Here is a 70,561-nt window from a genome sequence, read left to right on the forward strand (position 1 = left end):
ATGTATAACAATAAGAATTGTACTAGTTTTCTCATCTACCTTTTCATGACAAAGCAAATTTAAGTATTGTGGTTTACGTTTGTCACCTGGAGTAATGTCCTTAAATTGGTGGTCGGGGGTTTGCAAATGGCAGCGATGCCAACAAGAAGGAGTCTGCTAGGGAGCTGTGATGTCTACAGTTATTAACATTTGCTGTATTTATGAGACACGCTGTATTTTGTATCCTTTGTTGGAACAATAATAGAAACACAGTAAATCACACAGCTTACGGTGGAGCTTTGTATCAGTCATAGTTTATGTCCTGGCTGTAATTATGTGAGCAAAATAAAAGTACAAAAATAGGTTGGATTTGACGCAATGTCCACTGTGCGTGTAGTTGGACAACAGTGTTTAAGCCAAAGTTTAAACTGACGGCAATAGCTCTGACGTCAGCATTTACAGTATAGTTGCTCCTAATCCCCAGAATAAATAGAGACTCAGCAGCACATTATATTTCCACTGCTGTCTTTTCAGTGTGGGGGACGCCTGCAGATAAGATGCTATCTGTGAGATGAACTGCAGAGCACACTGCGTTTCCTGTGTCATTGCCGCTGTGGACCGGCCATGAAGTGTCTGGAAGCACCCTGTTAATAGAGTAATGGGACGCTGATATACATTGCATCAATGAAATTTAATTCTAATTCTAATTTTCATAATACCAGAGGTTTACTCGAGCTAATTTCCAACATGACAAGCTCATGGTCCCCGTCTCTCATGTAAAGTAAGCTCAACAGCAAATGTAGCCAGTTAGCTCCTGTTAAGTGAAGAATGAAGACTTAACATGAGCTATTACTATTATTACATTATTATAGCTAATAGCTATTATGGCGTTACAGCATTAGCTAGCTGATTAACTCAGTTTTGTGCTTTGATCTGATTCACAACTCTATGAGGAGCTGGCTGGGTTTTTCAATTATCTCCCAATTTTTTCCCCAATCCAAATATATTTTTTAATGTTGATCCTCTTAGGCTTCCACAGTGGGGAACAGGAGGTGCACAGCCCTCCTTTCTTTCTATCCGCCGTGGCTCAGAAGAAACTGCATGTTAATAACAAGGCTTGTGTGATCATTATGACCTGTAACAATCATATATATACATCGCCTATGTTAAAATCTTGTACGATGTATGTTTAGATAAGCTGTTTGTTCTAAATAAGGACAAGGCCTTCATAGACACGTCACATTTTTGATTTGCATGTTTTCAAATGTAAGGGTGTGCATATTCCCTTGTGCATAAGATGTTTCTCTGTGCTGGTATTTGCATGAGACTTTCCCCTACATTACGTACAAACCCTTCAGGTAAATTAGTTGAGTGGGTACTTTAGCTCCATGTATTGCCAAATAAAAACAGCCTTAGCAACTAGTTAAATCATTTCATCTCCTATAGAGTGATAATGAACCTGTTTGCTCCAGGTGTTTTGCTCCTGTTTGTTGTCTAACCCCCACTGTGAATGCATGTTCACTGATATTACCAGCAAGCAAAACAAGTTACACTGCACATAATATGGCCGATCTAGTGGAAAGTTAATGTTATTATTATTATCTAATGGAATTTTGTGTGGATCCACTGTGTGACCTGCAGGTCTTACTCATTAAACATATTCTTCTGCTCAGAGGCACAAAGTAAAAAAATGACTTAATTTGACGCTGTACCTTTCCTTTAGACTTCTCTACATCACGGTCAGTATCCACTGTACTTGTGTCTGACCTATTCAAAAAAAAAAAATGGGGCAGTTACCAGGGAGAGAAACCAATCGTTCATTCTAAAAATATAATCTCAGAGCCCAGCTGTAGAGAGTTGGTGGTGCACAGCCCTCCTTTCTTTCTATCTGCCGTGGCTCAGAAGAAGCTGCATATTAATAAACAAGGCTTGTGTGATCATTATCCAAGCAGCAAGTGGCCTTTCATGCCCAACCTCACCGCAGGCTCACTCTTTAGATGTAGTGTGCCAAGTATCTGGAGATTTGTCTGCTAATTGTTTGTTTCGCTCTGAGAAGAACGTGGAAAGAAAAAGGTGAAAAAAAAAAAATCAATGGATCCATGAATGCATGGAACAACAGACAACAGGTGAGAAAGACGCAAATACATATTTTATAGAGACAGCAGAAACAGACCTGGGGATGGCCTAAAGTCTTAGTCAGATATTGACAGCCTTTTCCACAGACCACTACATGAAATTAGATCAAAGCTGTATTTTTTTTGGAGCAACCATGTGATTTGGGCCACAGGTCCCAAGATGGAAGGGAGGCCTAGAAAAGCAACACATGGCGTTTCTGCAAGAATGACCCTCCTGAAAAACACCAATTTAAGACAGATGCTGCTCTCATAGTTTGACCCAGTCTTGTCTTTGGTGGCTGGTCAACAAGAAATTTTCAGGTTATTTTTATAAAGTGCCACCTGAAAAATGACATGGCTACTCTCAGTAGCATAGAATTGAAGTTTTTTTGAGCAGCAGCCAGGGCTAAAATTCATTAGACAGACCCACTGTAATGAGCCAGCATAGACAAAGCACCCAATTTCCAGTGTGTCCTCTTTCCCCTGGGAGCTGTGATCATAATGACAGTGCTGTTTGTTGCCTGGTTTCATGCTGAATCATGATCACACAGCCACAGGCCCCTTTTCTCACCCCTCTCCCTTCGGTCTCATTGCAAAAGAGGACATCTATTCTGCTTGCAGATTATATCATTTGCATGAGACAAGTGTGATTTGTTTTATTTAATTATTTCGCCGACCTATAATTAGGATAACATGATGTGACTGAGCTGCTTCTTCACCTTTAATTTATTTTTATGACTCATGAGATCTCCTGATGGGAAGCCATGTAGCTCTTGCAGCAGCAATCCTGCCAGCAGTGACCAATGTGTAATGGTCAACAGCAGCGCATCTGTTTTGCTTTAAACCCACTTGTAGTTTGCATGGTAACCATCTTATACTGCAGTAAGTCTCCATTTAAGAACAAGCAGTGATGTGCGGTCATTTGTGCATCAAGAGGGCCTGTTGTTTGTTTCCCAATGAATCTTTAAGATATGATACACTAATGCCATGTTATAACTGTGAAGCATCATGTAAACATTAAAACAAACCCCAATGAACCCCCTGTGTATTGCCCAAGCATAAACGGATAATGTTTTTGGCCCACTTGCCTTTGGTTTTCTGTGCTCATCTGTGCCCTGTCCATTAGTCTTTGCTACACAGTCATGTATTCCACCCATTTATCTCCAGCTGATGGAGCACTCAGCAGTTACTTTACTGTTGAGTAGACCTCTCAAGCATATTAGTTTATAATTTTTTCATGTACACATGCATTTTTATGGTAATAGACTATTATTGCTACATAATGGATTTTTGTGTTTGAGCCTTAATGGAGCCAGTGAAATTCTGCTCTTTCCCCGAGGTGTGTTGATGGTTTTGTTACTTTTGTTACTAGGTTTGTTACTACGGCATACTAAAATATTTATTAGTATTGTTCTTATTATTTTATGATTCATTATTAGTGATATTCTAATATTATATATAACATTTACCATAGCACAATTTATCATTAGCAGTGCTTTTTTTGAACAATGAGCAAACTATAACACAAAACAATGCAGACAAAAAAGCATAAAACTAAATTCAATAAAGCATTGAGAGGTCCATTCCACTATTAATAAAATAAAATAAATTATGTAGGCTTTACAAACAGAAAGTATACTGTTTACATACAAGACAAATCATCAAAACACTCAAAGGTTATACCGTTTTATCTCAGAGATCGTATTGGAGATATGAGGTCTGTTAAAAATGAATTATTATTATTATTATTATTATTATTATTATTATTATTATCATCATCATCATCATCATCATTATTATTATTATTATTATTATTATTATTATTATTATTTCGTCATCATTTGACGTCGGAGTCATTCTCTTCCGATACTGGTCCGCATATTTAGCTACAGAATTCTGATTGGCTGTCGTCGTGAGTTCAGAGGTCAGCTTGTTATGTAGCCGTGTAGCCGGAAACAGGTTTGTTGTCTGCTGATTTTTGTCACAACGGTTGATATTTTAGCCACGTGACACTCGATAATACACCTAACGTGCACAAAGGCGTTGTCGCTTATTAATTTGACCTGTTATGTACATATTTGGTTATCCTTTGAGCGGTGACGACCTGCACATGCTAGCTCAGTAGCCACCTAGCTAGCCAGCTAGCTAGCTTAGTGATAAGTGTTCTTGGAATTGATATGAAAATTTGACCTTGTCGGCACAGCCAGCCGAGGGACGAGTAAACCGGCTTCTGTTATGGCATCAGTCAGGTTCCTGTGTTTGTTCCGCGAGAAAGCAGCAAGCTCGACCAAAACATTAGCTCGAGCAGGAAGGAGTGTGTGCTTCAGCAGACATGTCTGCAGCTCACCCTCAAGACGGCAGAGCTGCATGTCTGCATGGGTTATTGAACAGTATGGTACCAATGGGGTTTTGAAATATACAGAAGACATCACCGTCCCCGGTGTCAAGTCGCCCACTGAGGTGATGATTAAAGTCCACGCGGCTAGTCTCAACCCTCTTGATGTGTCTATGAGGGGTGAGTTTTGCACTCATATTGATATAAACAACACATTCACTCAGTTGTGGTTGAAGCGTCTGTACATACCTGCTCCCTGTCTTCATTCTCAGGTGGTTATGGAGCTAAATTGCTCAAATTAAGAAGGGATCCACTGTCTGTGGCGGACAATGGCAGTGAGTTTCCTCTGATTCTGGGTCGTGATGTGTCTGGTGTGGTGGTGGAGTGCGGATCTGAGGTTACCCACTTTGTTCCAGGGGATGAGGTAGGAGCTGCACTGCACACCTGTCGATCAGAGGATATAATATCATGCAAGGAGCGGGTGATATGGATGAAATCCTGTGGAAGTGTATTCATGATTTTATTTTACAATGCTATGACAAAGTACATCTGGTGAAACAATTGAGAAACTGTTAATTGATTAGATAACCAGAAAATAATGTCTTTTTTTGTGGTAAATTAAGTTGAAGAAATGGAGACTTTTCATCATATTGATGCAAAAGTCGTTTAAAAAAAATCCATATTGCCATAAAACAGTGCTGCTCATAGATGTGAAACACAACCCTCAGTGCTCTAACACAGTGTCCTGACCTCCTGAGGTGGTTGATGATAAATCTGAGGTGTCAATAAATGATCAGCAGGACAGGAAAAACTTGGCCCGTATGATCATAACTGAAGGGGCTGCAGTGAGAGCTCATAAGGCGACATTGCTTCATTTTTAAGGATCACAAGCCAAAAAAGTTGGTATGACACACTTCAAGATATTTAAAAAAAAATAAAAATAGCACCATAATATAAACGTTATGACAAAGTCCCTGACAGTAAACAAATGTATATCATCTCCCATTGCATATTATCATAACACTCACCTCTAATTCGCACAACTCCATAGTCAAATTATTCGCAGACATTTTCAGGGAGGGAAGATTGAGCTCTTTCTGCTTGGTCATCACATGAGTGTGATTCATCATAATTTGAGATGTCTACTGTGCGGTCGCCCACAAATCCTCATTACTGTCTTCCTGCAGAGAAAAATGCAATTATGTAAATTAAATGTGATTAAATAACAGAACCATACACCAGTTAAAAAAACAAAAAAAATCCACATCCAGTGTTCCACTAATCTTGTTCCATCAGTGTAAAAACATCTTTGGAAATGACTAATGACAAGAACAGGAACAGCTAAGAGCTTAATAGTCGATTAACTAGAGTCTGGGATGAAGAGTAGGCGGTTAGATGGACTCGTGTTCAGCATGTTAAATGTCATATTTGCGTTCCAGGTGTGGGCCGCTGTTCCCCCATGGAAACAAGGCAGCCTGGCAGAATTTGTGACTCTAACAGAGTACGAGGTGAGCTACAGAGCCGGCAGAGTTACGTCACTGCAGCAGTTTTCAGCATCAATCGACTGATTAACTGTAAGAGGGTTTACCACTCAGGTCTCAACTAACTAAAGACCAACTTTAAAGTAATTTCACTTTCCTGTCAGTATGTTTTCAAGCATTCATAAACAAAATGTTGAACAAAAGTTTGGAAGAATTGCACCATGTTATGTAATCCTGCAATGTAAGAAGTAATTAGGATTAAGTTTGTTTGGTTCACAGGAGCCACTGTGGCAGCAATTACAGACACACACAAATTGCCCTCTGTTTTCTTGCTGCACTGTACTTAATTTATTCAGCAGCTCCCACAGCCGCTCTGCTGATTAGACTCGGCTTTTAAATTGATAATTAAAAAGATTGTTGACGCGTTGATATATTTCTAACTTTTCCCATTGTCTGTGCGGCTGTTTCTGCAGGTTTCCCACAAGCCAAAATTAGTGAGTCACACAGAGGCAGCATCCATCCCCTACGTAGCCAACACCGCTCTGTCTGCGCTCGTCAACGCAGGGGGTCTTTGCAAAGACAGCTCTTCTGATAAAAGGCAAGGACCAGCCTGATCTTGGATAACCTTGTATTGAAACCCTCTACTCACAGTACCAGAGGGGAAAAAGTAAGAAGTCTGAGTTCCTGAATACATTATAAACGGCCATCAGCTAATTCTTTAAGGAGTTTCTAGATGTGCTCTTTTTCTCTTAAATCAGTGTAGTCGTGCAGACCCACACTCTGATAAGACATATTTTTCATCACATTCATTTCAGTGGTGAAATTGGTCTAATTGGCGACAAAAGGGTTTAAAGATCATGCCTTTATCCCATGGACTGTAAAATGTGACCTGATGTGTAATCGAATGGAACTTTCTTTCCTCTTTAAATGTAAAAGCTTCCAATCCTGCAAATCCCTTTTCTTTTTTTTTTTTATTTTTTAACCCCCCGAGGTTTCCACTTCTTTTAGTAGCGTTCACTTAAATGAGTCACACAGTAATTGAATGACCCTCTGGTTGCTGTGGTTTCTTCTCACAGGGTTTTGATCACTGGAGGATCCGGAGGTGTTGGAACATTCTCCATTCAGGTAAGGCGAACAGCACCGCCGCGTATGTGCGACTCTTTTAAACTCTGCATGAATGTAAGGCCCCTTGCTGTGTCTGTGTGTACATTTCTGTTTTCTTCCTCTGTGTGCTGCCAGTTACTGAAGGCCTGGGGTGCCCACGTAACAGTTACTTGCTCTCAGAACGCCGAAGGCCTTGTTAGAGGGCTGGGGGCGGATGAGGTGGTGGACTACACAGCGGGAGATGTGGCCCAGCAGCTGGAAACGATGGAAAAGTATGTTGTTGCTTTGACAAGTGTGTGCTTTAGAAGTAACCACACTATCAAATCATGCAGCACATTATGTGCAAAGTGGTGATGTTGTATTGTTTATATTGTAAAGAAAAAATGGCAGCAGAGTGTTCTTTACTGGCCCCGGGGTCAGACTCTAACCACGTATCATTAGAGTCAGCGGCAGGCCAATTAAGCTGCTAATGAAAAGGAATCATCCAGGGCTGCGAGATCCGTGTGTGCCTCTCCCCTCTAAACACCCCCAAATGTGGAAAACATCTTCCAGTCAGCATGACACAACTGCTCACTGACTTGCTTTCTAGTTTCCATGGAAACCAGGGCTCAAGGCCTGAGTGGACGCTGGTTCACCCCTCTCCTCGCCCCCAAAAGCAAATTGGTTAATCCTGGATTTAGCGTGAAGACAAAACATCGTTTCCGAGCGCACGCTTTAAACCAGGGCCCTGGCAGTACTCACCTGAGATGGTGAAACACGCAGTGCTCTTATAACTACGAACCTGCTCTGACTTGTGTGCATGTTTTCCACCAGGGCTCCTTCAGGTTTGACAGTGTGTGTTTGCACCCTCAGGTTTGACGTGATTTTGGACAACGTGGGCGGGGAGACAGAGCAGTGGGTGGTGGGCATGCTGAAGCCCTGGTCTGGGGCAAAGTACGTCACACTGGTTACGCCATTATTGCTCAGCACCGATTCCATGGGCCTGCTGGATGGGATGTTTCACGCTGGATTCACCCTGCAAAACAAGGTCATACAGGTAAAATGAGCAAAGCAAACTTTCAGCCCCGAATCAAACGTAGCTGACGGGAAACATTATGGGTCTAAAATGCGTCTTCACTCGTCCTGCAGACAACGTTTACTACCTGTTTTTATTAAATGCATCAAGCCTGGTACTTCCCATGCTGCCATTAGTTGTGGGTGTGGATGACTACCGGTGCTCTCAAGCTGAAATGAGCTGATCTTCAGTGGCGTGGAAACACACCATTGTGTAATGGGTAAACACCTGTTCCAGCCAGTAGCTGTTTTATTTCCATTCAGTTGATCAGATGAAGTTCAGTTGAAATGGGGAGAAGAAAAAAAATCATGTCAAAACTTGACTTCATAGCTTCATAGCATACTCAGTTTATGCTTGAGGTGTAGAAATACACCCCGCAGGGTGTAATAAATTTAACCGTGGTGCTGGTGAGGAGAGAATCTGAGCGTCCCTGCATGTGGGCGAACCTCATGATACGCCCTGTCCCTCCAGTTGCTCTGTTAGTGGAGAGCGTGTGTAATGAGGGTAGTGGGTGAATAGGCGAGGACAGGGTGGAGCTGCTGTGGGGACTGAGTCAAGTTGTCCTGGGCGTTGCAGGCATTGGTGACAGCACGGCTGGCGGTGTTGGAGTTGGGTATGTGTGGATGAGACTGTGTGTGTGTGTGCATGCGGTTGCTGCTGAACCAGCAGTATTTGGTGTTTTTGTGCAGATTGTAGCCGACAACCCCTCCCTTGCCCCCCCGCACCGGCAAATACCAGTGTTTGTGTGTTTCTTGCCAAGCCTCCGGCCCCCTTTGTCCACAGGAGCAGCCAGCTGGTCAGTTTATTGGGGCTCAGCCACAGGAGTCACACCCTCAGCTCCAGACAGCAGGCTTCAAATGGGGGATCACAGCGCAACTGAGCCCTCTAGTGTTCGACTTCTTGCCAGCACTGACTGGTGATCTGATGGTGAAACATCTACTGAAGGCTAAAGAGGTGTGGCAGATTGATGCCACATCATAATATACAGCAGAATGATCAAATATCAGGAGTGTTGAATTTCAGGATTAGCACATGGAAGTCTTTTTCTTTCTTGCTGTTTTTCTTTCTCTCTTTTCTTTCATTTCATTGTGTGTTTTCCTTTGTAACATAATTAAATTGGTGAAACACAATACCTGTTTTCAGTAGATGGATTAAATTTCTACGGAGAACCAAAGCAGTTACCGTAAAAGGCAATTTCAGAAGGATTATTATACGTGAATTATAATACCAGAATAAAAAGGCAGAGTCTGCTTGCTCTTAAAGCTCACCACCAGCATCCTTCTCTTTTCAAGCCTGTAAATCAACCAACACAGTGAAAAGCACAGTGTGCACCTGGATTACAGGTGATTTTCCAAATGAAATCTCAGGTAGGAAAACTGTTGTAGGTTCAACTGTTCATTCGCCACTGTAGGTAACTGGTCTCTCCGTGTGTCCCGTTTGGTTTACAGTAGTTATCAAATTAGGACTCCTGGAGACATTTGTATGCTAACTTCCTCATCTTTTCATACCAAGATGACCTCTCTGCGTTCTTTTACACGCAGCGATGTGCAGACCTGCCTGACTTCTAATCGTTGCCTCCTCTCTCTTTCACCTCTTAGAACATGATATCTAGTGGAGTCTTCTACCGGTGGGGATTTTATGCTCCAGATGGGCCCGCCCTGGACGAGGTCAGCAGGCTGGTGGATGATGGGAAGGTACTGTACTGCCTTATTACTGGTTTCATACAGGCTGGCATACTGGCCAGAATGGGGAGATGGAAATCCTCTCATTTGCACACAAGTCGCAGGCTGAGCGTGAAATGCATGCTGATCATATGTGCTGTATGATATCCATCCCTCTCAACACTGAATGTGGACGTACAACGGATTCCATACGTGCCTGTGCTGAAGGCTCCCCTGTGAGTTTGTGAAGGCGTGAGCATCGCATATCCCGCTGTGCCGGTTGGTTGGCGGCGTGCATGGTTGCCTGCTGGGCGATTGAGTCAGGCGCCAGGAGACGGTGAATGGATTTTTAAACAGTGCTGAGCAGCCATTCGCAAAAGCGTGCGGGACCTCTGTCCTTTTGTCCCGGGGCTTACAGCGAGCGGCACGCTCAGACCAGTGGCGGGAAGCTACGGACCCCCCCTCCCTCGCCACACGCACACACTTTCTCAGTCAGAAGTGTGGATGGTTTCCAGCGTGACGCCACTGCGCTCCCCATTCATTGTTACCAACAAGAGATGCTGACCAGAATAACAAGCCTGGCTGCTCATGTTGTGGGACCAGCACAGGATTGTCCAGCCTCATCACATTCTGGACCCCTCCCTCACTTTTTTTTTACATTTGCAGCTATGAAAGCAGCAATGATGTAGCATTAGGAGCGTGTGCTTGTGTAAATTGATTAAATATGATTGGTGTAATTACCATGTGTTGGACAAGAAACACTATCAATCTTACATCTGCGTCCAGGAGTACTGAAAATAGTGTGGCTATTCAGTTTGTCTGTTTAGAGCACTTAATGCTTTGAGTTCACCCCGTCAGCACAATTTTGAAAGCACAAGTTGTCACAGAAACATCAGTGCAATTGACTCAGTTGTCAAACTGTCAATACGAACTCTGCAGCCTAATAAAGCAGGACACACATCCATTTCCTCAACCCATTAAAACAAAGTATCCCATGTCTGATTCGCTGAAGGTTTAAATCTGATCTCATAATTGCTTCCTGACTTACTTCCTGATTTTAAGCTCATATTCACGACCTTTTTTCTGCTGGTTCATCACAGATCCTGCCAGTGGTGGAGGCCCAGTTTCCATTCGCCCAGGTGCCCCAGGCTTTTCAGAAGTTGGAGGAAGGCCACGCCAGAGGGAAGACGGTCGTCAGAGTGGTTGAAGAGGACGACAGACAGAGTGAAGAGTTGGTGCAGAGCAGTGACACGGAGTCTGCAGAGTCACAGCAAGCAGTGCAAGAAACGGCCAAGCAAAACTAAAGGCTGTAAGCAGGGAGCTGTGATTCCTCTCACCTTTTCAGGGTCACTCTTGACAGCAGTGGACTGTGTTATTCAGAGAGATCAGAGGTGCTGCTGTAAGTGCAGCAGACAACATGCATGGCCTGAGCTTGTACTGGGAATGTGCCAAAGGTTGTTCTTGTTAAAGCTTTCACCTTTGTGTCCTGTCTTGACGTTTTGAGTTATGCTGAGTTCATGCCATGGGGGAAGTTTCTGTAATTACTGACTGCAGACTAATAAATACCATTCAGGTAAGCGTCCAGCTGGTAATTACTCCCAGGCAGCTTTCTGATTCTGCCATCTATCCAACAAGGAGTTACATTAAAAAAAAACATGTCTTTTGCATACTGAGCATAATCAGCTGGAATTGTTTATCAAGTGATGTGTTTATCCTCCAGCACCAGGTGAGGCAGGAGCAGCTGATAAGTAACTATTTGCATTTCTTTGCATTTGCACCATCTCCATGTTGAGTTGTTTGACAACCATCAGCACGTCCTAGCTGCTGGAATCTTTCCCACCGCCATGTTGCGTCTGGCATTATGTGAGCGCAGCATCCAGACAGTGAGCTGAACAGAAGGCAAGCGCTGAGCATTTGTGGGAAAGCAAGCAATGAAACTTCAAATTGGAAACATTCAGTCTGTTCGTCGCACTGAAAACCAAGTTCAGCTTGAGCTATTGTACAATGTATTTAAGAAATTTATTGACAAAAATAGTTTTATTATTCTGAAAAAGAGTTGTGTGTTGTATAGTTTTGATTAAACAATGAAAAAAAAAGACATTTCAAAAGAAACTGTATTTTTTGTTTGCTCATGCAGCTGAAACATAAAGCCACAGTAGACAGTATACTGTATATATACACAGTGCATAACAAGATAACACTTTTCCTTAACACTTTTTAAGTTAATTAACATCAGGCAAACTGATTTATTGAACGAAAAAGACACAATGAACATTAAAATACATTACTGAAAGTGTAAAATATGAAGTATTCAAAGTTCAGGCTTCAGACCGTTCGTATGTTCGTGGGCAGTAATGTGTCGTTGGGGATTTATCCGTAGCTCTCTCCATGTTGACCTTCTCAGTGGAAACCTGTATTAGTTCTCTCCTGCAGCAAAGGTTGATAATCTCCAATGACGTACCTCGTCCTTGAGCGCTTGTTTTGCAGCTGCATAACAGAGCCTCCAGTTGCGAGCTGTGCCTCTGGTAATATTAGGGATCCAGTCCAGCAGCTCACTTACTTTCATATAATCTCCAAGTCCCACTGTTGTTGTAGTTTATTGGGATCAAGTGTGTTTAGAATCACTTGGTTTTTGTCGTAGTGAAGGCCCCCTGAAACAGAAGGTTTTGTTATTAATGTCGACACAAGCATCATATTTTGGGTGTTTAATGCAGCTGGGATGACTTCATGTTCTGGGATAATCTGTATAATATTAAATATAAGTGCTCATCCAGGGTCAGATTATATGGTAAGGTTAATTTTTCCATGCGTTTCATCCAAAGTATAATCTGAGAGCAGTGAATGAAAGTTTGTACACTGACATTATTTAGTCCACAAGGTGTCACTAATTGACAGTGATGCAAACTCCCAGACTAAAATGAAACCCAAACACACAGGAAGCTGCTCAGGGTGACCATCTCACAGTCCTGTTGCTAATATTAGCTTGGTTTGAACCAGAGTTAATAACTAATGAATGGAAGTAGCATCAAATAACAGTAGTGTGGCGTTCTTGGGAACATAAAGAATCTTTGAAAACAATTGTAGAATTTGCTCAATGTCCCATAATAGATGGACTTGACTGTAAAACCTGAATGTAAAGTGCATGGAAATTGGACTGACACTGAAGAAATATGTAACCTTGAAATATTTCACTGTGTCAAACTCATTCCAGCTGCTGCTACGAGTACAAATGATTCAAGGTCCTGCATACAAATCTTAAAGATTTACACGTCACGTCTCAGACGGATGCTCACCTTTGACTTCCAGGACCAGATCAGAGGTGGGGGTGTAGCGGATAAAACCGTCTGGAGTGACGCTCCAGAGGTGGGCTTCGTTGTCCAGCTCTGGGGTGAGACCCACGCGGCTTCCTGCTATCGTCACACTGCCACTGGGACTCAGGCAGCACTCCTCCAGCAGCTGGGAACACAGGCAGAGGAGTTGGTAGCTTCCTCAGTGACATTTACATTTTATTTTTCATGTAGGATCAGCCAGTGTTTAAACAAACTGTTTGTTATGTGCTGCTTCATGTGGGTATAGACAGTGGCAGAGGACATATTTAGATCCTTTACTGAAGTATTAATACCAAAAATCCTACATGAATAATGTGACTTACAGTGCATGTAGAGAGCTTGAAGTCTCTCATTTTATGTTTCAGACATTTTGAAATGGATTCATTTTTTTCTCATCAGTTTACACACAATACTCCACAATGACAAAGCAAAATCTGGTTTTTGGAGTATGTTTATTAAAATAGACTGAACTATCCCATTTTTTAAAGTATTCAGACCCTTTGTTGTGACAGTCGCGATTGAGCTCTGGTACGTCGTACTTCTTTCAGCGTGAGACCCTTCTACCACTTGATTGGAGTTCACCTGTTCCTAATTGAGTTCACTGAACCTGATGAGGAAAGGCACACACACCTGTCTGCGTATGCTCTCACGCTTGATGGTGTATGTCAGAGTGAAAAAGCAAGCCATGAGGTTAAGAGCATCTGCAGCTCTGTGGGGGAGAATTTAAGGCACAGATCTGAGGAAGGATAGAAGAATATTTCTGCAGTATTAAAAGAGCGCAGTGGCCTCCATCATTCTCACATGGAAGAAGTTTGGAAACAGTCTTCCTGAGTCTGTCTGCCCAGCCAAACCTCCGTCAGACAGGTAACCAAGAGGCCAAAAGTCACTGAGAAAGATCCAGAGTGTGGAGATGGGCGAACCTTACAGAAGGACAGCCATCAGTGCAGCTTTACACCAATCAGGACTTTATGGCAGAGCGGCCAGACAGGAGTCATTCCTCCCTTTAAGTCATGACAGCCTGCTGGGAGTTTGCCAAGAGGGACCTGAATGACTCTCAGACCATGAGAAACAAAATCCTCTGATTTGACCAACCAAGAATGAACTATGTGGTCACAATTCCCAACAGTGTGTGTGTGTGTGTGTGTGTGTGTGTCTGTAGGAAACCAGACACTGAGAATCACCTCATTAATACCATCCCTACAGTCTTAACACGGTGCTGGCAGCATCGTGCTGTGGGGGTGTTTTTCTGCAAGAGGGACTGTGAGACTAGTCAGGATAAGACTTAGAAATATAGAGCAATCCTGAGTGAAAACCTTCTCCAGAGAGCTCAGGGTCTCGGGCTGAGGAGAAAGTTCATATTTCAACAAGACGACCTGAAGCTTACTGCCAAGAAAACACAGGAGTGGCTTTGGGAAAACTCTGAAAGTCCTGGAACGGCCCAAACCTGTCGTGCATCTCTGCAGAGACCTGAAAATGGCTGTAAATCCAAGTTCCATCCAACCTGGTTGAGCTTGAATAGTTTGGTCGAGAAGAATGGGGCAAACTTCCCACAGAAAAGCGAGCCAAGCTGGTAGGGTCACTTCAAGAAGACTCACCGAGTGCTCACTGAAGTTGGAATACTTTGATAAATGGGATTTGTCTGCAAAACCTATTTTTGCTTTGTCGTTATGGAGTGTTATGTGCAGATGGATGAGGAATAGATTAACTGAGACATAATAAAATGTGGAAAACATGGGTCTGAAAACTTTCTGTATGCACTGTGAATAAAAGTATGTAAGTATGACGCTCAGGTTCTTGCTACTAATATCCCAGTTTCAGTCTCTAGTCTCAGTCTTATCCTTTGCTTGACCTGCTTTGTACCTGGCCTTGATTCTAATTGGACCTATCTTGACATGATTGAAATGGTCTGGACTGCTGCACTGCTGCTGCTCTCCCTACACATTAGACACCTGTTTGTGGTACAATGATGAGACTGGCACCTTGCAGTGGAGATGTCCATTCTGGTAGAACCAGATCTGCTCGAATCCATCAGTCTCCTCCGTTTCCTGGATCCGCATCAGCTTGACATCATCCAAGTCGCCGGTGACAGACATCATGAGCCCCGTCTGTCTGTTCCTTAAACGGAAGTGCACTTGCTTCTACTCAGAAAACACACAAGTAAAAACGCATATGATCAGAGAGCGAATAACGGGATTCATCATTTTTAAAAAAACACGTTAAAGTGCAACATATGTCTGTGCCTTATTTTTTTTGACCTTTACAAAATTATAACCAAGCTTTGAAGGAAGCTATTCTCAGCTCCACACAAACCAGCCTGAAAAGTTCAGTGTCAGAATTGAAGGTGAGAAATGTAAAGGCAAGAAATGATCAGTGCTGTGAGTCCTTGAGGATCACAATTCTCCGCAATAATCCTCAGTAATTGCTGCAAATGTCATTACTATAACAATGACAAAATGAGCTAAAATGAGTCGGCTGTTGAGGCTTGCTCTGTGCAGCTTTCATCAAATCACAGGTGCTTTTTGAATCAGACCTGGCGACGGCACTTTTTGGGAACGGGAGGCATTTACAGAAAGTCTTCAGAAATCAACCGCTACACTGAATTGTGCTATCAAATCTAAGCCTGCTACATATGTCGCCTGTAGCCTACAGCCTTATCGACATATAACTGTAATAGAAATAAAACCAAGTCACATTTGGCCTGCCTTGATCTACCACTTTTTTCCTGAAAGATCATAATGAGTACGACTCATATACAGCAATTTTGGCATTTTGTAGGGTTTAATCTAAAGGCAGCCTTGCATCTGCACAGACAAGCCTAAAACAAACAAGACATGCACAGTCTTAATCAATGAAGCAACAGGCTGTTTGTCTGTTTTAAATGAAAGCTGTTTGAAGGTGAAATTAACAGCTTAAAACAGGAATGTACAAATAAACATTTTCACCATCGTGGTGAAGCACGGAGCATCAGGACTCACCTGTATTAGAGGGCGGAGGGATCCAATCTTCAGCCAGCTGCTGAACGCGTGCCAGTCAGACACCTCACCAGGCTTCAGCAAAATCTGAGCTCCCCGGTAGTTGATTTCCTTATATAAAACCCACCTGCTCACAAAAAGACGACAAAAACACAGTTTTACGTTTTCAAAAGCTGCAGGGAAACCAACACTTCGTTCTCAGGTGCTCTCTTTTGGCGCTTAGACTGGCCTGATTAATCACTGTCAGTCCTCAGATAAATACTGTTTACAAAAGTGTTTCCTATTGAAGGAATTTGAGCTGTACAGAAAACTGTTTTTTCTGTCCATGTATTATTTCTTTGCTTTAACAGACATGGACCGTTGGCGCAGACAGTGAAACAAGAAGAAAAATGCCTTTCATATTTTTCTTTCTTTCATTACTCCTCTTCCTTGCTGCTGCTTCGACATTATGCTGCATTTTGGCAAGCAGATGTCAGCCTGAGAGAACATCCTGATTAAATAAAGTTCAAACAAAAAAATCATGAGTCCTCCCTTCCACGCAGCACTCTGCCAGACATAATCTCCTAAAATGTGCCGAGCTGCACGCCCGTCCAATGTCGCCATGACTCTAAATGTAGCCTTTAACTCTGGTCTCAATGGCTCTGTTCTTTGGATGATTGCCTGTCTCTCCGGCAGCAGGAATGTGCCACTGCAGAGACAAGCTCTGGCTCACTGTGAGCCTTTTATTTCCACAGCATGGGCTCACATCTCCAGTCTAAATCTCACACATCAGCAGCAGGTTTCCATCATCGCTCCTTCTGTCAGGACTGTCACACTGCCATAGTGCTGACCCTGCACTCTGTATGCAGTTAATTTGAAAGCATGAAATGTCATGTCTGAGCATACAGGCCAAAGAGGCCACCTACCTACGCAGTCTTATAAAATAACTCAGGAGACCATATTCACCGACAGACCTGGATTAAACATCGTTCTTGCAAATGTAAAGATACTTTCCATTGAAGAGAACACCAACACACCGTATATTTAGACACACACCCTTGACTTTGTATCTTTTTCTATGTGTTTCATCCTAAATATCAAGTATCTCTCAGTCTTTCATCTTGAATTTGAAGTACCTCGTTTCGTCTGTTGAGAGTTATCTCCTTCACCACCTCCACACCTCTGTGGATTACTGTTACAGTAGTGGCACACTACATGGGTGTGGTTCACCACAAACAGCTTAAAAAGCTTCTGACTTGGCAGTGACTAACTTTTGAATTAGAAAAAGATTCAGAAGAGATTGAAATCAACAGAGATTCAGAAGCGGAGCTGATGAGGACCAACAGGCGCCACTGAAGGGCGCCCAAGTGAAAAAAGCAAAGGATATTATTCTGGTTCACGTGTTCCTGGCAGCAGGGTGGGTTCACACCCGACTAGAAACACACACAGCCTGTTATGCATGAACCTCTCTAACTCATACCAAGAGGAAAAAACTGCAGCTGCTTTATATCCCCGCAGAGCGAGTTAGCACCCCGCAGTTGTAATGTACTCACATGCCTCCTTCCACCAGCACAGACTGGACTCTGCTGCAACCTCCAGCCAGCTGAAGGTTGACTGATCCGTCTGTCAGAATAACCCTCTTCCCCCGCAGACCACTCCGCTCAAACAAAGTGATGGATGGCAGTGAGAACTCCTGCAGAGAGAGAGAAAGTACATTAAGGAACGGAGTAGGCGGAGAGCTGCTGGTTGAAATTAAGATACCACACTCACTCCTTTGTGCCCCCGGCAGCTTCCCCTGTGTAACTGTTGTAGTCATGTTGTAGGTCAGTCGTGGTGACTCATTCACGCGCTCATTTTGTGTGGAGAACAATGACAGACAAGCTGAACTGAGATTATCTTCAGATTAGGTGCCTCACACGTGATGCAGGCTTGGTAGATTTTGAAACCTTTGACGACTGACAAACCTATTAGCAAACATGACTTTTCACTCATCCAGCAGACGCAGACATTAGTGTTCATTTGTCACAGTAGGACAAATATCTCGCTTCTATTGTGTGTCTGCCAACTCCTGAGGGAAATACTTGGCCTTAAACGCTCCAGTGTTCACAAGCGAACTGCTAAATGAGGCTGAGAGCAACGGCGATGAGAGCTGGAGCACGAGTGGAACCACTCACATGAACCATAATGATTTACTCCATTAAAGATTAACTATTAACGAAACACACCCAAATCTCAGACCGACCTGTCAGTGGTCACATTGCCTTGTGGGTAATGTAGGCGCCACGCTTTAACATGGATGAACATTGAAGAATGCGTGAGATAATAAAGATGATATCTCTGGTTCTGCTGCATTCGTTTTTTTCCCCGTTTTAAAAATGAAAGATTATTCTGACTGAAAAACAGAAAACACTTACAAAGCCAACAGTCTGTAGTGACAGGATGGAGGAGCTTGCGTGGAAACAGCCCATTGATCTCAGGTCTGGGTAGCTCCCCAAGTCTAATACATACATCCTGCCAGCGAAGTCCTGGCCCTCATATGCCAGCCAGCTGAAAGTCATTACATAAATACACACACACACAGATATACAAAGACATTAACACACACACACACATGAGAGGGGCACAACATGACACTCTCATTCTGGCCTGACGAAGAAAGATGATGACCATTTCAAACTATTGTGCATGATGTCGGTTTCCAGTTTTAACACGCACATTAAATTACTTGCTAGCACAGAGTGAGGTGCAATATGCACGCTATGCTACATTATTCATGCCAGAGGGTGAACGGGATAAAGCAATTAATTATGAGATATTTTTTAGTAAGTGGAGTAGTGGCAGCCTGAAGCAGATCTGAGTCCCAGAGATACTTTTGTAATATGAGAAATATGTAGCTACAATTGTATCAGATCACCTTTGGGAAATCCAAAAGGATCCTATTGCTAAAAGGGCTTCAAATAGCTCTGATTCAACTTAATCACTATCACCACAGTGTAATAGTTTGTCCATAGAGCGCGGGATTACTCACCTGCCGGCCAGAACCTTGCAGGAGGCCACAGAGAAGCCGTCCTGCAGGGAGGCCACGCTGTCCTCCAGAGCCACAACAGAGCCTTGAAAACCCGGTTCAGAGAAGAGCTGCACCTGAGGCACACAGAGCAAACCGCCTGAGTCACCCCCTCCGAGCCCCTCGACATCAGCTAAGACAGTCACCACCTCAGAGAGATTAGATGTGATCATTCATCCTTTTCAATCCACCTACCTTAAACTTGGCTGTGTTCTCAAAATCATCCTGAAAGGAAACCACAGCTTAATGAGACTCATTTATACCCACTGAATCACATGAGAAAAGGGTTTATTTGCATATTTCTATGTTGAATGTAAACACAGCAGTGGTTCATGTGGTAAGAAAATACATGATTTTGCTGCACTTTGCCTCAGAGGATTGTCAGAGAGTTCTGGGTGGAGCTGCACCACCACAGTCGACTTTTCATGAAATCTGCCATCATCTGGTTTGAAATGGAGCTTCCTGATGACTCACCTTTGTGATCTAAGATGTTTTCACATTCAGTCTTATGACAAGCGTTTTCCTCTTGTGCAGATCAATTTACTCTTGTTTTGCCTGCGCCTCATGCTCCCAAACATCATCTCCTGTACAAAGGCTTGTCTGTGCCCCCGGAGATTCTTGCTCTCCCTTTTAAATTTTGACTTGGTCACAAGAGTGAGTGTTGTGACTGGTCATATGCCGCGAAAGCACTTGGCTAGCCAAATTGGGACGACTAGGGGAAGTGAGAATACAGCAAGCACTCCAATATTGCAAAATTGCTCGATTATTAATCGCAGACTGCTAAAATTACAAGTAAAGTGATTATGTGAAACTAACTGTGCAGCTCAGGGGAACACACTGCTGCAGTGACTGAACATGAAATATCACAGTTAAAGGATAATTTATTCTAATAAATCCAGATTTCTCCAGCAGAGCAAAACAGCAACATTTCATAACTTTGTCTGAGTCATCGCTCTCACCAGCACAACAGGCATCGCTGAGGCGATTCTGGGCTGCAGTGCGCCCCAGTCCTCCGGGCTTCCATACAGGCCTTTCTCCAGGATGTAGGGCTCACCGCAAAAGCCCGGCTCTTCAAATGCGACCCAGCTGAGAGAGAAAACAGAGGGGAGAGAGGCACGATCACCCTTTAATTTTGCACTGACATTTCCGAATTGTTTTTTCTCCCTTTTCATTGCAGAGAAATACAGTCTTTGATGCACCCACACTTGCTAACCACGAGAATTCACAGCATGAAATGTAAAAGTTTTCATTTATCACGTCAGTCAACAATTCCTGGTCACAGTCCAACTCGATAATCAGCCCCCACATGATGGTATCTCAACAGTTATGTACTGAATGTACTCTCTTGGTAAATGTGGCACATCTTGGGTGGCTGTGCGAGTGCGTATTGTTGTGGACGGCTCGGGTGTTTCTGCTCCTGCGCCAGACTGTGGTTGTATTTGCATTTGTGGGCCCGTGTCTGTCCTAGCGTGCTAGACAACAACAGCAACTGCTGCAACAACGCACTGTACCAATCAGAGGCTCGTAGGGAAGGCAGCACTGCATGGGCGAGGCCGTGCGATCTAATAACAGGCTAGCAGCAGAGCAAGAATAACCCCTCGACATCGTGAGAGTCCTGCCTGCTAAAGAAGGACAAAATGTTCCCCTTCACATTATTCATCATTTTGTCGGTCTCTCCCCTGGGTAGCAACAATCACCATTCTGCATTTCATTATTCTGATTTGAATAATTCTCATTTTTTTCTGATTTGCACCTGGTTTTGTTTACTCCCGATCATAGCATAAGGACGCGGAAATCAAAACAGCGCCGGAGCACAGGCCCTGCTTGGCTCTTCTGCATATTGTATAAAAAAGATGATGAAACGACACACTTAAATATAAAAGGCATTCCTTGTTTTCAGGCTTTCAGGTGTCTCATAACTCCTCCTACACACCATGCAATCATTTCACATTCATTACAACTGTATAAGGGCGTGAAGACGCATCCTCCAAGACCAACTTCCATCAACAGGAAGTGAGGTGTGGCATACAAAACATTAGTGAACGAGGTAATCTGTCTCGACCTGTCAGCGTGGGTGCGGCAGCCTTCCCGCTACGCACCTGATTTGCAAAGAACGGCTTCACAAGACCTCGCTGTTACTGTAGCCTCGAGTAATTGTCAGGTTGAGGCGTAGGAATGAGTCTTGAAGCATGCACCGCAGTGTACTTAGCAGCAGAGCAGGTAGGGATGCAAGCATACTTCATCAGGAACACACCTTGAGTCTTGCAGTGGAAAGGCATCCGAGGAATTCAAATAAATGCAGTCAGATTTGGCTTGTTTATTTTAGCGGCAGAAATAATCCCGTGAACGCCCTGACCTTCCTATTACTGCTCACACAGCAGCTACAGTCACAGGGATAAGTGTAATACTTGTCACTTACACGCCACGGATGACATCAATTGACTGCGTCTTCAAGCCGTAACCAGTGACATCCAAGTCGATAACAGGCACCGTGAGGTCAATGTTCATTCCCCGCTCGCCGAAATCTCTGTCGCTGAACATTTTGAGGTGAGGAGCCATGAAATCCTGTGACAGGAATGAAACCACCTGGTGAAAATCTGATGAGCATCACACCACGACACATCACACATGAACAAGTCCACGTGTTCTGTGGCAGTGGTTTTTGTCTTTGCCCCTTTTGGAAGGGGATAAAAAAGTCCAATATTCCTCTATGAACCACTGACATTTTCATAAACCATTAACAATACAGGTGGTAAAGAAACAAGTCAAGTTGAACTTTCGAAATAACATTATCAAGAGCATGAACAGCATGTTCCCTTTCAACAACATGGGTTCCTATTGTTCTAGTTTTCAGGCACAAAAAGTCACATCCTGCACACTGAAAGTAAGATAGACTTTGTCGTGTTTGCTCGGCTTTAGATTTGATTGATTTGCTTGACGAGCGTCACAATCTGTTCATCTCTGTATCTGTTCACTGTCTGAATTCATCTTAATAATCTGGATCTTGCAAATGCGAAAGAACTTGTTTCTTTGTGTTGCCCGCATGAATCCATATCTGTCTTAATCTTGAGTCCTGGTACACACACTTGTACGGGCTACAAATATGTATGTTTTCTATTATTTCCAATATTTCTGAAGCTTTCAACTTGTTTTTGCTTTTTGTGTGGTTTGGTGAGATTATTACATGAGCTCGGGAACACGTTGTCAGTAAACACAGTTTGTTTGCAAATGATCAAATTCTGTTTTCATTTGCGTTTCACACAGTGTCCCAACCTTTTAGGAACCAGGGTATAGTCAATAGATAGGTTGAGTCTCCTTGCTTGCAAATCTATACACTGTCAATACTGTGAGTTTATGTGGAAAGTCTTGGTCTGAGTGCTTTCATGTGGATTTTCTATTCTGAGAAGAATAAACTGTTTTCTGAGGGAACACAGAATGCTTTCCAGTTTGGAGACTAATCCTGACCTTCACAAACCCACAACTGAAACATTATACCACAGTCGCGTTTCGTCGCATAGCAGTGTATTATGAGCTAACTTTGGTCACACAAAGGTGTACAGTGAGGTACTCACAGCCAGTATTGGTTGCAGTGACAGCAGCTGCTCTGAGCCTCCCCAGGAACTGCAGTCCAGGTACTCTCCTTCCTCCAGAATGTGCTGCTGGCCCTCAAACCCAGGCTCGCTGTAGCCCACCCAGCTGGAAAGAAAAGGAGTGCAGCGATTTTCCTGGTTAGAGCTGTATTTATAAATTGCGACCGCGTTATATAACCTCAAAATCACCAGCTGGCAGTGAAGTTCGTCCTGCAGAAACCTTGCTCCGAGTGCAGATTAGCACCTAGCTTAATCCTGCGCCAGCACAGAAAATGAACCGTGCGACAGAAGAATAAAGACTCACAGTCCCCCGATGATCTTTAAAGAGCCCACGGACTTCAGTTTCTCGGAGTCAAGGTTTGCTCCATTTGCAGAAATGCCTCCTTCACTTTCACAAAAGCTGAAAACGTCACTGTCGATTTCTAAACAGGAGCCCTCGAAGCCAGGCTTCTCGTACACCACAGCCTGCGATAGAGGAAGGACAGAGCTCACATGAAGCTTGACTGATCATTTATATAGATACGTTTCTTCAAATACAATTAAGTCTTTTTAGTCACAGAAAGACACTTGTTGACACTTGACCCAAGATAGTCAGTTAAAGAGAGAGAGCTAAAGACTTCTTTCTAAATGGGATCGAATACATTTGAGTTTTATGTCTTGATGAAGGTCCTGCTGTGGTTCAGCGTAGCCACAAATGAAGTGAAAAACACATGGATTCACCGTTAATGCTGTCAAACCTTGGTGAGCAGTGCAGAATTACATAAATGCACATTTCAGTGATTTTCACCTTGCACTTATGTTGAATGACACTACAAGAAGCAGAGTCTGAAAAACGGCTCTTTATCTTTCATCCTGAGGTCTGAAAATGCCTGCTGCCAAAATAAAGTGTGGTTTGCATTGGAAAGTCCTTGACATCACAACTAGTTTTGGCTTGAAATAACACCAAACAGAAAAAAGAGAAGAGTGCAATGCACAATACAAGCGGCCTTTCAGACAGCATGCTTTCTCTTAATAACGTAATCACAGCTCATCATTTGCTGACTATAATTTGGAGATTTAAAAAGACTTCTATTACCATTAAACATGTGCAACATACAAGTGAGGTAAAATAAAACTGCAGAGGGGTATGCCAATCCTACCTTGACTTCACTGGGATTCTCCACTTTGAAGCCACCCTGGAACAGAGACATCATCATCATTAGGCATTTTCTCTAATTAAATGTACACAGTTCGAAGCAAGACAGTCGCCAATTACACAAGCAGTTTTATTTTCCTGGACAATTCCCCGAAACAGTGACAGAGAGATAAGAAAATGAATAGAATTTATAGAACACGCTGACCTGAACTTGTGTCCCTGTGGGTATTTAATTACTGCTGATTCTCACATTGACGGTCTTTGAACAGAGTGCCAGACAGAGGATATTGACATAACACTCTCATTACAGAGTCACAATAATGAATTATAACATTAAAATGCAAAGCGTGTTCATGTAATTCTATCATTGTCATTTTACACGTGACTTAGCAGGCACACAGTTACTGATGAACAGAATAGAGCTGAATGAAAACAAGAAGAAAAGTCTAAAGCCATGCCAGCAGCTTTGTGAGGGTAAATTTAATTCCTGACTTCGGCATGTTAACGTGCTGATGTTTAGCATGTAAGCGTGCACTCGTTCGCTAATCAGCGCTAAACACAGAATACAGCTGAGGCTGATGGGAATGCCGTTACTTTGCTGGTATTTGCTCACAAACCAGTATCGGACAGATTAATATTTTGACCTGATAAAAAGCCACAAAACCTCCTCTCATCCTGAGCTGGACATGAATGCGTGAACCAGTTATCATGGAAATCGATCCAATGGCTGTCGAGACATTTCACACAAGCCGCAAATGTGAACCTCATCTTGGTACTCGAGTCAAGTCAGGATCTTAAGACTCATCCTCTGGGGACCTTGAATATCTGTACCAAACCTCCGTATTTCCTGAGATATTTCACTGATAACTGAAAATGTTAACCTCTTGCTACAGGAAAAGTCATGCGCTCACCAAAGTCAGTAGGATTCATCCTCTGGGAGCCATGAATGTTTGCACAAAATTTCATTTCAAATCATCCAACAGTTGCTGTGACATTTCAGTCTGGAGCAAAGTGGTCGGCTGCCTAAACACTGCCGGAGACCCACATTGCTAGCTTTGCTAAAAATAGCAAATTAACTTCATCACAGTCATCCTCCACCATCCGTATCCAACAGTAGACAGAAATACGCACCATTTTAAGTGGTCTAAGCGATCCAACAAATGGTGACGGGAAGCCCCAGGTCTCAGGAAAAGGGTACACTCCTGTCTCCAGCACAGCTAGCATGCCCTGGAAGCCTGGGTCACTGTACACCAGCCACCTAATGGAAGGAGAAACAGCCAGATTGAATGTTAATTAGGCAAGAAGCCAACGGGTCCCACCACATTACGGCTGACCTAACCTCTCGGCAGTTTTAAAATAACTGAGTCACAACCTCGCATAGCTTGTTGCTTTTCGAAAACAGCATCAAGGCATCACTGCCATGAAGATGAACTAACAAGAAGATATTTGCTTTCCCACATATATCAGTAGCTCCAGGTATGATCAGTAAATTTACTCAGTGCGTTAAGTTTTATTTTAATTAGTTATAATACATACTTCAGACATGAGTCATGCAACAACAGCCGAGAACAAAAGCTATTTGTCTTAGGCTAAAGCATCTTGGGAATGGCATGCTTCAGTTCAAAGCATTTTCCTTTGCCTTTCTTTTTCAGTGTGGGCAGCCTCTGTTGGAACCGTGCCCCTACCTCTGGCATTTTGAGCCATTATGCAGCACAACACAAAGCCTCATACCAATGACCACATGTGAGCCACTGGCAGAAAAAAATAAACCCAGCTCGTTCAGCCAGCGCTGAGGAAGTGATACCAAGAACTGAAGCCAGCCTTATGGTGCTGAGAGATATATAATAACAGGAGCCCGTGAGTCATTTTGGTCAGTGAGCTCTGAGTTAGGAGTCTGTTACAGTACATTTGTTACACCCGGCATTACATCTGGTTAACAGTTGTTCCACTTGTCACAGAGCGAACAGGAGGAGCTGCTGGAGCAGAATTATTTCAAACTGATGAGCTGGCATCTGACAGCAATTAGTTTAGTCTAGATGCTGAGAAATGCTGAAACAATCTCTAAAATGTTGGATTCCACTAAAGCTGGAGAGCTACAAAAAAGAGCTGTGGGAAAAAAAAGGTTTAGTGTCCTTAACCTCCTCACGGGCAGGGCACAAAACGTCCTGACTGTCTCCACCTCTCACGTGGAAAAACCTTCTACCCTTTGCCAAATTCTCTCCACACCTTTGTCTGTTTCTCACTCTCCATCTAGTCTCCACCTTTGCGCTCTGCTCTCCAAGTTCCCCAACACCCACTCTCTCTCTCTGTTTTCTAACATGCAACAGCAGGACAGACATTCCTGAGAGTGCAAACGAGCGAGTGTCAAACCAAAGACAAAGATGAACGCTGAGGAGCGTCGTAATGATCGTTATCTCTCGGCTCTGACGGCTCTGCGTTGAGCACAGCAGGCGAGATTTCCAAGGTAATCGTCTGCTGTGTCATTAGCAATAAAAGATCAATGCAGAAAACTGTGATTGTCCCATCACCTACACTTTATGCTTTGCTGCTACAAAGCAATGGCACTACATCTTGGTTCTTTAGCACCCGATTGTATCGTATTTCAAATAAAATGTAATCTCCACATAACTACCTTTCTACCACTCGGATCAATCACAATAAGTAGATCATGTGTCTCCCTAACGATTTCATTTCGTCAGCCTGTTCATTACTGTCAGGTACGCTTTGCCATAGGTCAATCGCAGAGATCTGAATGATCGGTTTTTGCTGGAACAGCCGTACTTACACCCCAGAGTGCACTTGGATGGAAGCGGTGCTCAGTGGGATGCCAAATGAGCCCGTCTCTATTGTGTCATCATGGTAAGGTGTTACTCTGCCGAGGCCCTCCGGTTCAGTAAACAGATCAATATGAGGGATGCTGTAATCCTACAGAGAGGGGGAAACAAACACAGCAATTATCAGCAGAGGCCCGGCTCTTAAATCATTCCTTTGCAGTGCAACCGGGGAAGATCGGACTCTTTTTCACATTTATTCTGTTCTTATGGGCTCTGGAGTGAATATAAATGAAGCAATATCACATATTAGCTAAGTTTCAGAGGGCCATGCGAAGCCAAGATGATGTAGATACTGAAACACCGAGGGCCAAATGAGGTCGAAGTATTTATCCAGTGCACTCACCCAGACAGCTTGCCGAATCGAGCCGATCTGCATTGGTGGGCTGTTGTGCGGTTCTGTCTCCATCCCGGGCTCTGCCCACATGTTTGTCAATTCGATGCCCCCCTCCTCCAAGGCGATGGTGCGTCCCTGGAAGTCTGGCTTCTCGTAGAGCACCCAGCTGTAGTGAAAACACAATGATCATATGGCAGAATCACATAATTATATGTTGGTAAAGAAAAGAGGAAGCGCCAGGATAAATTTATGTGATATAAAAAGTGTTCTTAAAGCAATATCTCAACATTCTGGGAAATTCTTTTATTGCCAAAAGTTCGATGGGAAGATTGATACCACTGTTGCTAAATATCAAGTTACAGCTAGTAGACTAACTAAGACTCGGCCGTTCTGTTACATGTCATTTATGTGAGTTGTTTTCATGCGAATTCATGGTTTTACAGGTGTTAAGCGATGGACAACTTCTTGACCAGTAGCAGTAATTTCTCATCTCAACCTCATGGCGACAACAAGCATCAGGAAGTAACTGCTCGTGACAAAGAGGTCCACCACAAAAGCCCCCAAAAAAGCTCACAAATGAAGACATCATATCTTTAATCAGTACAAAAACCAGAGAGGCTAGCTGTTTCCCCCTGTTTTCAGTCTTTGTGCTAAGCTAAGCTAACAGGCTGCTGGCTGTAACAGTACATTTAATGGACAGATGTGAGAGTGGTATCGATCTTCTCTTCTATTTCTTCCCAAAATGTAAAAAAAAAATTCCTTTAAATATTATTTAAGCCACTGACACTGAAAAGACAGTGACCACATTGACTAATAACCACATAATGATAAGGACACAGTGATTATTCAAATATATACCAATATTCATGACATAGCCAGTACCCAGTGGAGTTTTACACTGGCTGTTTTGTTTGCTCTTTTGCACACCCAAAGGGACGCACATGCATGTACACCAGCATGCGATACACCCTCCACCCCCATAATTGCTTTGCTAATGTTTTATGGGGAGGGAAACACATTCAGACTGCCTGCCAAGCCTCAAGGACACAAGGTTGTTTTGGTGAGTGACACTGACTGTAAACACACACACACACCACGGACCCTTTCAAGGGAAAGAGTGTGAGAGTTGGTACATAACGAGTATGAAACTCTCAATGCTGATATCCCATTAAATTAGTCCTGTGACACATCCAGGAGTCTTAACAGGAAACACTGGCTCCTAAAGCCACTTGATACCAATTAGAGCAACACTTCAGTGCACATTTTCTGAAAGTTCCGGTTGAGTATTTCTACTTACCATCCTCTAATGACCTTCACAGATATGAGAGGCGAGAGCTGCAGAGAGGTTGCATCTGCTACATCCCTGTAAATTTCATATGCCTGGCCACTGAACTGAGTCTTCTCAAACAACACCATCTGCATGGAGACACGAAGGGCAGGGTCAAGAAGAGAAACCATCAACAGCAAAACACGTTTACTCCATACATTAAATCATGATTCAAGGAGTGGTGAAAACCTAATGGTATGGCTCTTTCCTCTGTTTCCTCTCTCGTTTATGTTTACACTAAAGCATATTTATTTTCACCAACACCACAAAGCATGTTCGCACTGTTCATATAATGCATCGCTTTAAAATAAAAGCTCCATTTTAAGTTTACAGGCCAACAAAATGCTGAAGTTTGTGAATAATGAGCGACAAAAACTGTCTGGTTTGGACACTCTGGAGTCAGCAATAGTCTTATTATTTTCAGGCAGTGTTGTTCTTTTGTTTGTGCGTTTAATGCCCGTCATGACAGTGGATCCCCAGCACGGCTAAAGCTGGAGGTAGACTGAATTAAAACAACATGTGGGCAAGAAACTGAAAATGTTGAGCACCAGGGGAATATATTACTTTTTTTTCTCTTCTTTTTCAGCAGCTACTATTAAAGTTCTACAATAATGAAGAACCACAAGTTCTGCACCGCGTTGGCAGAACCAAATTCCCTCATTGTAATCACATCCAGCTGAGCATTTGCACTAGACTGTTTTTTTTAATACACTGTTTACCCCCAAGAACCCCATATGAAAAGCAGATGTTTTCGCAGAACAGAGAGTTGTCTGTCCAGATTCCTCTCCCCACGCTGTCTCTGTTCCACAGTATGTGGGCAAAGCTGTGCCGACCGTACCTTTCCAGGACGCCTGTGAAATCCCTTGGCGGTTCTTATCTAGAATGCAAAAACAAAGAATTATCATTGCAGCAAAGATTAGGTGGGAAACATCTATGAAACGCTGGAGAAGCTCATTTGCAGCTCTGTGCCTGTTGCATGTCCTGACCTTTCAGTTTACTTCCAGGGACACAGTGCGTCCGTGGAGACTACACTGTTCTGGATTTGTATTCGGATGCACACACCAGCCGGAAAAAAGAGTTTCTTAATCCAGCATTCTAACAAAATAGGCAATTTGCAAGTTTGGCAGCTACGAATGGCAGCGAAAGAAAACAGCAACATCAAGTCAGCTACACTAATTAATGACTGCAGTAATTCTTTTAGATGAAATGTTAAAAATTCACTGGTCTTCACAAAAGTGAATATTTGCTTGTTTTCTTCACCTTATTTGATAGTAAACTAAATAACTTTGGTTTTTGGACAGCTGGTCGAGCAAAACCACCAATTTAGAGTCAGCTTGGGCTTTGGGAAATTGTGACTGATGTTGTAAACTTTCAGTGAAATTTCTTGATTTTCTCATTATTAATAAGTTATCAACTGAACATGCAACAAATGGGTTTTCAATTGAGCTATCCTTCAAAGGAAAGTCCTTTTTTTCCGTATTATTAACACCAAATTGCATAGTTCCCTATAAAATGATTAGGAAATTATTTGGAAATGGCTGGGAAAGACAAATGAAAATTAGCAAAATAATCAGTGGTTTCAAATGAAATCAAAGGGACCAGTGCGATCCAGTGCTGTGTAGACTGAGAAGCTTCCCTACTCATGATGGTGCCAGAATGCAAATAGGGTTAACAAACAGGTGAATTTTTCCATATAAACGTAGGCAGTGCAGCTTTAAGACAAAAATAGTTTCCAGCTCACCTGCCAGTGCAACATGCAGTCTAATCTCACACACATGTACTTCAAAGAGCTTTAATTTGTAATAGTAAAGCATTAGGTATCCTTTAAGAGTGTGTATGCTGCACACTTACAGTTCTTCTAACTATCCCGTGTGGCAGAGCCGGAGGCTGCTTAAGCTCATGGAGGGCAGGGTGCGTGGTTGGAGGAATCCCAGGAAAAGATGGAGGCGCAGCATCAGGAAACACCAGACCTGGTTTCATGGCGTGGTCTGCTTCATCTCTACCGGCTGGAGCTGACATTTTTCCAATAACCTGGAAGCCATGAGGCAAGTGTAAAACTGTTTCTTGTGGGTTTCCACTTAAAAAAAAAAATTAACGCATTGAAGTGTGTTGTTCTTTTGAGACATGTTTAAAAAGAGTGCTTGGTTTCCCTTCTGGCATTTCCTTTCATGATGATTAAAACACTCTGTCTTTGATCTGTAACTTTGAGCTATTTTATCTGTGAAATCTCTGTGTTATAAGGGCAACTTCCTTAACATTCCAATCATTTCAAGTTGGTGAAAGTAACATACAGAGCAACTAACCTCGGCTTTGTCTTGCTGCTGTCCTGTTGTGCTCTGCACTGGTTTTGCTGGTTCTCCCGGGAGGTACTTCTCTAAATAGTCCGGCAGCTTGATGTCGTTAAAGGAAGGAAGCGGAGGACATGAGTCACTGACCACAGGCTCCGCAGCCTGGGCTTCCTCTCTCTTGCTAGGGGCTGGACTCTGCTTGGCCAGCGTGTCTCTGAGTGGAGCTGTGGCAGTTGGGCTCGGCAGGGGTGGCTGGGATAAAGGTGGAGGGCTTAGCTGGGTCTCGCTAGGTGAAGCTTCCGCAGAGTTGGTGCCCTCTGCCTGCGTTTGAGCTCCATTCCTCTTCCCTCTGATGATGGAGGAGTTGAGGTTGCTGAAGACGCAGCTCCCCTCCAAGCGAGACTTCACCTTGACCTGCTCATCTTTCTCCTCCTTGGCATCCTCCTCATCTTTGACGGCGGTCTTGTCCTTGAGGCGACTGTGGACGTCAAGGCTGCTGATCAGCATGCTCCGGTCTGCCAAACTAGCCCTGGCAGGCTTCAGGCCAGATTTTGTGTCCAAGTTCTGGAGCTTGGCCAAGGTGGTTGGGGTTGTGTCTACAGTGAACTTATTCTGCTTCCTCAAGCCAAACTTAAATTCATCAGGGTCAAACGTCTTCTCAAAGTGGTCCTCCTTGATGGCGGGCAAAGCGAATGGCGGCTGAGGTGGCCGCAGTATGTTGTGTTTACGTGGTGGGAGAGAGAACGGGGCGCAAAGATTCTTGATTTTCTCAATGAAATCCTCATCATCTAGCTCACCAGAAGTGTCCAGGAGATTGCTCTCACTTGCAGCGGAGCTCAGTTTGGGTACAGGGACTTTAAGTTTTCGTTTGGGAAAATCCACATCCAACCAGCTAGAGGGGGCGTCTTGCTGTATTGCAAAATCATCTTTGCTTAGTCCCCGTGGCAAAAGGGGCTTCTTCATGGATGAACGCTGGATTGAGTCTGGGATTAGTTTATTAGCCTCTGGGGAAGTGGGTGCTTTTGGAGTTTGACTCAGCTTGGCGTTGGCCATTTCCTTTTTGACCATGTTGAGTTGTGGATGTGCAGAGACATGACCATTAGCAGCAGGTGAAAGTTCATTCGTAGCTGAATCGAACGTTTTCTCAGGTTTCTTCTCTACCACATGAACTGTAGAGCTAGAAGCAGCACTATCAGCAGGCCGCTGTGCCATTTTCTCTGCACCCTTGAGTGTAGTGATACCACTTGAGCTCTCTGCATCTTTTGATGCCTTACGCTGTGGGCGTCCAGGAGCGAGTTTCACGGCATCCCCTGAGATGTCGACTTCTGAGGGCGCTGATTTGACAGCCGAACTTTCATTCCCATCCTCCTGCCCTGCTCCCTCGCTGCTCACAGATTTAGAGACAGACATCGGAGGAGGCTCTTTAACAGGCGATGCTCTCTGTGCCGTGCTGTCAGCCTGTGGACTTTCATTAGTAGCTTTTACAGTCACTTCCTCAACTGCCGTAGTTGCTTTGGTAATAGGCTTTGGGCTGGCGAGCTCAGCATCATTAGCTCCATGTGCACATGAGTCATCTGGTGTATTCTCTGTTTTTTCCACAGACACAGAAACAGGCTGTGGTTCTGCTGCAGTCCCCACCGTTTCTGTTCCAGGGCTTTCTGTAGACTTTGCTTGCAGCTCAGCCGGCACGTTTGTTGCCGTCTCTCCCTTCGAAGGCTCTTTATCACTCTTGGTCACACTCACGGCCTCCTCATTAGTCTGGGTGACAGCACAAACAGCAGCCTTTTGTGGATGTGTAGTCGTTGCCTGTCTGCCGGGTTGTGTTTGAACAGGGAGGTCTGATGTCTTTTCTGAGGACTCAGAGGCTGCTTCTGCTCGGCTGGTTTCTGGCTTCCTTTTGTCTTTCGCTGGCCCTGTCTTTTCTTTTCTTTCTGCATTTTTTCTTTCATCATTCCTAGCAACGCTCCCCTCTGTCCCTGAGATACCTTGCCCACTGTCGGACACCTTGACCTTCACGGGGGTTTTATCTGAATTCAGGAGCTGCTGCGGTGTCCCTTTGTATTTCTCCTCAGTCCGATTTATTTTGTCACCCTCCTCTTTTTCTAATCTCCCCACGTCTTTACTCTCAGCCTTCCTTATCAGCTCTGTGCCCTTGTGTTGGGGTTGCTGTGTTTGCCCTGCGTCTTTCTCACTGGGCTCCTTCACTTTGCTTTTACTTTCTGGTTCAGATTGCACTGACAAGTCTTTATCTAATTTGGGATGTTTCACTGGTGGCTCTGGCTCCTTCGAAGGAGTCTTCTCAATAGGTTGTTCAACCACAGGCGAGGGGGAGGAGGCTGGAGTTTCTCTGCTGTCCTTGGACTCCTTTTCCCTCTCCTGTGTGAGTATGAGGCTGTCCCCCCCAGCCTTTTCCTCCTTTGGGGGTAAAATAACAGCATCCTTGTCAATAGGCGTCTTTGTTCCACTGCTACAAGCAGCAGTATCGGGTTCATCTTTGCTGACAGATGGTTCGGGCTCCTGTCTGTTGGCCGGCTTGGCAATGTTCTCCTTTTTAAATGACAAATCTAACTGTTTCTTCTGTTTGTCTAACACTTTCAGGTCCTTTTTTAATACTTTCTGTTTGGTGTCAGGCAATGACTGCTCATCTGATGTATTTCCTTGGGTTTTATCAGACGGTAATGAGACTTTCTCTGAGGCGGAGGCAGTCTCCTCTGAATCATCTACCTGGTCTTGTTTTATAGTGATGACCTCTGGCTTATTTGTTGAGCAATCCACTTTGTTTTCACTGTTTGGGCTGACGGGACTGGTTGGTTCCCTACTTTTTCTTCTTTTCGGGCGGGGGCCTGTTCTGCTGGGGGTTTTGGACTGTTGGCTAATGTTATTGGTCTGTTCTGCAGAATCCCCTGGACCTTTAGCTGGAACATTTGTTTCAACACTGTGAGGTTTCGTACCTTGATGTGCTGTTTTCGAGGCCACTTTGTCTTTTGGTTGTTCTGTGGAAACAGAAGTCTTCCCCCCAACAACAACATCTTGTCCATCTGGTTTTAATGCTATCTCTGACTCTGGATTTGTTTTTATCTGCTCTTTAATATCCAGTTTACCCTGATTGTCTAGTTCTGGTGACACTGATGCAGCAACTGGCACAGACGAGGTGGGTTTTTGAGACATTCCTTTCATTGCTGCCTTTAGAGGCAGCGCTGCCCTGTCATTTGTCTTAGATGCCTCTGTGAAGTTCCTCGCTCGCTCCTTGATCGTCATCTGCCTCTCCCTGGTGGGTGACGCCGAGCTGGACCTGGCCGTGTCATAACGATCAGCTGATCTTGACCTCTGATCTGACAACAAAAAATCTGCTTTCAGCCTGTCGGTGCCTTTCCTGACTGGAGAGACATCTGCACTTCTTGGGGTTTGCGAGGCCTGCTTGTTGACCTTCCCCGCAGGGCGCTCAAACAGGCTGATCTTATCTGCAATACGGCTCAGGACCTGCTTGGGCTCCTCATCTACTTTCTTCAAGTTGTGCAGTCTGTGTATGATAAGAGGAGAAGGTTTGAATTCAAACTTACATTTTATGTTTTGCAACATTTGAAAGATGTACAGTTGATTTTGACTCATGTATTAAACTTCATGAATATGCACCATGCTGTCTGTCAAGTCAAAGTTTGTTTTAAATGTGCTACACAAACTGTCACAGTTGACAGAAGTGCTAAACAGGCAGAAAACACAAATATGAAAACAAAGACGACAGTTAGTTTCATGTCTGGGTGATCTGTCAAGTCTAATCTGACCTATATTTTAATCTTATCTCGACCGTGCAGTGCCATTTTTTGAAGCGCAGGGCTGGTCCTTGAGTTATGACACACACCATTGTTTCACTGTGCATACATCTGTGCTATTCCAGCCATAGCAGTTAAGGCACATTCCCTGTTTTGACAGCAATGTCATGTTAGACAAAAGCTTGGCGGGTCGGTTAAAAAATGGCTGCTCATGTTGGGGGAAGACAAGGTTTTGAATATTTATTCTTCATAAATAGAGCATTATAAGTGGAATATATGATTGGAAAACCGTGAGTCACAAAGCACAAACTGTTCTGACCACATCTAACCATGTGTAATCACATTTCAGTCAAGACTTACCTTCCATCAGTCTCTGTTTTAGGCTTATCCTTTGCTTCATCTTCAGTCTTTAATGCTGACTTAAAATCCTGGTTGTCTTCTGCTGGACTTTGTTTCAAAGGCACATTTTTCGGAAAAAGCTTGACCTCACTTCGAGAAATCTTAAGACTCCTGCGTTTGGACTCCGGAGTCTCTGTCTTCCTTTCCACTTTGTAATCGTCCTCCATGTCTGCGGCCCCATCAACCACACATGTCACAGTCGCTGCAGTGGCTGAGTTTGAGTCCTGGAAGTCGTCCAACTGCTTGACTGAGTCGGGGCAGGAAGTCTTGCTCTCCCCTCCGTCAGGTGAGGCCTGAGAGGTGGGGTTGTGCTTGGAGGAGGAGTTTACAGATGACTCTCCCACGTGAGTCTTTGGACTTTTGCCCTGAGGACTGGTCACAGAGCTATCTGATGTAGGGAATCCCTTTGGGACAGGTTGGGTGTGGGGAGACATTTTTTCCTGGGGGCTGTTGTCTCCATCTCCCTGAGAGTTCTTCCTCACTCTCCTCCTGGATGCGTTTTTACGCCCCATGCTGTTGGCCTCTGTTTGGTCTTTATCAGGCTCAGGCTTGACCTGGGATTCTTTGTGTGCTTTGAGTGACACTCCTGCTAGACTGCTGTAATAACTCTCTGTCCCAGCAGCAGGACTCACATTTGTCCTTATGTTGACTCCACTTGTTGACCTGGAGCTCTTTGGTGAATCAAAACCCGCAGAAGACTTTGCCTTGGGGATGACCTGGAGGCTTTTTGTGACTTCGGTGCGGACAATTTCCTGTCCAGAGCAGGTGTCTTTGCCACATTGAATCACGCTGGTCTCCTCCAGGTACACATGGAGCTTCCTGCCAGTCTGTGCTTGTCTCTGTGCCTGAGGCTGAGAGTGGGCCTGGTCACAGTCCCACGCCACTCCCTGCTCCGTAGAGGAAGAGAAATGTGTCAGATGACTGGCATTCTTCTCAGGATTCCCGCTCGCTGAAGTACCGTTGCTGCTCTCCTCCCTCTCCTTGCCCTGCCCTATTCTCTTCTCTCTGCTCCCCACAAACTCCTCCTCTCTTGGAACTCCGTCTGCTGTCTCACTGCTGCTCACAACGGAGCCGTCTCTGTGGGCAGACTGCGTGGCGTCCTTGTCCTCACAGGGGAAAATGTCTCTGGAGAAACCCAGTGGATTGGGATTGGAACTCTGCGCTTCCTCCTCCACCCACTGCTGTCCCCTCGCCTGGGGTCTCACTGGGTCAGGCCCCCCACTCTCATCTTGTCCTTCTGATTTAAGAGCCTGATCGCTAGTCGGAGAGGCATTTTCAGATGGACTTTTCGGACCGTTTCCCCTCCACGGAGAGAACCAGCTCCCGATACGGCCCAAGACCCCAGTGCTCGGCTGCGTCTCAGGGCTCTCAGACTAAAGCAAAGCAGAGAAATAACTCACATAAATGTCTGCTTACACGTGCAGTGCCAGTTAATAAACATGCGTATTTCAGATGAATATGCGCTAACCTTAAATGAACTGACAGCAGTTACACGTGGAAGTGCAAATACCATAGATTGCCATGGAACAAAGGAAAGGGAGAGCAGGCTTGGGATCTAAACTGAATATAAGTAATGGTTGTCATAGACATTTTTTAGTATGGCCATGCATCTCTCAGCATAGCAAAGGCATGCAGGAGTGCATACAACCTGTAAGCTTACCGTAGAAAATACCATATCATTCAGATTCTTTATGTAGGTTGTGAACATGATTTTGGTTTAGAACAAAAACTCCTAAAGAGCATAAAACAAAAACAAAATCATTCCAACGGGTAAACAAGAGACAGAGAAAAGCAGAAAATGACCATTAAAAAAAGACATTCTGCCTTTAAGTGATACATCAATCCTTAACTAACTCTGAGTAATTCCTTGTGGCAGCAATTTCGAAATCAACTCACCCTTAATTAGACATAGAAGAAAACTTTTCGTCCCCTCTCCAAAATATAAAGTGCTGTCGGGTTGTACAGCGTAGGATCTGCACTAAGACGCATTTCTAACTGATGAACATGTCGTGTTTAGTCCTCCTGGCATCCAGTGAAGCATCCAAAACTACACAAGCTGGGCAGAGCAGCATCGCAGATATGGGCGCTGATGAAGTTCTGCCCCTTACTCTCACGCAGCCCGGTGGTAAAATGATGCCTTCAAGGGCTCCTCGGTAACTTCTAACACCAGTGTCACCGAGAAGCCGGTTAGTCAACAAGTGTTTAATCACCAGACTGCAGAGTTAGTCTGACTGGTGGCAAACTAAACTTCAGTTTACTGTATAACTGGCTGCTGTCAGCTATGCTTGTGAATATTTTACTTTCTGGGATGAAAAACAAACATTTTAAAACTTGAAACTACACTTCACCAAATAACCTTAAGGCTCAACAACTCCCACACAGGCACAATGAAATCACATCAGTACTTTTAGCGTAGCTGTTAGAAGCTGTTAGATCTTCAAACTGGATATCTTAAACCACAGCTTGTACAGGCTACAAACATATATGTATTTTGTTATTTCCAGTATTTCTGAAGCTTTCAACTTGTTTTTATTTGTGTGTGAGTGTTGGGTTCACAAATGACAGTATAATTAATATTTTACTTCATCAATTTCATTGATTTTTGGAAATATATGTTTATTCTGAATTTGATGCCAAGAACATGTTTCAATCAAGTTGGGACAGGAGTGACAAAAGAGTGGGGAAGTTGTGGAATGCTCCAAAAACAGCTGTTTGGAACATTCCACAGGTAAATTCCATTGGTAACAGGTGATAGTATCATGATTGTGTGCGAAAGGGGCATCCTGGAAAGGTTGTCCACAAGCAAGGATGGAGCGAGGTTCACCACTTTGTGAACACATGAATTTATAAAGGATATTACTACATGGGCTCAGGAACACCTGAGAAAACTGTTGTCAGTAAAAGGTTAATTTGCTTCAAATGACTGCATTCTGTTTTTAATTTATGTTTCACTCAGCGTCCCAACTTTTTTTTGGAAACAAGGTTGTTGTTTAGATTGCTTATCTGTTTACTATTGTGGTTTATATGGACTGGAATGGATGTGTTTGGCACACATCATGGAGCCGTCTCCTAACTTGTGAAACTCACTGCACAGCTGCACGTCTTGTTTGAAATTACATGTTTGTGTACATTTGCCTTCAAAATAGAGTGTTACTGTCAGTACTCACAGTACCTGTTGATACGTGTCTCTGTATGCATACTACTACAGTACACAGCAGGAGAATAAAGAGCACATATGAGCTTGAGATAACCTGTCATGACATTTTAATGAATTTCTTATCATGAAACAGTGGAAATGGGATTATACAAGAACCCCCATGTTGACACATAGCAGCTTAGCACCTCAAGTATCAAAGTATCACTTGGTTGTCAAATATGTGAAGCACTTGCTAGACCTCGAGCTGAGCCTGTCCAAATTTGCTCCTGTAGGTCTTCGCCTTCACAACAGAGAGCAAAGACCAAGTCTGCAAATAAAATCCAGAAATCTGGAAGTCATTTTTTTTAATAAACAAAAGCAGCATGCGAAAAAATGCTCTTCCCAAAAACTCTCCAAAATGGAGCCACTGTGTCTAATATTCCTCACACGGGCTGCAAAAACAGGTTTGAACATTCCAGTTTGAGATTACACGCAAAGACTTTGAGTAAAGTGACACTGCTGTCCTATATTTACCAAAGCATGGACGATGTGTATGGGGCTCAGAATTCCCACATTCAGTTTAGCACCTGAAAGCAGCAAAGAGGCCGTGTCCAAACAAACTTTTCCAGCGGAAATGACGCAGTGACTGTGCGGCTTTCAGAGCCTGTTGAAGTCAGTTTTTAACTTTTCCAAACCTGCGTGCTTTTTGTTTCACTTGGCGGGCAGCTCGAGTCAGTCTTTCCATGCTGCTGAGTCGAGGAATTTAACCCTTTACCTGCTCGTTTTAATCCAGCAAAAGAACCAAAAATCAAGGTGGCAAAAGTTCAAACTTTTTTTCCTTCACTTTTCATTATGACACACGCTGCCTGTAGGTGTGGGAGTGGTATGATTGGTTAAAAAAAAGAAAGAAAAAAAAACCAAAAAAAAAACCATACCTGTTCTTGCTGGGTATTATATCTGACATTTAGGCTAACCGTCATGATAAGCCTACAGTATTATTAGGCTTATTCTTTATTGTGGGTGTTTGGAAATATGGCGTGAAGTGTTTACATACATAGAAAGCAGTCCCAGGGATCAAAACTCACTCTTTAATAAAAATTGAAAAGGGTTTTGAAAGCCCACGCACTCCTGGCGACGGTCTAACAGGTTTCTAGACAAACTTAAACCCCACAAAAACCAAAACAAACAGGGGCCCCGAGGCTAGACACTGACATCCAGACGACCCAGTCCACAAATAGCTCAGCCTATCGATCCGAAAAGCCCACTGGTCCCAAGTTCATCTCTTCAAAAACGCGTCGCCAGAGACGGAGAGCGAGATCTTACCATGATTCCAGCGCTCCTGCTGCCTTCCCGGGAGTAAAGCAGTCAAACGCAGCCTGCTGCCAAAGCCTTCATGAGAATGAAGCCTTTCTGTGCGCCGCCGCCGGTGAGGCAACCTGCTCCAACAGGGAGTCTGCACCCGCACCGCCTGATTAATACTTAGTGCGCTCTAAAAGGAGAAAAGGCCAGACAGGTGTTCATTTGCGAATGTGGCTTCAGATGTGTCTTTTTTTTTTTTCTTCTCGGGCTGGTGGAATCTGGCCGGGCCAGGTAACACGCCCCGAGGCTTTGACTACCGTGACACAGCAGGCAGATATGGGGACTTATTGTGCAACTTTGTCAGGACTGCATACAGAGAGAGTCTGTACAAACTGTGGTTAGTGGTTTTCACTGTGTATTTCCAGGTGCATGAGCTCCATTTTTCTGTCCAATACATGAAAGAGTCTCAGTGGTTATTGTCTCTGGTGGTTTTGTATCTGTCCTCACTGTTGGTCCTGTGCACTCTCTAGGTGTTACTCTAATCTATACTCATTCTGCAGGGGAACCCTAAAAATCCCCTGCATGCACGATCTTCCTCTGTCCCAGGATCTCACTTATAAAACCAGTGACACAACTATTCTCACACCCCAAAACCTGCCACTCTCTCATAGACACACACACACACCAGCAGCGTGAGAATTGAACACACCAACGCCATGCAGCGTCACATCCACAAACACAAGCAAACACATTCTCCCTGCCTGTCTGCCTCTTTCTCTGAGTCTTTCCCATGACTTATTGATGCGCTGCCGAAGCCGAAACCTGCCTCCACCTTATGAAAAATTTACACTTTCCCTTTATTTCCTCATAGCAAACCACATGGGAGGGAAGAAAAAAGCAAAATGTTTGCTCTGTTTCCTTTTTGTTAATATATATATGTATATATATTTTAGATCTTACACATTCCCAATCATATTGTGCCAATATGAAAATGATGCCACTAATTATTGGGTTATTATAGGAAAGGAGTGGTTGCTCGATTTACAGGTTTTGGGAGGATTAAAGAAGCAGCTGATGGGAAAGAAAAATACAAACATGTTTAAAAAACACCATTCATTCTCTCCACCCGTGCTGACTCCACTCATTGACCTGGATTGTAAAGATTAGCTCTGGAGCTTAACTCACTGACAATGCAAAAGTGTGACGGATGAGTCACACATTCTGTATTACTGAGCAACTTCTGCTGATCCCAGTCGTAACATGAAGTGAGCTGCTCTCTTTTCTGAGGCAGTGTGGTCCATGAATTGTTTTCAGCACTGCCCTGCTGTGTCATATTCATGCAGTCACAGGCGTGCTTACCTGGCAGCTGCTCACTCTCCTTTTGTTACACCGAGCAGCTTCACTGCAGGCGTGTGTAAACAGCTGATTTGCTGTTGCTGTTTCGGGAGAGAAAATGAGTTACTCGTTCTCTACATCCACCCAGGTTTTCCTTTGCTCGGCGAGAGATTCAGACTGACAGGCTGCAGGGGCCAGGGTGGCAGTCCTCAAAGCAAAGAGGAGGAATATATTTTAGGCTTTACTGTGTGCAGTTCTTCAGAAATTAGCTAGCTTTTCAAATAGGAGTGTAACATGAAGATTTGTTTTTTTTAGCAGCCCAGCTTAGAATAGATTGTTTATGGTGGCTACACCTTCATGTATTAAGTATGTGAAAAGGCTCTGGTACTATGAGGTGCGGCTGCTGATTGCTCCCTCTTTTGATGAGACATAGATACCTCATATAGTACACTGAATAGTTACCAAAGAAAAAGAATGACATGCCAAGCTTAACATTACATTTGTGACTTTGATTGTTAGGATACAGAAAATGCTCTTCAGTACAGCAATTTAAGGGCACATGGATGGTTATCTTAAGGCACATTCAGGAGTTTGAGAGCTGCCTTTAGGGATAAGAAAGTCAAAAAATTCTTGAGAAGTAGTCAGAGGATGTTCACGACTTTGAAAGATTTTTATTGGAGTGGAATATTGGGAACAAATCCCTCTCATATCTGCTATTAAACACACGGCTGCAATGCAGACAGAGAAAGACTTTGAGCCTTGTATATATGGGTTGGTGCAGTGAGTCATTGCCAGCGTCAGAGTGTATTTATGTTCTACAGCTGCTAACTGAGAGCTTTCACTACGAATGAAGCACCTACTTCTCACTCTTGATTGTTTAGAGGACCCTGAGCTTAGACACATGACTCCTAAACAAGCAAGCCTGCAACATAATTTCTTTGATTGGGATGAGATTTATTGAATTGGCCTCAGTCATATAACTGAATAATTGAGTAGATAATGAACAGCTAATGCAGGATCGGAGCTCAGTGACACTTGAAGGCTGCTCATCTTTGAAACAGGGATGCATGTTGTCTTGTGGATATTGTGTAACATCGCCCTTGCTCAAATCATGGCGGCTTATGCTTGAATGCCACAAAAAATATGTTGTACGCCTTGTTCTCTTGCAACCGCATATGTCATTACCATTCGACTGACATTGTATTTTTAACACCCACCAGACCCCAAAGAATTTTCGGCAAATGCCAATGTTTTCCCTTCTCTCTCCTCCGCCTCTCCCTCACAGTCGCTCCCCCATTTGTTTGAGCGTCATTGCAGCTCACCAACTGTCAACCACAAGGCCTGGAGAGACCGCCCCGGGGCATTTAGGAGAAAGAGCAAATGGCAGACTTGGCATGGAATCGACATAACTCCACTGCCCCACCCACTGGTTGTTGATGCTCACTACACCCTTGGAGGCCGGCCCCCACAGGCAAAATTTGAATTGGAAAAGACTGTTCAGAGCTTAACTGCTGAGGCGTGTGGAGCCAGGAACTGACAGCAAGTCATTCCTGTTTTACACTGAAGGTGCATATTGGATAGACTGGGTGTGAATATAATTTTACGTGGCCATGCTAAAGGAGAGAGAGAAATTACAGACATTCACACACAGTTGGACACATGTAGATGCACATGCAGTTTTCTCCAGAATTTGTTTTCAGCTTTTTTTCCCTTTGGGTCTTGCAGTGGACGTGGTTTGACTAAACACCCCCTCATTCAGAGGATAAACAAGAATGTGATTCACTGCTGCTCCCTCCTTCATCTCCAAGCCGTTTAGTCCCACATCACGACAGCGAGCATCTCCAGTGATGTGCAAATGGTTTGATTTTTGAAGCTTTCGGGAACGAGGGAAAAGCAGATTTCATGTGGTGGCGGCAGTTAATGTGTCCTGTGCTGTGCTTCCCGCAGGTGTCTTTCAGCTTGTTTGAGGGTACCCACTGTAAGAGGAACCCCTGCAGACACTTAAACATCCCACTGGCTTCATGATGAACCTTAGCATTTGTTAATGTTTGCATTACATAACCTCAGACACTCACCTGCTGTCGGCCCACACATGTGTCTGAGCTCTACTGCCCCTCATTCAGAGCTAACTGCAAGCCTGGCTGGACTCTAAACTCTCAGAAACAGTTGGTTTTATCCTTTATAGATGTCATAAATGGGACTGAACAACACTTTCAAGCTTCCTCTAATCAACCGAGATGGTAAAGTGGAAGATTGATGACACGTATCCTATTTTCTGAGCTTAGTGACAAAGACATAAATGCAGTGTTATTTGTGCTGTGTGGTATTCTGCACTTAGCAAGAAAAAGATGGGAAAGCAAGACAATTTGGTATGGCTTTTTTAATACCCTGAGTTTGATAACTGATCTCGCTATATTCCCCATCGCTGCTGCTGTGATATTTGACTGGGCAGGAAATAATTCGTTGCTGCTTTCCCTCCTGGTGAGGGTGGTGTAGAAAAATAATAGACCAAATTGCAAAAGCTTCCCCGGCAAATAGTTCTCAGAAACTAGCTGATCACATTTGTTCAGCCTGGTCCCAACTTCCCACCTTTTAACAAACGTGGGATATGTCAGCAGAAGCAGAGGACCGAGTGTTCGAGCGTCTATTTTCAGAATGAATGGGCTGTTTGTCAAAGTCTGAAAGACTGATTTGGTGGAGTCAGTGTCGCACTAATGGTGATGGACTCAGTGGTATTCCGAACACATCCGTCCATCAGCTGAGTATATGGAGCTCAGGCATTTTGCCAATAACTGACATTAATAGCGAGAAATGTTCATTTGCATAATCACCACCGGATGTGACTCAAAGTCACTTTATTTGTTTTGCCTGTGAAAGAGATTTCTACATGAATAAAGACTCAGAAAAGAAGTGTTTGTATGTCTTATGACTGAGCTCTTCTGTCAAATCTCCCCAAGCTTTTAAGATATTGCCAACACATATTAAGAACAAACGTAACTTTGATCTGCTTCCAAATTACATTTAGTAATTTGATTAATCGCTTATGTCAAAACATTGATTAGATAAGGCTCTTTATTGTTATCACCTCTGTCGAAGCTTGACAAAACTGTAAACCCGAGAGTGTTTCATAGCCATTGTGCAACGTGAAGAAATGCTACACCACACCAGAGCTGAGTTCCAAAACCATTTAGGCTTTATTTGGACAATCAAACTGTCTAATCTATGAGAACTCTGTCTACAAAAGTATTATATCACATTGTTAGCCAAGGTCTCACGTTACCCCTGACAGAACAATATATTTGTTTTGATGCTACTAACTACACAGCTTAAGTACACTTTACCTTGAGGGCATTTCATCTTAGAATGAAAAAAATAATTTACCTCCGTGCTTTTAATCTTGTTGGTAGACCAACTGCTTCTGTGTCCTGTGAGATGATGTTGCCCAGAGTCACAACAAGACAGCGATAATAGCAGAATGGATTGTACAAAGCAGCTCTCCCTGATGACTCCGCCGCCCTCTCATTCTCCTGTGTGGAAAGCCATCTAGTCCGTAGCTGCATTCATTTCAGGGGAGCTGAGGTAAGAGATGCCATTTATGAGCTAATTTTATCTTCAAGAAGAAATGTCACTTAATATGCAATTTGGGTCATTTTGTGCTCTCTTGTTGATTGTTGATTTGAATGTATGCTAGTTGAAAAGGCTAAAAAACACTCCAGGTTGGTGCAGCAGGTGGGTATGTTTGCCCCCGTCGGGTCACCGATGGTCCTGTGAAAGGAAAGCAAATAATATCACAATACCACAATGTCCATGCTTGTGATCGCTCTGCAGAAACGGCCTCAGTGGATGTCACAGTGAGCATCCTGAGAGTGAGAATGGCGCTCCAGAACGACGGACGGCTCATACAGCAGATCATCCTCTCCGAGCGTTGAGCTGTGCTCCAAGTTCACAAAGTTCGGGAGGTTGAAGTGGGGAAAGAAGGCACATTCTCGGTCAGGCTTACTCTCGTCTATTAGTCCCTTGAGAGGCTGGTGTTCTCCAGCTTCGTCAACATCCTCTTCCATGTCGTCCATCCTCGAGGAGCTGATACCTCTGGGCTGGTTGCAGGTCCCCTCCTGGGCTTGGGCCCCGGTGTGCTTTCCAACTCCCTTGTCTTCTGCTTTTTGCTTCCCCTGACCCTGATCCTCCTCATTAATGTAGAAATGGAAATATGAGCGGGACCCTGCTAGCAACGGGCGTGAGAAGGCTTTGTCATTTTCGTCCTGGGGGCCATCGATGTCTACCAGACAGCTCCCTGGTCGATGGCGCTTTTCAGCAGAGTCTGAGTTTCTGTTCAGAGAGAAAAAAAGATCCAGCAGGAGACTGAAGGGCTTTTATTGTCATTTTTTGTCCTCAATTAGACTGCAGCTGAACACCTCAAATAACAAAAGATTTCTCATTATGTCTTCTGTCTGTATCTGGAGATAAATTCTTAAAATCACCCCAGCAATCTTCCCCGAAAAAAGAGCAAGGGGAAACAACATATAGACAATAACTTCCCTGTTCCACCCTCTCTTAACCTCAGCGCCATTCTCATTTCACCTGATGTAAGTGGTATCTCTCCAGGTCTCACTGCTGATCCTCACTTGAGATGCAGTGCGCTTTTGGCCAAATGAAACTCACTGACAACTCAAATTCTGCTTTTCACAAAAGCACATTAACGGCACACATGAGAGGAACCGCCGGCCACCCAAATGTAAAAAGCCTTACAGCTGAATCTACTGTCAGAATGCCGAATGCATCCATGAGGCTCTGAGATGGGAAACGCGGGTGGTGAACTGTTTGAGGTCTCCTCTGAGTTGAACGGGTCCTCGAGGGCCAGATGTGAAAGGGAAAAGGAAAACATGGGCTGCACAGCCTCCTGTCATACTCACTCTTGATGTGGCGCTCCCGTCTTTGTGAGCAGCGTGAGAACAAAGAACATGAAAATGACAAACACAGCAAGTCCGACCCAGAAGCCGATGACGATGGAGTCTGAAATGTCAGAGAGGACAGAATCTTGTTAGAGTAGATTGACTTAATGATCAAATCATCTCTCTGTGCCTCCCTCTGTTATTGAGTTTGTAATTTGTCTTCGGGCCGTCGCCCTCAGAGCAAAATCCTCAATTGCTCAGTTAGAGTGCTTCAGTATTTCTAAGAATCTGATTGATAAAATGTGTCTGCATGCTTGCTGGTGGTCATTTGTTTGTCTCATCATGTGGCTTGTTCATTACTCCTGGAGTATTAAAGGCCAGTGCAGGTGCAGCAGAAAATATTGCTGCCAGATAATTTGTTTATTGAGAAGCAGCTGGCGCGTGTCACCCATCAACTGAGGCAATAACGAAAATGCCAGGAGCGAAATGTGGCCCTATACAAATCATTATTAATTAACGCTCGTAAAGGTGATTAACCTTGTTTACTGACGCGCAGGCATGGCATGCACAAACGCACGCACGTACGGGCGCGCGCGCACCCACACACATTTGCACAAAGTGAAAGGCATTGAAAGCAATGAAAGGCTGTCTTACATCTGTGCGCTTTGAGTCCCTCGAAAGACACGGGCTCTTCGTCGTCATAATATTCATACTGCCACACGTAGTCACTGCGACGCGCGCTGGTTTGGCTCCGGTTGTGGAAGTCGGACATTTCAAACCGATTCCTCGTACCTTAACAGCACAAAACACATGAAATCAATCCAGCAAGGACGCGGTGTGAATGAATAATGTGAATAAATCAATAAAGTTTACGAACCACAACCTCCAGGGGTGCGATGCCTCTTTGTTGTTGTTGAAAACAAGTCCACGGGCTGAATTTAGGAACTCCTCAGATGTTATGTTCGTCTTCCGGAATTTAACAACGTGCCAAAAAGGTGATAACGAGCTGGGAGATCCATCGCTTCTCCGTTACGCCAAAACTATCCATCCTCATGTGCAAGCGAAGCAGCGAGCCGCTCAGTGCGCATCACCGTCATCCAACATCCACTGTACTGTTGGCTCACTCACTCCCTGATACTGAGATCACACCGCAAAAAAAAAAAAAAAAAAAAGGCTCATTTACGAGTCAGAGTCTGCTGATGGGGGATGCTGGTTTCCTGGAATATATGATGAGACGTTCCCATTGCACTAATTATTCTTGGTGTACTTATATTGTAACCATGTGTTTAGAAAGGTGGGCTTTAATATGTGAGATGTAAATATTTATAAAATGTAAATGCATGTATTTTACAGTCAAACAGTCTGAAAGATCTATGTAAGTAAACAAATATATAAATAGTAAAGTGATTTGGACAGATAAAGTAATATAAAATCACACCTTTTCCCAAATTCAGTGTATCTTGTTTTTTCCACGAACACCGTAAAGCATTGGCAAACTAAGAGGGTTCAGGTATTATTTTTTCTTTTTCACTAATAATGTTGAAATGCAGGGTATAAGACGGGAAGTGGAAGCTAAAGCTAAACTCAGCCTGCCCATCCCAGCTAACCAGATGGAATATCCACTCTGTCAACCCTCTCACTCTTAGCTCCACTACAAAACCTATAATAAATGACAATTCTATAGAATATGTGTGACTGCATATTATAATAGTGTGACACACAATCTCATTTGAGGAGACATGATTAACACAATAAAGAGTCCAACTGGAATGATTCATCAGCGGTCAGAGTGCAGACTTACAGGAACCACTTTGCCACAGCTACATTTAGAAAATAACAAGACGTGAAATGTACCATTATCATGTCTTTTATAATCCTTGACTCACAGTTCTTTGGGAACAACTTATCTGCTGCCTCATTTGATCAGTTTCCCGGATTTGTTCCTTCCTCATTTCCTAGTAACGACCCCAGAGGAGATGATTGCCAGGTGTTGCTTGGGACATTATATAATTATACTTACTGTGCTGTTCTAAAGGTTATCACACCAGAAGTTAATGCACTTTCCTGCATTGTCTTAATAGGAAATAATATGAGATGTACAGCAGTGGAGGTAAATGAAACTGCAAAGCTGCCCATTTCAAACCAGTAGCATACATGAATCTACAATAAAATATTCGTTTTTTCTGCAATCATGCCAGTGAGATGACACAGATGACAGATGTCCATCATCACCGCGGTTAAAAATAAAGCCATTTTATTGTAAAGTTAGCTCGGTGGAAGTTCACATCCTCAACAGTGTATGACTGTATGAATTCCACTTCTTAGGTTTAGAGAAGCCATTGGCCGCAGCGACACAATCAACCTTTCAGTTAATCTGTCATGAAATGTTCAAATAACATTGAACTGCTGCTGAGGTACAACTCAAAACTGTTTTGAGCAATAAATGGCAACATCTCGGGAGTGCCTTTGGGTTTACTGATAGGTTTAGTGAAAGCCGCCACAGTTCTATAATTAGTCACCCACTAAGTCTCCTGTGGGTTTACCATTTACCATTTAGTGGAGTGAGGGGTTGCTGAAAGGTAAACAAAGTGAGCATGAGTAATGATTTTAAAATGCACTGAGGAGAATTCGAAAATGCGTGGATGTGTCTGCGGGAAATGCTTATTAAAACTCTGAAACAGCACGTCTCAAAATGCCCACTTTCCATCCTTTGATAAATCAACATTCAAGCATCAGGCTTCATTATGAGTCCTGCATTACTTTAATCTCTGAAGTACCTCTTAAGCAGAGCCACTTAAAAAGTCCATTCATTCACTCATGCTGCATGATGAATTTCCACATCATAAAAATTACCTTTACCACAAATGCAGAAAATGCATTAAGATCTTGGTTTATGGAAACTGTCACAGCAGTGAAGGAGAGTGGCAGCAAGGGAAGCTTCCAAGTGCAGAGAGCTGAGGCAGGCAGGGTGATTTCAGTGATTTGATGCAGAAGGCTTATAGGCAGGTGCAGGTAGGCAAGCAGGTACAGGTCCAGGTTCAGGTTCAGATTCAGGTTACAGAAGCTCCAAAGCAAAAACACAAGACTGGAAACCAGCATGACTGTCGTAGCCTTTGTATACTTAACTATGGACTAATCTCAGCATTTACCTACAGTGTGAATAATGCCAAACGTGTCTGGACAATTCGGCTGCAACTTGCCTCGTTTTTGGCAGAGCTGGCAGTGTTTTTGGCAAAGAGCAAAGTCGTGATCAAACAAGGCCTCGTTACAGATCCTTTGAAATAAAGGCACTGTGTGCAGGATTTGAAACATTTTGGCACCACTGAGTGGCAGCATCAAGAGCAGCGCTGTGACAGACTGAAGCCATTGCCAGGGAGGATGCTGATTCTGGATTATGTTCAATTGCCTTTCTTATGTCCCATGCCAACAGTTTCGAAATGATTTCTAAAGTGTCTGCATATGGCAACTAGAGTATAGATCAGGTAAGGGATAAACAGAATACTCGATGCCTGTCCACCATCTGGACCTTTACACTACCCTTTGCGCTGGGTGTGCTGGACAGATCTAACCCAGGAACATAGAATGAATGGCCTGAAAGCAGCCCATGATTTTGACTGGGATCTTTTCTGCAAATTAAAATGTAGGCTCATTTGAGAGATGTTAATCATGTATAAAGAAAATAAACTTAAAATTCAAGAGGCTGCTTCACTTGGAACACTGAGACTAGACTCTGGCTTTGTGTTCTCTGTGAATATTTGCTGAGTTCTCACATCCAAATTCTTTGTTTTGAATGAATCACAGACATGAATCAGACAGAGCGTTGATACCTCACTGAAGTCACTGTTCTGCTTTTTGTCTCCAGATGATATCATTGTTTCCTTTAAGTCCTGCTGCAGGAGACTTTGATGAAACTGTATAATATTTTATAAATCACAAAAACTATTGCAGTGAACTCATATTATTATTGTCCTTGAGGCCCAGACATTCACAAAAAAAAAAATTAAAAATCCATCTTATGTGACAAAGAATCACAAATGTCACTCAATAGTCATATAAAAGCAAAAAAAATAAGAACATATATTATTCGCATGCATGCAGTTCATTTGCTGACTTCATTTTGTCTGCGTTCCTGTTGTGAAAAGGCTGAAGGGGCTGCATCAAAGCTCGCCATCCGCAGTATTTTATCTCACATTCACCTGCAGATCAATAATGCATATTTCAATGAAAGCGTCCAGCTCCTCTAAGCTCTCCCACTAGGTTTGCTTTGGCGTGTTATTCTCTGGCCCGTTGCTTTGTTCTTAGCTACCGTGGTCACAGAGAGATAATATGCCGTGCTGTTTTCACAGTGAATGTTGGAAGAGCTTTGATCAAAAGAAACATGTCCAATGGTGGCTGGCAGCTACGTGGTCAAAGTACTTGCCAGAGAGGAGTGAAAATTCTTTGTGCCACCACCACAACTGATATGTGCCAGTATTAAAACGAAAGTACTCAAAGCAGAAAAATGACTGTTGTACCGTTACATATCATATCATATCATATCATATCATATCATATCATATCATATCATATCATATCATATCATATCATATCAAAAGATTGCAAAATGTTGTCAAATCACCCAAAGGGACACCTTCACAATGCTTTGTTTTGTCCATCAAATAGCAAAAATCTTAAAATTCTGAGAAATAAATTAATTCAAGGGAAAAACAGCAAATCCCAACATTTGTGAAGCACTATGTTTCGGACCAACATTACCACTGATTTGGAGTCGTGTTTCTGTCCGTCTGATGAATTCAAGTCCAATGTTCACTCTCTTTTAGGTCTGTTTTTGATTTCCATCAGCTCCTGAGGGAGCCTCCAAATGCTCTACTATGTCCTCCAGCTACTTGCTGACTCTGTCTGTCTGCCGTTTGGTGAGCTTTGTGAGTCAAAACAGTAAATCTGTGAGCCAGAGTGTGTAGCCATGAGCTGAAAATGACTATACAGCTCCACAAAGTCGAGGGGAGCTGCAGTCAGGTGGTAATTCACTGTAGGTTCATCACTACTGATGACACCTCAATTCAAGCAATTATAGCTTTGAATTATGCTCTATAATGTGTGTGTGTGTTTTTTTTAAAAGCATTTCTTGTGTTTTAAAGTCCAAAGTCATCCAGTCCAAGTCAAAAGCATGCATCAATGAGACAAAATTGTCCCATTAATGCATGTCAATAGTCATCCCCATTCATCAGTGGATGGCGTTCAGCATTAATTACCGCTGACATTCCTTGAAACATGGAGCACAAGCTGTTGTGGGATGAGACCCAGTTGTTCTCTGAACAGCCTGCAGACCTTTGATGCATGCAAATGACCCTGACTGCTGGTGTCTGCGCTCTCTGACTCACCACTGCGGGTGCTGCGGGGTTGAGATTCAGCTCAATGAGACATCCCCCCAAATGAAGATACAAAAACGCAATGACAGGCGCAAGGCACAAAGAGAGTGAGCGTTCAGCTTTCCATTCCATCAAAACTCTGCTTCACACCTGCTCGTCAGTACACCGGGTGTGTCCGGTCCCGCTGTGGGCCAGCACATTTTTCCAGTGTTCACTTCTTATTTACGTTCTCGTCCTTCATTTGCATTGTGAAATTCGGCTCACAGACCTTCTCCAAAGCTTTAAAGCTACCACCATTTGAAACTCTAACTGCTTTGAATCTGTCCAGTTGTGAATTGGGGATAGAAACGTTGAAAGCAGATATTATGAAATATTCATAGCCTCTGCATCAGCATTGTTGCTACGTGCAATGCATAATTCTGATATTGCTGAGCCAGATTCATAAATTCCTCAGAGACGGTGAAGTCTTTTGGCAATTGGGTTTTTTTTTTGTGTCTCTTGCCCCATCCCGTCTTTTACATTCTCCCAAAGTGAAAAAGATATTCACTCACTCATTTATTGCATCCTAATTCCCTGATGTGTCTGGTTCTGGGTTCATTCTCAGTTTCAGCCCCTGCAGAACAACTTTTCCAGTCTCCACAAGCTTGAATCCACTAAGTCTGGGATACAGAGGCTCCCCTAATGCACGTACACTTTCACATACAGCACTCTACTTAAACTCACATGTTTCCCTTCCTTCGCCCTTCAGCATCAACCTTAAGACTCTCTCTTTCTCCTTTGCCTAAATTGACTCCCACAAGTGATGTTTTTCAGTGCATCCGCTCTGATGGATGAGCCTCCTAAATCTGTTTTTGTCAGCATAAAGCCAACACCGTGCTGCATGCTGATCATCACAGAAGTGGACCCAGAGGGAAAAGGCAGGGCACTGTCATCCTGACCCTGGCATGGCGGAGAATCTGTGACTGAAGTGAAAGTGTTGGAGTAAGAAAGAAACAAAAGAGGAGAGGGAAAAACATACCACCATAAATAACAGGACGCTTATGCATGCATGACTTACCCTTGTATTCAAGGTGCTGTTGCAGATCCATATTTCTCCAACTAAAAACCATTGTTAGGTAAAGTCTCCCTGTCTCGGTCACCATGGTGCATCTTCAGATTTTGGATTTATTATTTGATGCTTCATTTTTTTTTAAAATTGAATTTATACTTGTTGTTTTTCTCTGAGCCAACTTTGCTTGTTCTTACAGGGCACTTTTATTTCGTCATAAGGTTTCCAAGGGAACACTCTGGACTTCAATTAAACCAGGATCTGGATCAGTCTGACCTTCTGTCGTTCTCAGAACATAACTCAAAGCTCATGGAAGTCCATAGACAGCTCATAGACAAACTCCCGCGAGGCCATCACGACCTCACATAATATCAACTACAAAACTTTGTATCTCAGGTCAATCTCAGGTGATTGCATTAGATTATTGAGTTGCAGCTCCTTCAGGTTGAGGATTTGAATACCAAACAGGTTTGATTAAACTGCCACAGAACATTTGATGGATGGATGAGCAATGCACAATATTTTCTACAGCTGGGTTGTTATTAAGCCCTGGCCTTGGTGGTCATTTATCACTTGGTGTTCTGTAAGGATAATTCATATAAGAAATGCCCTCCGAGGAAGTGTCCCCTTCCAGAGCAGCAGTAGCGCATAATAAAAGTTAAAAACAGGAAAATGGGGGAAAAACGGACATGGCAGCTCACCCCTATAACTTCAGTGCTATTTACAAAATGTGGATTATTTTATTTGCCAAAGCTACGCAGATACTTACAGCTGACCAGCTCAGGCACATTTCACACAAAACACAGGAAAAAACTTGTCACAAATTAGGAAATACAGTATGCAAAAGATGCAAATACTATAATGGATCCTATCTCACAATCAACACTGAATTGCTGCCTTTACAGCCTCCGTCGTAACATTAGTTGTGCCCTTCTAACCCTGCAGTTGTGGACTCATAGGAAGAGCTTGACATGACACTGAAATGATGTCTCTCTTAGACTGAAATTTGTTCCAAAATTAATAACCTTCGAAGAGAGTCAATGAAATCAAGGTGTCCATGAGCCAGCACAGCCCCAGAAGGCATCAGCGTGGAGATGAGTCATTTAACTTCAAGTGGAAAACAGTGGACCTAAAGTTCTGCAAGGAACTGAAAATTCTTGCTTCTTATGAGATTTGTATGACCGCTGAGACTGCTTCGCAACTCTTTTGGTAAAATCCCCCAAGGTCTGTTAAATGAGGATTAAATAGGTCTTCATAAAAATGGAGGAGTTATCCATTTAGAACTGGAAGGGAACTGCATGTCTCCCCGCCTGCTGCATGTTTGGAGGAAACCGTTGGGATGTGAATGCTGGAAGAAACGCACAAACTGTTCAGCATCTCTTAAGTTACTGCGTTAAGTTACTGCACCTCTCTGTCAGCGGCCAACATTCCCCGTGAATACGCCGCATGTTTGAAGACATTTTCACTCAGACTGGGAGGATGCATTAAGTTCAGCATGTTCTTCGTTCACTGAAGAATGTATTAAAGGACGATTTTCTCTGAGGTTCATCTTTTGGAAAGCTATCCTCTAATTTCCAGGAGAACAGCAGGGAGGCTATTTCATTAAGAACACTGTATGTTTTATCAGTAGCCCAGCATGGACCGACCACCTGCCTACTGAAGTCCCAGCAGAACATCAAGGCCTAAAAATACTGCTACCACTGGTGCATGACATAAGAGCATGTTTTCCATTCGGTGTCAGGGAGTGCAACTCTAATGCCAGGGCCTCTCAACCAAAACACAACAAGTGAGTCAAAACAGGAGCCCAGCACAAAAATAATGACAGAAACCAGTCACACACGCTGGAGGCAGGGCCATGGCAGCATGGAGACATCATTACTGCATGTTTAGGCTGTACGGTGAGCTCGATTTTTCTGCCGAGGGCTAAATAATGAATTCGTGTGAATTTTGGGGACATATTTAAATCTGTTAGTACACAAAAGATGTAAAAAGCAGAAATAAAAAGGCTTTACTGAACAGACTACTAGAAAATGATGTTATTTGTGGTTGACTGTTGCCATGGAGAGGGAATTTTATGGAGTCAAATATCTAAGAAGCTGAAATGACTTCAAAAAAGAGGGAATATGACCTGTGAATAAGAGAGAAAGAAATGAAAGTGAAAAGGAGACAAAGGTGTTAGTTATAGAGGTTAGAAACCCACAAAAAAGGGGGTCTTAGTGAACTTTTCAGTCAGGAAAGATCAGACTCAGCAGAATGAAACAATGAAATACGAGACAGACCTTCCTCATGTTGACCCTCAGCTTCCTCTTTGCACGATCCACAACTTGACAACCTGTCAGCAGGTTATTTTTACCTCATCTATATCTCATCTTTTTTGTATTGATTTACAATTAATGGACCATGATACAGCAATGATTTTTTTTGTCTATTCTTGCGCGCGTGTGTGTGTGAGCTCTATTTTCTGGGGGTCTTGGCAGGAAATTTCAATTCTGCTTCATTCAGAGCTGAGAGACACCTCACGTTTCCTCTTCCTGCTTCTTTTGTATTTTTCTTTTATCCACTCTTTTGATATACTTTGCATTGTCCTTTTAGAATTCAACATGTGTGTTTTTTATGTTCAAAACATACATGTGTAGCTTTTTGGACAAAGAAGCCTGAAAACATAAAACACTCTTAATGTGCTGACCTAGTTCTACTCTATTGTGTGGTAAAGAAAAAAAAAACCCTTTAGCATTGCATTAATTTGCCCACTTTGTGAACACGATGGCAAAGGTCATGTTTGTGCATGTGTTGGAACGGCACAAGCATGTGATGTGTCCATATATCTTTGCCATTATGGCACAAAGTATAGCAAAAGAGTGAATGACACAAAAACACAAAAGAAGCCATGCAGCAGAGCACAGAGAGTCCAATTAGCTCCGGAGCAGAAAAAGAGAAAGAGAGAGAGAGATCTGTGGACCCTATTACTGCCAAGCTCTGACAGCTCTTCCCTGGAGAGCAGCACTGTGATGTGGATGGAGCTGGTGGTCAAAGGAGTTTAATGCTGGTCATGCAGGGTTCATATTTAAACACGCTCCCTCGCTGCAGGCCTACAAGGATTTTAGGAGTGATACTCTCAAATGTGGCCCCCATTAGCTCTGAACGGAGGCAAATGAAAACACACAGAGAACACTGTGATCTCACTGCTCAGCTTCTTGTACTGCAGTTTTTGGAAAGACATTTCTCAATATTACACTTCATTGTTCTGTACAGTTCGTCCCAGCATGTGGCCCCCTACTGCCCCCTACTGCAGTGCTGAGAGGAGACGCTTCACTTATCTGAGAGAAAGGACGGGGCTAATTAAATCAGCGGATTGCAGAGGGTCTTTGTCGAGATGGGCAGATAAGAGCAGCTTCTTTAGAAAGTGCATAACGTAATTATCTTTTCCACATGGCAGTGTGAGGCATTCAAGCTCCGCATCTGCTGAAGTGCAACTGTTAGCTCGGCTCCTGCTGCTGGGTACACAAAAGGCCGACGCGTGTCGCCCCCTCCACCCTGCGCACGAGCCGTCCTCCATCACCTTACACAGCGGGCAGCGACAGTAGGGCACGTGTTTGTTCACACCTCACACACAAATGGCTACACAGACGGAGATACCCAAAGGTGAAGGGGTCGAAGAGTTCAACGAGGTTTTATTCTAAAAGCAAACTGAGCTTTTACTCGATTTTGAACGAAAACGCACCAAGTTATTGAGTACGACTGAGAAAATAAAATTAGATTGGATTGGATTCTGCGTATGATCAAACTTTCAACATGGACTACATGCAGAGAGCAGCTGCGCCTTAACACTGTTTAACATTTGATCAGATAAATACACAGTTCGTCTTTGGAATATGTTTCAAATGTGTTTCAGGAGAAATGGTTTTTATTCTATATTCAAAATTCAGACAGAAAGTGACCATATGGTTGGAGTTTGCCGAAGTGTGACTTCGCACCTCAACACCGTGGCGCATGGAGACACTTGGGGACGCGTCAAAGCGCAATTTGGCACCGGCTGCCCGGGCCCTGATAAATAGGCTTGGAAGTTCCTGCGCTCAGTCACACACCCTCTGAGGACTAAACGCAGGACTGACCACTACAATCGATCATGGGGACTGTAGCTACCAACAGTGGATTAACTTCTGTTTTGAACGGAGCCAATGCTACTCAGCAGTCCGGCGCTTTGTGGAGGCCATGGACTGGAACTGGGGACAGGACTGCCGCAAACAATGTGAGTTTGGATGAGTTGAAGTCTTTAAGGTTCTTAAATTCAAACGTGCATCATGGTTAATGGACAGAAAGCCTAACAAGATCGCGTGGTTTTAACTTTCAGGCCCTTTCTCTTCATGGAGACCTCTCTGCGGCAAAGCACCCCAAAATTCCTCAGTTCATTCACCCTGTGAAGTAAGTAGAGTTCTGATCAGTCAATGTCCTTTGATTCTTATGTGGGCTGTTTCTTTGTGAGTATATCTAAGTGGTTTTTGTTTTCTTTTTAAAGGTTGTTCTGGCCGAAATCGAGATGCTTCGATTATCTGTACCAGGACGCAGAAATGCTGCTGCGTAACTATCCGGTCCAAGCGACCATCTGCTTTTACCAAGACTCCAGCAGTGATGAAGACAGCGATGACGAAGAAGAAGAGATGGAAAAGGAGCTGAATTAAATGTGGTTCATGAAGCCCCTGAGGACGCGTTGTTCCCTAATGTGCTAATATATTTCTTTTAACTTATTTCCTGTAAATATATGTAAATAGACCTTTTTCATTTCTATACTATACAAGAATGTAAATGCTTAAGTTATTCCTTTAACATTTCTACCTCTTTTGTATTTTGCTGAAAACTGCAATAAAATACATTACATGAACGTCGTTGTCTGGGGCTTAATCATTGATCTGAGTAGTGTTTTCTCTAGTTGGTGACAGACTTGAATAGTCGAATCCCTTATTGCAGAAAATACTGGTGGGGTTTTACTGTCTGGGTTTAGTTGGTTCATAGAAGTTGTAGGAGATTTAGGTTTTTCTTAAATTATCCATTCAGTTCATTTGGCACATCCGCCAGCTTTGAACAGCTCTTTTCCCAGGGAGAAGTGCAAAGTGATAAACGCGCCATTTCCTGCGCCTGAAGTGCGGAAACTGCGTGACACGTGAAAGGTGTCAGTCATGAGAGCATAAAGATCTGCATGAGATAGTCAAAGAGAAACGGTTGCACACCTCCAGTGAAACGACCCGTATAGACAAAAATCGCTATTATCTCTCCTCCACCCACAGGATGGAGCATGAATGAATGAACGGATGAATGCTTCACCCCAACTTTCACAAAAACAAACCAGCATCAGACATTAAATCAACAATCAGGGCTGAGTTAACACATAATAGAACCTGGGGCAGAAATAAGGTGCTGGGCCTCTATTTACTCCTTCCTCCTCCTCCTCATCTCTGCCCAATGTGTCTGTACACCATCACCTCCAAAGACACATTAAGTGTGCACAACAGAAACATGTCAGCATTAGCTCCCTCCTCTAGAGATCCAATCAACCACCAGGATGAGGTGAGTGCCCTAAAGTAGTAAATAACATACATATTGGAAAATGCTCCATCGAAGGGCAATATCACCTTAAAAAAAAGAAAAGAAAAGGTCTTAAAACTGATTTAGAGCCTGTCTATTAATGCAGGAGCTCATCAAGTATTTCAGCTGATACTGTGCTGAAGTCATGCATATTAAAGAACTGGAGAACTCCCTCAGATAAATCAATAAACACCAGAGAGTGTAACACACTGACTCAGGGATCTGGGGCAGCTGTCTGATGATTTTCTACATGGCTCAGTTAGTAATTCAGACATTGTAAGAACTGTTCTCTAAAGCTGTGCCGTAGTATAAAAAGAGTTTATGCTGATATGAAGTTATTGAGACGTACATGTGAAGTCATTTTATCGTTTTTGAGTCGCAGCAGGTTTAGAGAGACTTTTGCTGGTACATGTAGAACATGCTGACATACAGTACAGCTGGACTTTAAACCACAAAAAACATCACCTGTTGAAAATATCTTGACTCGTTGCATGTTACAGGTGAGCGCCCTGATTCCAAAGTTTCTTTTTATTGCATCGGAGCATATTGCTTGAATATGATGTCACAGTAAAATGCATCCATAAAACTGTAAGACTTGTCATCTAATACTCAGTCTGTGCTCAGGAAAAAAAACATTATGCTTGCTGTTCAGGCTTTTCTTTCTTTCTTGCAATTTATTGTTTAAACACATTTTGCATATCTGACCTAATGGCTTGAACTCTTCAACTCACCCCGGCACCAGCCTTTCAGGCCGTTCTGTGGGAACCCTTGGGATCATCTTTAGGTGTTTTGCAGGGTGCAAAGTTTACACACCTCCTTAATGTGAAACACGGTGGCCTCTGAGTGCACCAGGGGTGCTGCACTGGCACAGAACAAGTGACCTCCACTGGACAGACTTTAATCTAATTACAAGAAAGACCTTTATATAACTTAACAAACTTATCTCCACTCACATTCTACTCTTCACACCCACAGTGATATGAAGAGTTCAGTAAGTAAAGCTGAAACATTCAGCCAGTATCAAGATTGTAGAGGTGTAAAGCAGCAAAAACAAAGGTTGTACTGCACGTTTAATGTTGTTTTATCATCATATTCAGGCCTGATGTTAATAGCTGTGATGAAGCGATGACGCTCTGATAACCTCTTGGCCTGGCTGAGACTTTCCCAGGGCTGGGTGTCAGAGCCGGAGGTTTTCAAAGTGTCGCTTACTTGGGTGTGAAATCCGCTCACCTCCAGAGTTAAATATAAAACCAGGGACTGATGCCCTGTCTGATGAACTTCTAACCTTTACTGCACACACTTTAGGTCAGCTGATGCAGGTATTTCTCAGTGCGTTTATCTACACATGCATAAATTACCCTATGTTGTGCATTAGGGGGGTGGTAGGAGCTTCACACTGAAGAAAACATCATAAAGTCAGATGACTGGCTGCAGTTTCAGGAACATAAATGTGTATGTGTATGCATGTGCAACAGAGTGTTTTTTGACCTTTCAGAGTCAGCTTTATTGCCAAGTATGTGAGCACACACGAGGAATTTGACTCCGGCTTTAAGTTGCTCTCAGTGTTACACACAGTTCCAATAGAGACAGATACAACTAAGAACAAGGACAATAAAGCTGAGCAAAGACAGGTAAAATAAGCATAAAACTATTATATACATGCAAATAGGCAAAAAAAAAAAAAAAATAGATGTATATGTAAATATAATATAAAAAGCAACAATGACCAACTACATACAATGTCTATAAACATGTCAAGAGTTTCTGTAAACAAAATAAATAATGCAAAGAAACAAATACTGAATAACTGTAGACTACTGTGTGTGTATGCATGTGTACATGTCTGTATACAGTATATACAGTGTACAGGATCTATATTGACAATGACGGCTGATATGTACATGTGGAAAACAGTGTGTGTTTTAATTTATTATTTGCACATAACTAGATGTCTTCACATGCTGTCCTGTACAAACATAACTTAGTGAACTTTGGTGAACTTTGCACAGTTTCATCTTTTCAGACACAGACCGGCCTTTCCCAGGAGCTGGTGTGAATGTGGGTGTGAGGATTGTGCACCTGAGGGGGGTCATCAGTGCTCAGGCCCATGTTTGACCTCCGTGGTCAAACGTGTCACAACTGCCAAAGCACCCTCTCTTTGCCCCCTATTAGTCTTACACAAGCCTGTCATATGACCTATAGACAGTCTTTAAAATAAAATATAAGGAGGTGGATAGCAGCTTTCCCCAGGTCCAGTCTGTTTACTTAAGATCTGCCTTTGCAGGTCATAATCATATCCTTTAAAAGGTACTTCTTTTTAAGCATAAATGAGCTCATAAGTTGGTGCTGCTTTTTCATTAAAATACACTTGTTTTGGCACTGAGGATGCTGCTTTTTGTCATGTCTAACTTTGTGATGAAAAGTTCATTTGGAGAGTGCCGGCATGCCCCTGTGAACTTTGACTGAGCCTTTGGTGTGATCACAGACACCAAAAGAGGTGACGAAGTGTGACCCAGGCGAGCTGAGGCTGAACCGAACGCACCAGCTTCCCACAGTCACACCTCCGCCTGGCACTGGGGACGGAGGGCTCAGAGCTGCACCAAGTCAGTGTAGTTTTGATAGAGGGCAGTTTGTTTATGTTTGGATACACATCATTGCTGGTGTGTTTTCACAAGGTAGTTCAGCTGTAAGCCAAAGGGGGGCGCTGCGCTTTTGCTGATGCACAAGTTTGTGTTGAAGAAGTGCATGCATGGAGACAGGAAGTGCTGCTTTGTCCATACTTTCCCTCTCTTTTTTAAGCATTGACAGAGTGTTTTCCAGTTGTGCATATGTGAGAAAAAGAATTTCAAAGCAGTGATGGATAAAGATGGAACAGTAAGTCCTGCTTCTCTCCATGTTTAACTTTAACGATGTTGACTATGGATGCCATGAAGATTGTTTGTTTTGTGTGCAGGAATTAGACTGATATATCAGCACCAGTTAAAGTAGCAGTGACATGACGTTAAACACGGTGTTAGAGTGAGTCTGGGATGAGGAGCTCTCTGAAACATCCAACCTGTGTGGTGGTGTTTGCAGTGTGTGGGCCGGTGTCACCTGTTACCACCCTAACATTCAGAGTGTGTACGAACCAGCTGATGCAACTTAAGTTTTTCTCTTCTTCCTCTCAATTAAAAAACTGTAGAATACAGATGGGGCTCATGTCCATGTGTGGCCTTTACCTTTAGTTAAAGCTACACAGCACAATGAGTGTATTTAACCAACAGATGGGGCAAGATAGCCAAAAGTGAGATTTCAAACGGCATGGGTCCAGTGATGTAATATTACAGCACTGCCACATGGGGGCGGCCTTGCACTTGTACAGTAACCTGTCATTATCACTGACAGGATGTAGACAAACTCCACATTTAAGAGGATTTTGCAGGGCTCGCATGTGAATAAATGTAATATTAGAATATTAAAGATTAGAAGACGTATGTGCCTATTTTTTAATGCAAGGATCGTGGATCGATTTACAATATTTCCCATTTCACTGCTACAGAAAAAGCAGTCGAGATTTTTCTAGAGGAACTGATGTAAAAACTGCCTTAATTGGGACTTTTTAGCTGGCAGATGCTGATAGCGGATCTCAACTCACAATGGACTTTAATTGGGAAATTTAGATCTTTGGGTACAAAATAAAATAAAGTTAAAAAGAAAAAACAGAAGATCATATGGATTTATTTACTTTAAAATGTATTTATTTATTTAAATGTATTTAAAATGTAACCTTAATTTATTCAAAATCTATAACCTATAAAAGAGAAAATATTGTCTCTTTTGGTTATTATTCTACATTGTAACATTATTTATGTGTTACCTTTATTTTCTACTTTATTCTTGAGGGATTTTTCTATTGTTATTTATTTCTGTTGCAGATGTTTGTGAATGTATGCAGTTTGCATAGTCATAATGTCCATAATGCAGCACCTGTCATTCATGCAGCCTGACAGTATAATGCAGAAAAACATGTGATTAAGGAGCAACAAGTCTGAGCAGCAGACTTGTAGTCATGAGACGAGTGACAAGAAGCGTAAATCTGCCAGTGGAGTGAACACCTTTACATGCATTTCTCTGCTGAGCGAGTGAAACCACAGAGTTGCTCTGATTCCTCTCTGCACATAAACATTCTGGCTCACGCCGCTGTCTAAGAGATATAGCTGTTGTGCTTTTCTGCACCTTGTTATCTCCCCCTCCACTTAAATAGTTAGTTTGGTCTCCTCTCTCTGAGATGTGTGCAGTGGAGATAATTACAATTTCAGCAACGTTTGCCAGGTGATTACCTCATAATCCCCTATTTCATTTGATAAGTCACGCATTGATTTAACTCAGAGTTGGACCTAATGGAGTATCTTTTCCACCGCCACAGTGATTTGTATGCTGGGGCGAAAGGACAACGGTGGATTGGAGGCAGAAAAACAGCGGCTCGCCATCCGTGTTCACTCAGTCGCTGGTGAAAGATGAGCAACGAGAAGGCAGGTTTAATCACAGCAACCTGAATGCAAACAGTAAATCACTGCAATGGCTGATACAGTAACGCGTGGTGGTGGTTAAAATAGTCCCTCTCACATAAAAGCTCCCTGTTTCTTTTTCATTTTCTCTCTTCTCGCAGGCTGGGAGGGGGATGGAGTGATGAAAATGGTGGATGAGAGATAAGAAGAGTGAAGGGAAGAGCGACCTGCTTGGTATTCACCTGTCTCACTGGATCAATAAAGGTAATTTGGGCTGATTCCTCCCTGTAGGCCTCTTAGCAGACAGACGGGGAGAGGGGTCAGCCACTGCTGAGCTGCGGGGAGCTGGAATAACTTAGAAACACACTCTGCAAATTACTGCCCCTGTTTGAGAATCTCTCATTCAGCTATTCCTCTGCCCCGACAAGAGCTCCAATGTGACGCAGAGACCTCACACAAGTGTGACTGGAGGTAAGAAAGGGTGACTGCCCTGTCGTTTTCAGACCTCTACATGTTTAGATATACAGTATATACCCATGTCTGCTGGCTAATTTAAATACTGTGGCTGCCTTTTCACTTTCTGGCCCTCGCTTTTTGCAGTTTTGCCAGAATTTTCCCCAAAAACACTCAACTTTCACTTTCACTCGAACATTAACCCTGAGCTGAAAAGAGATGTAAACCAAAAGTTTCGTCATGACTATTGGTTTTCACTTTCTGGGCTTTGTTGCTTTTTTAAAAAAGCTGTGATGCCTACCAAACAGTTCAAAGAGGGGTTATGATACCCATGAAGAAGACGGTTCTGGAGGTGGGAGCTGGGCATTGAGATTCGCAGGTCAGGCCTCATAAATTACCATGGAGACAGGGGTGTCCGGCTGAATGAGAAATAAGTCTTGCAACACACACATTCAGCAACCCTGATGCAAGACCATGGCATAAGATTTGATTTTCCTTTTCACCCTTTTGGATTTGATTAAATCTCCTGCTCCCATTCTGCTGCGGTTACACTTCACTGTAAACCTTTTGATGATCGCGCTTTTTCTTGCATTTTCTTCTCCCCTCTTCTGTTTTTTTTTTCACATTCCTGATCCCAACCTCAGCCTTTGGGTCTCTCGGGGCTGCAGCCGGTCTCATCAGTTGCTTATAAGCATGGAGGATGCCGTCCGTCATGTGGGGTCACCAGTCTGAGAGGAATGCTCCATGTCAGAGATGTCAAGGGTGGAAAGGGGGGGGGGGGTCCCAAGGGAGACAAAACCCACCAAGACTGAACCCCACCTCCAGCCAGTCGCTGCTGCATGTCCTGCTTGTGTAGTGCGCTCCATCGATGGTACACAGGTGTGCGCCGCACCTGCACGTATGCACACATGCTGCATTTTCTCTCTCGTCCATATTCACGTGCAGCTCAGTGTTGTGACCTCGTGTTGGAGTGCTCACATGTTTCCAATGCACTCATCTGCTCCTGCTTGCTCTCCTCTCTTCCACGCTGCCTCTTAGAAAAAGGTGTAATGTTGACAGCAGGCGGTGTAAAAAGGTGTCACTGTGTGCTGAGGAACAGAGGTGCAGCAGGTTATTGGTACAGGCTGCGTCGGAGCCGGTCTCTCCTCAGTTTTGGAGCTGGAAAACTTTGCTCACAGGGATGCTCTGTGATCCGGTTTGGCCATTAATGCAAACATTAAAGTGAAAGGACATGTCAAGCAGGGAAACACTAAGCTAATGACCCTGATGACAACTTTTCTGATGTTCTGGAGGCTGTTGGTCACTGGAAATGATGGCACTGATAATACATGATACATGCATTTTTAGAAATGATGTGAGCTAGTTTCTAAGGTTAGGGTCAAGTTTTTAACTTCCCTGTGTTTGCATCGGGCTTCACAATTTCAGCATTGTTATATCCTGTAAACATGATAAAGCAGAAACTGATAAATTAGCTTACAGACTACCCATATAGAACACCCTTTAGGATTAAACCCTTCAGGATTTGTAAACTGGTTTTAAAATACAATATGAAAGCTGAAACCGACAGTGTGCTTTACGTGTCTTTTACTGAGAGTAAGCCTGCAATAAGAATCCCACTAAAACATCAAGTGTCTTGCAGAAATGTGATTAATAGTCTACTTTTGCTTTCCACATCCTACTATCAAACTTCAATTATCTTTCAACATCATTAATTGTTTCTTGAAGAAGCACATATTGATAGTCCAACATGTGCGGAACTGTTTGAAGCCGACTTAGCTGACAAGTCATTTCCATTCTAGTACCCTGACCTAATCACCATATCTTATTATCATTCACATGAAAACACTAATTACAAAGGCAGGGTGAACCTGATTTATGCTAATGGAAACGTGAATATGCGACGGATGCATTAATCTAGAGTATAGGACCCTGCGCTGGTGTTAACTGTGATTAGCATGTGATTACCATAGCATGGGTTATATCTACTGGAAGCCCGGCTTCTGATGGGCTCGTGAAAATCTCTCCACTCACTGGCAGGGAATGAGACTGTGACTCTTCACGGCATGAGGAAATAATGTTAATAATACAAAATGAACAATTTTGATTGTTTTCCTCTAAACAAAAATATCTAATTAGCGGTGCAGCAATTTTAACACTTTCTGTTTTAGGATGAACGCGGCTGCTAAAACATGAGTGAGAGTACCAAAGAAGGGCGTTAAAGGGTTAGTTCATCCAGTTCACGTGGGCTTTATTGGCCAGGCTTTAAGTTATCTATTTCTGCCTTCACCTCAATACAACAGAGGTGGACAGAATCTTACTCAGAATACTGAAAAGTAACTTCGGTTCATTTGCAGCATCTCATTTTGGAGACATTGCTCCCGATTATTGTGGATAATGCACAGTAATCACTATCAGCATAGGGACTGTTTCTTTGGTGGAAGGTAGTTCGAATGAAGGCAGCTCAGAGATCTTAAACACAAATATCTCAAAACCTCATCACATAAACCCAAAACTCTCTGCAAGGCAGGATACCGTGAACAGCGTTTTGGGTGAATTGAGCCTTTTAAATGATGAGGCTGGCAATATTATTGACAACAAATCCGATAAAGAGTCCATTACCAACAATGTGTCAGTCTGTCTCTTAGTACTTTCTGACTTCCTGACCCGGCCTGTGGCTTTCAGCCCAGATCTCATTCCTTCCTACTGAAGACATGAAACTTTAATTTTTGAAAGAAGCTCAGGAGTTTCCTAAAACAACAGGGTCATTTTTAGCAAACCTTGCCCAAACAAGAGTAAATAGTGCATTTGTGAGGGACTCTTTTCAGCTGTGGATTAATTCACATTTGGTGCTCTGGTGAATATTTATGGCAGCAGGACAGTGTGGAGGGATTGACTCAGAAACTAAAGAGCCTGTTCATTGTTGTTTTTGGTCTTTTCAGGGGATTTGTGTACTATAAGAAAAATATTGAATATCACAGGACTGATCCTTTAAATGCTCCGAAGTGATTTTATTTTGACTTATAACTGAGATGAATGGTGGCACTTAAAACCAGATATAAAGCCACAAGATTAAACAGGAAGCAATGTTTTCAGCACAGTTACATGTGATCATATGCTGTATTAAAAGTAAGTCATTCAGAAACCAGACGTGCGGATATGTTGAGCGCGGCACTTCCTTTTGCACGGTGCAGGTGTCTCCCAGTGGCAGTCCCCTGCACCATCTGTTCCCCGGGCCGGACCACCTCCATGTGGCTTCCATCGGACAGGAGGATGCGTTTGTTTTGGGAGACACGAGAGCACAAAGAGAGGGGGCCCATCCCTCTATCCCCAGCTTTGATCCCTCCTTTGAGAGGACCCAGGCGTGGCCCTCTCCCACCGTCCCCCCGGCTTGTGCCTGCCTGGATGGCTGGTCGGACAGCTAAGACTGGGGGCGAGCCCGGCGCTTTGCACATGGCACTCCAGCAGAATGAGCCTATTGACGAGGCAACAGATTGGCTTTGAGTGTACCTGATGGTTATCCCCCACTTCCCCCGACTGGTCCCCCCTCTCACTCTCTCTCTCACTTGTCTCTTTCAAAGACAGACAATCCCTGCATCTCCATCTTTCTAATCAAACTGCCAATGTGTAGTGGGTTTAAGAGAGTGGCAGAAGCCATTGTTGGGTAATCTGTACCAAAAAGGAGAGGTGATGTCGAGTGCAGTCCTTTTCTTAGTCAGGATTAGGCTCGGTTTCTCTACGTTAGCCCTCTTTTGCTAATGTGTTTGGCTTCAGTAGCAGCTTGGCAGAGATAGAACAACTCTGTGACAGGTACAAAACCAGCCAGCACGCTGAGTAAAAGTGTGCGAGAGTGCATGTGCGTGTGAGAAGTTTGCATTAGGGTGGATTCGTCATTAGCCGGGCAAAGGGTCATCTGGCTTTAATAGGTGTACTCAGGTGTTGGTTCTGATGTCTGCAGCAATGGTGTTGTTTGCTGTTGGGAATCAGATCCTGGCTCTCCCCTTCCCCCTCTGCCCTCCCTCTGCCCTGCTCCGGTCTCTCTGCACCCCAGCTAATACCAGGCTCATTACGCTGCTATCGATCGGCCCTCGCTTCACACCAAAGGGCAAAGAAGTCCTCTCCTGCCTTTCTCTCTTTTGTCATTCTTTTCCCCTCTTATAGCCTTTTATAATCTGCTCTCTTTTCTCCGTGCCCTTTCTTCCCCACCGACTTCCTACATACTGCAGTTTCCTTTCTGGCAATTATGTTTCTGTCTGAAGAGATGAACATTTCAAGAAACTAAGAGTGCATAGGTGACAGCAACAGCACAGTCAGCACCGGATGATTATGAAGAAATATCTGCATTGAAATAACAAGAAACAGACACTTTGTGTAAGAGGCTTTGTTTTTTGTGATGTTTACGGCTTAGGTCATCCTGTGAATGTGCCGCAATGTATAGGAGATGATTTTAGACTGATCCAAGAACACTGAAAGACTTTCGATGTACCCCCCTCCGCCACTCAGCCCCCTCCCCTGCTGTCCAGCCCCCTTCTGTCTCCAAGCCGTCATGCTTCTTTCTCTCATTTTTTTCCTTTATCTTGTGAGAGATTTGGTGTCTTGTAAAATAACACCCAATTTATTATACAAATCTCTGTGGAAGTATGCAGCCTTGTGTGGGCTGAAGTGTAAACACTGCGAGGTGGCTTTGAACACAAGGCAGGTCTCAAATTACATTTTCTGCAGGAGAGTGCGCAGGGGTCGCATCCGACAACACGTTCGCTTGCATGCACTCAGATGCATGTGCATTGCCTTTGCACACATGCTCGGGGTAAAAGGCAGAAATCTAGTCTGTCATTAGCAACATTTTTGGGGTCATTGCTCGTGGGGTTCTAGTTGGTCGCAGCATATTTTTTGCAAACCATGCCCTTAAGATCCTGGATTTCCACTTACAAAGAGACGGAAAGACTCATGCAAGAAGTTCATGCTGATGTAGGAGCAGAATGCTAACAAATCCTAATTCTGCTCATTTTGAATTCTGTGTAGCAATATCAACAAAACTTTTTTTTTTTGGCTCTACCTTGCATACTCAAACAATATCTGCACACCTGAGTTTTAAAAAAAACAAAGCATTGTGACTAAGCAGGGAAATAGAGGCAAATATTTAATTGCAGCTACAACAGAGATTAGTGCAAATAATTATTACAGCGATACAACCTTAAATGAGGAAAAAAAGATCCATTTTAAGCGGCATCACAATGTCATGACGACCAAAATTCCAAATAATTTCTAGGCTCTTAACACATTGGTCGCCATCCATCTGTAAGGACGCTTCTGTTGTTTGACACTTTTTGATTGGAAGCTTTCTTAAAAATAAAAGAAAAAGTCCTCAACTACAGCGAAATTACACTTAAAACAATCTTTACATTTTATTGAAGAAAAACAGTATTTCCAGGCCAAATTCTACTTCAAATAATCACTTTTGCACACTGTCTTACCATTTTCTGCTTCAGCATGAATAAAAGAGCCTCTTTCAGTTTTGTGAAGTGTCTCTGCAACACGCAACAAAGGCCTTCCCCTTCTGTTGACAGAATTTATTTGCATTTCTTCAGCTACAGTAACTCAGCGAGGGGTTTTCTGTCCTCTGACCTCACAGCTCACAAGCTGCATCGCCTGTTTAACCATAATTGCTTGCATACCATATTACACCATACCTCTTGACTTTGCATTTGCATCCCCTGGCACACAGGTTGCATATATCCCTCAATGACTTCACCCAGCCTTACAGTAGGGTTTTATAATAGAGGACTGTTCAGTGCGGTATTACAGAGGTGATGCTGGGTCTCCTGTTGTTACCCAGGTTGGCTACCTCTGACCCCCCGCTACCTCTACGTCTTTGTTTCACGGCTGACAGAAGGACTGCCAGAGCTCCTCCAGCTCGGGTGATTTATGACCAGCAGCTGCTCTTGCAGCCCATGACCCACACAGCTGGGTGTCAGATGTGGTCTCCCTGTAAGCAGAAACTTATCTGGCAACCCAACATCAGTCGAACGCTGGACAGAAAGAGGGGGTCGGGGTAAAGAGGAGAGAAGACCAAGTGGGAGAAAGATGGAGTGGCAAATCATGGAAAAAAAGAAGGAATGAGAGGAAGCAGATGAGAGCGCAAGTTAGCAAGACGGAGAGCTGAAGCAAAAAGATGAAACTGCACAGAATGAGCTAAAGCTTGACAGGTATGAGGGAGACATCCATTCCTGACACAGAAAAAAGTGCGACATGTGGTTCAAGACAATTGATTTGAATGCACCGGCTAAGCTCTGCATTGATTTCTGCTGGTGTGGGGAAAGCAAAATGTTTGTATTATTTCATAAGCCAATTAGCTGCAAGGAGACTCCTCTCCCTGCGTGCCTATTGACCCACAGTCTGTGGCTGCAGTTTTATTGTCTGGGGGTGGCGCTCTATAAAAGATCAATAACAGGCGAGTGATTGGATTATGGGGTAATCAATGCATTGTACTAATATATCACGAGTGATTACAGAGCACTGGCTAATAGGAGGCCTTAGAGAGCTGTAATGACATCACACTCCTGCTGCTGGACAGGAGAATAGCGTGTGTCTTAAATGAAGTGTCGTGCGGATGAAATTATGCACGTGTACGTACGTGGCGTGTGCAGGTGCATTTCACATGTGTACGCATCACTGGGAGTGTGTGTGTGCGTGTGTGTGTGCGTGCATGAGTGCAGGGGGTAGTGTGGGGGTAGATGATGGGTTGATTTTCTTGATTCTTCAAACAGCTGAAGAATAGTACTACCAGATGGTGCGTGATAGCTTGCTTAGAAGAGGCCATCATCAGATTCCTGCTGTAACGCAGTGACAGGGCTCCGTTCTGACGCTGGGTTCGCTGCAGCAGCATATGTGGAGACTGCGAGAATAATGGCTGTGAAGAATACGCAGCTCACATCCTCAGCAATCTTATTTCTTAATGGTGTTTTTATGTGTTTGTCACATTGTCAGAATGAGCAGTGTGTGATAAATGCTGCTTTTAGGGCACTGCTTTTTGCGTGATGGATATATAAACGATTTCCTCTCAATATTTGTGGGGGAGAATTGCCACCAGATGTTTCGCAACACCAGCAGTTCAGATGATTGTGCTCCTGATGTTCATGATCATCAAGTTTTCGATGAGTGAAAGATGAAAAACAACAAAACTCAATTGTGTGTGTTTTTTTTATCTTGTGCACTATGAATCATAGCTTCAAATATCTGAAAATGTGGATATTTCTTTTTTAAATACAGTTTTGCTGCAGGCCTGTGAATACCGTCTATCTCCAAATCATCAACTTTGACACTGTTTTCAGCTTATTTCAGCAGAAGAAATAGGATGATTTTCTCAACGCATAAAGCAACACTTGATTTCTCAGTTTTTCCCTAATAGTGGTGATACTTTCCAAAATTTCCATAAAGGACCAACGGCAAAAAGCAGCCAGCTGGTTAAGTTGTCCATTGTCTGCTCGCCTGAGAGGAGAAACGTGACTGGCAGGCTAATCTTGTTAGACACTTAGTGCCAGAATGCCAGAAAGTAATGATGTAATGATAATGATGATCCTTTTCACAACTAATTATCTGTGTTTATCAACACGTGTCGGGCCATTTACTATAATTGAGTGAGTGATGGCCACCAATCTCTTCTCTGCCTTTCCTTATTTCTTGCATTTAAAAGCTCAGCGATGTCAATATTGTGATGTTGATACACGCTGATGGTGTGCAAGGAGTTTTCAGTTCTTTGTCCACCATTTTTCTCCATAAAGAGAGAGAAAGTCAAATGAATGAGACGTGGTTTAAGGCCTTAAATCCTTCTGAAGGTGTCTCTGTTTGGTTTCTGCTTAGCTGCTTTGTCCCGAGTCTCCTGCTCAAATACGAGGCAGAGGCATCATCTGGTCCTGGAGACTCGCACAGGGGAGCTTTGGTAAAGTTCCTGTTTGCTCAAGAGTTTAGGAGGCTTTTATGTGACAAATTGTAAAAGAGCTATTACAGGACATAACGAGGAGAGATATTTTTAAACAGGGAAGAAAGAAAAAGTGGACGCCACGTTTGGCTGAAGTGGTTCAAGTAAAACTCATTTATGATTTAAAATGTATTTGTATTATTTGTATTAGTTTATTAGTTATTTATTTAGCTAGTTATGTGTTTGTTCCCCTCTCAAAAAATATGCTTATTTAAATATGCTTCTGCAGTGTACAGTTTTC

At 43.3% G+C, this 70,561-nt stretch overlaps 4 protein-coding genes across 6 annotated transcripts; 2 read left to right on the top strand and 2 right to left on the bottom strand.

Moving 5' to 3' along the window:
* The first annotated feature begins 3,991 nt into the window (after positions 1-3,991).
* LOC143336166 (NAD(P)H oxidoreductase RTN4IP1, mitochondrial-like) lies at positions 3,992-11,827 on the top strand. Its single transcript, XM_076756119.1, has 9 exons — positions 3,992-4,608; positions 4,701-4,852; positions 5,868-5,936; positions 6,383-6,507; positions 6,986-7,034; positions 7,149-7,285; positions 7,866-8,049; positions 9,666-9,761; positions 10,829-11,827. The coding sequence occupies exons 1-9, from the start codon at positions 4,329-4,331 to the stop codon at positions 11,030-11,032; spliced, it is 1,296 nt and encodes a 431-aa protein (XP_076612234.1). The 5' UTR covers positions 3,992-4,328; the 3' UTR covers positions 11,033-11,827.
* A 433-nt stretch (positions 11,828-12,260) lies between these two features.
* Positions 12,261-39,405, bottom strand: LOC143336165 (uncharacterized). Of its 2 annotated transcripts, none has more exons than XM_076756118.1 (22): positions 39,209-39,405; positions 34,711-36,122; positions 30,596-34,100; positions 30,144-30,323; positions 29,131-29,169; positions 28,263-28,381; positions 26,975-27,131; positions 26,583-26,722; positions 24,929-25,055; positions 23,802-23,837; positions 22,967-23,127; positions 22,645-22,768; positions 21,492-21,637; positions 20,032-20,158; positions 19,268-19,297; positions 19,037-19,149; positions 18,423-18,555; positions 17,562-17,701; positions 16,033-16,156; positions 15,037-15,195; positions 13,022-13,184; positions 12,261-12,379 (listed from the first exon to the last, which is right to left on the bottom strand). In XM_076756118.1, exons 1-22 carry the CDS (start codon positions 39,209-39,211, stop codon positions 12,291-12,293), a joined length of 7,227 nt encoding a protein of 2,408 aa, XP_076612233.1. In that variant the 5' UTR covers positions 39,212-39,405; the 3' UTR covers positions 12,261-12,290. The 2 variants fall into 2 exon arrangements, with proteins under 2 accessions (XP_076612233.1, XP_076612232.1); XM_076756117.1 differs by lacking the exon at positions 39,209-39,405 and adding an exon at positions 36,410-36,482.
* Positions 39,406-43,689: 4,284 nt separating this feature from the next.
* Positions 43,690-46,560, bottom strand: LOC143336311 (melanocortin-2 receptor accessory protein 2A-like). 2 transcript variants are annotated; one of them, XM_076756385.1, is made up of 4 exons: positions 46,286-46,560; positions 46,063-46,200; positions 45,430-45,529; positions 43,690-44,845 (listed from the first exon to the last, which is right to left on the bottom strand). In XM_076756385.1, the coding sequence occupies exons 2-4, from the start codon at positions 46,178-46,180 to the stop codon at positions 44,356-44,358; spliced, it is 708 nt and encodes a 235-aa protein (XP_076612500.1). In that variant the 5' UTR covers positions 46,181-46,200; positions 46,286-46,560; the 3' UTR covers positions 43,690-44,355. The 2 variants fall into 2 exon arrangements, with proteins under 2 accessions (XP_076612500.1, XP_076612501.1); XM_076756386.1 differs by having other exon boundaries at positions 46,292-46,483.
* A 9,391-nt stretch (positions 46,561-55,951) lies between these two features.
* On the top strand, positions 55,952-56,538 carry LOC143336757 (protein ripply2-like). Its single transcript, XM_076757047.1, has 3 exons — positions 55,952-56,074; positions 56,177-56,247; positions 56,342-56,538. Exons 1-3 carry the CDS (start codon positions 55,952-55,954, stop codon positions 56,502-56,504), a joined length of 357 nt encoding a protein of 118 aa, XP_076613162.1. The 3' UTR covers positions 56,505-56,538.
* The last annotated feature ends 14,023 nt before the right edge of the window (positions 56,539-70,561 follow it).

This window comes from Chaetodon auriga, chromosome 18, assembly GCF_051107435.1.
Source record: "Chaetodon auriga isolate fChaAug3 chromosome 18, fChaAug3.hap1, whole genome shotgun sequence".
NCBI lineage: Eukaryota > Metazoa > Chordata > Actinopteri > Chaetodontiformes > Chaetodontidae > Chaetodon > Chaetodon auriga.

Excerpts from the sequence above, each read along its gene's own strand:
- LOC143336166 (XM_076756119.1), top strand. The coding sequence starts at position 4,329 with ATGGCATCAGTCAGGTTCCTGTGTTTGTTCCGCGAGAAAGCAGCAAGC. Across the intron at positions 4,853-5,867 it reads ACTTTGTTCCAGGGGATGAG|GTGTGGGCCGCTGTTCCCCC; the intron begins GTAGGAGCTGCA and ends TTTGCGTTCCAG. Across the intron at positions 5,937-6,382 it reads TGACTCTAACAGAGTACGAG|GTTTCCCACAAGCCAAAATT; the intron begins GTGAGCTACAGA and ends CTGTTTCTGCAG.
- LOC143336165 (XM_076756117.1), bottom strand. The coding sequence starts at position 36,457 with ATGTTCACAACCTACATAAAGAATCTGAATGATATGGTATTTTCTACG. Across the intron at positions 21,638-22,644 it reads CACTGCAACCAATACTGGCT|GATTTCATGGCTCCTCACCT; the intron begins GTGAGTACCTCA and ends TTCCTGTCACAG. Across the intron at positions 18,556-19,036 it reads TGCAAGGTTCTGGCCGGCAG|CTGGCTGGCATATGAGGGCC; the intron begins GTGAGTAATCCC and ends AATGACTTTCAG.
- LOC143336311 (XM_076756385.1), bottom strand. The coding sequence starts at position 46,180 with ATGTCCGACTTCCACAACCGGAGCCAAACCAGCGCGCGTCGCAGTGAC. Across the intron at positions 45,530-46,062 it reads GGGACTCAAAGCGCACAGAT|ACTCCATCGTCATCGGCTTC; the intron begins GTAAGACAGCCT and ends CTGACATTTCAG. Across the intron at positions 44,846-45,429 it reads ACGGGAGCGCCACATCAAGA|AAACTCAGACTCTGCTGAAA; the intron begins GTGAGTATGACA and ends CTCTCTGAACAG.
- LOC143336757 (XM_076757047.1), top strand. The coding sequence starts at position 55,952 with ATGGGGACTGTAGCTACCAACAGTGGATTAACTTCTGTTTTGAACGGA. Across the intron at positions 56,075-56,176 it reads ACAGGACTGCCGCAAACAAT|GCCCTTTCTCTTCATGGAGA; the intron begins GTGAGTTTGGAT and ends TTTAACTTTCAG. Across the intron at positions 56,248-56,341 it reads CAGTTCATTCACCCTGTGAA|GTTGTTCTGGCCGAAATCGA; the intron begins GTAAGTAGAGTT and ends TTCTTTTTAAAG.